The sequence below is a fragment of the Mus caroli genome, unplaced genomic scaffold (genome assembly GCF_978045245.1).
Source record: "Mus caroli unplaced genomic scaffold, Mus_caroli_1 scaffold_19, whole genome shotgun sequence".
Lineage (NCBI taxonomy): Eukaryota > Metazoa > Chordata > Mammalia > Rodentia > Muridae > Mus > Mus caroli.
In genome coordinates this window covers 80,871,803-80,943,891 of record NW_028227274.1, presented here as the reverse complement: position 1 = coordinate 80,943,891, position 72,089 = coordinate 80,871,803, and the positions used below count along the sequence as shown (strand labels likewise).

At 46.8% G+C, this 72,089-nt stretch overlaps 1 long non-coding RNA gene across 3 annotated transcripts; it reads right to left on the bottom strand.

Moving 5' to 3' along the window:
* Positions 1-18,704: 18,704 nt before the first annotated feature.
* LOC147000337 (uncharacterized) lies at positions 18,705-46,400 on the bottom strand. Of its 3 annotated transcripts, none has more exons than XR_015046083.1 (4): positions 46,278-46,400; positions 42,768-42,912; positions 41,998-42,233; positions 18,705-18,901 (listed from the first exon to the last, which is right to left on the bottom strand). It is a non-coding gene; the product is annotated as an uncharacterized LOC147000337 (long non-coding RNA). The 3 variants fall into 3 exon arrangements; XR_015046082.1 differs by lacking the exon at positions 18,705-18,901 and adding an exon at positions 41,356-41,619; XR_015046084.1 differs by lacking the exons at positions 18,705-18,901; positions 46,278-46,400 and adding exons at positions 41,356-41,619; positions 43,848-44,058.
* Between the last annotated feature and the right edge of the window lie 25,689 nt (positions 46,401-72,089).

The following is a 72,089-nucleotide window of genomic DNA, read 5'->3' as shown; positions in this document are numbered from 1 at the left end:
TGGGTCTCGTCCCACAACTTGAAAACCTCTGTTACAGGGCGTTTTTCTTGGTAAATGTCAGAGTGAGAGGCCCAGACCACTGGAGGCAGCCGCACCTTGGGCCTGTGATATTGGGTGCTATGAGAAAGCAGGCTGAGGAAGCTGAAGAAGCTGTCTCCAAATGATAGCAATGAAGAAGCTGTCTCCAAATGATAGCTACTTGCAGACAAAAAAAATTATTTTTCTCCGAGAAGTCTCACGTGGGAATCCAACCTCTCTGAAGGATAGGCTCCAGGTCCTGCAGTAGGTGGCAAACACAAGACAAACCCAACAGTATCTTTGTCTCGTAACGTTAAATCAGGGTGCTTTTTAAAATTTTATAGGTCCTTTGTGTATATATGATAGTTTCAGGATTTATGGAGCTGTCTATATGACAGGAGGGTCTTGGACTTGCCCTGCAAATTCAGGGCCACCCAGGTGACCATTGAGTCCATGACATGTGGCAGTGAATGAGTTAGCCGATTTAAATGTGAGTATGGCTTCATTTGCAGTGGCTGTTTGTACCACAGCATTGTTGAAGAGCTGTGTGGAGAGAGGGCATCACCTGAGAATTGATGTTAAAACACCATGACTTCATACCGCTAAATAGAGGGGAAAAAACCTCTTCAGCGATCTTGAAGGAAACTTTTAAGTGACATTTTGTTGGCCGACAGGAACAGTATGGTGGCCCTGAAAATTCTAGACGATTTCTTCTTGTGTAATCAAAAACACACACACACACACACACACATCACAGAAATCCCACACCCCTTCAAGAACATACAACCCAGCCAGGGCTCTGCAAAGGATTTACAAGACAAATTATTTAAAAGCCAGATTCCAGTGTCCACATGCAACAGGTCTGAACCCAGGCCCTGGGAACTTCAAGTCTGGCAAACCACCCTGTGAATTCTAATGCCAAAGCCACAAAGGAAGACTTTAAAGTTCGTTGGAAAATGTGTCATTTTACAAATTAGGAGAGAAAGGTGAGCTCGAGGTGACTTTCTATGTGGGAAAGCTGCAATCAACACGCTTGAATAAAATAAAACCTGCCTTGAGAATAATCCTTCCGTGAATTCAGTTCTCTTCTGAGGCTGTGTTTCTCTCTAGGCTGTGCTGAGGAGGAGGGTGAGTACGTGGAACGTGGAAGCCGCCAACGCTGGGTTAATAAACATTGGCAGGCGCCCTCCGAGGATGTAGGATCCACCCAGCGACGGCCATGTTCCCATCAATCAGCCTCTTTCTTGCTGTCCTTCCCACACCCCACCCCTTGAGTGGCCTCTGGCTTCCCACTCCGCTCCGGCTTCCCATTTAAGTTACCAGCCCCTGCTCCAAACACTGCCCAGCGCTGGCTGCTGCTGCCGCTCTTCTTCGCGGTATTACCACCTACGTAGACCTTCTGGAGGATAGGCAACAACACACGCTTGTGTTTTGTTGCCTGTTGTCCAAGCTGAAATACTTCTCGAAGTCAGTGAGGTCTGACACAGTCTGGGGCAAGTTAGCGTGTACTGCCACCCTAACTAAAAACATCACCACTGTCAGGAAAGAGGGTTATGAGGTCTTCTAGGTGGCCAGGACCTCACTTCAGGTCGCCCTCTGAGTCAATACTGGACTTTGCTGTGTACCCTGAAAGTCGTGCTCAGCCAGAACCCTATAATGTCAGCACATTTGGAAACAAAGCATTTCAAGATCTATTTGGTTAAGATGAGGTCATGAACATAGGGTGGGCCTGATATCCAGTGACTGGTAATCCTTGTGAGAAGAGTGAAGAGACACAGACTCACATGGAAACCTCTGTGTGAGAACTGCGCAGAGATTGGAGTGATGTTTCTATCAGCCAATGGCTGCCGAGGATGCAGGAAGCAGCAACCTCACAGCCTGGTGCTGCCCGTGGTTGTATCCGCCCCCCCCCCGCCCCCGCCACCCCGTGACTAGGTGACTCTCAGAACCTCACAGAAATTCTAGGGGCATCCGCACACCCCAGAGTGTTCTAGTCAATGACGTCCCAGGAGCACAGAGCTTGCATCTGAGTCCTGAACTAAGTCCCACCCCTGCCCTGTCCTCTGAGAACCCAGGGACTGGCCTGCTCCTGTCCACCTATGTGGGCTATGATGTTATTTTCCTTTCCGTGGACTTTCTCCAAGGAACAGAAATACATAAATGAGAGATGGGGTTCTGTCTTCGGAAGAAAATGGCTCTCACTGTGAAATGCAGAGAAAGATGTGAGGTGCAAGGGTATCTTGTTTTTAAGGCATTTGCAATCTAAGGCAAGGAACAGGCTTGCGAATGGTTGCCCCATTTGAACATTGTATTTCTAAAGGCAGTGCATATCTGGTTTTTATACTGAGCCCCCCATCCCTACAGCTAATGTCAGGAGGGATGGAGAACCACGGCGGGAGCTAGGCATAGGCTAGCTGGACACCCCCACCAGGAGAAAAGAACAGAATGGAAACAAAACTAGGAGTAGCTGTATTTTCTCTCCAAATGTACATGTCACAGTGTCTGTATGGACAACTTTCTGCAGTCAGTTATCTCCTTCCACTAGGAGGGTCTTGGGAATTGAACTCGGGTCATCAAGACTGGCAGCAAACCCCTTTAGTCATTGAGCCATGCCACTGGCCCTTATTATGATACTTTGATCTCTAATTAAATTTATCGTGTGTGTGTGTGTGTGTGTGTGTGTGTGTTCCTATGGGTATGCCATAGCACATGTGTGGAGGTCAGAGGACAGATTTCAGAAATCAGACCTCTCCTTCCCCATGTGGGTCCAGGTGACTGAATTCGAGTCATCAGGCTTGGCGGTAAGTGCTGAGCCATCCCACTGGTATCCAGCAGCATACAAGGAACAGAGAGCAGCAACAGAAGAGGGGGCATTCTAACGAAACAGTGTCAAGCACGGACCCCATGAGTCCCATCTCATAGACAGGACCTGAAGTCGAATCAGAGAGGGGTTGGTTATTCCCACTGCGACTGCACCACCTTTACACCAGCATATCACGCAGAAAGGTCACCACTGTAGATTGGCAGGTTTGCAGCTGAGGATAAGGTTTCTCAGCATCTTCCCTGAGGCCAGCATTAGCAAACCCAGAGGAGGTGCAGGGAAACAAAGTGGTCAATGTCCCCTGTGGATGTAGACATAAAATCCCTCATCCAGATATCAACCAAACGAATTTGGCATTTGGGTTAAAAGAATAGTTCACCACGTCTAAGCAGGTCTATCCAGAAATTCTATGGTGCACCAACATTTTTGAAAAGCAAACACTATCATGGACCATATGAACAGAACAGAGAATAAAACACCCCACGATCATCTCAATAGATGTAAAATAAATACCACGTCACACAACCCATACCATTCCACCATGAAAACATCCATCAGACCTGGATAAGGGGGCAGCTTTCACAATTTCATGAGTTTCTCTGGAAAATCCCAGAGCTGCCATTTGTTCCTGGAGAAGGCAGTCCCTGGGAACAGTCTGTCCTTACACTAACCAAAGAGGCACATGCATAGGAAGACAGAATTACAGGTGTGTGTGTGTAGCGACTTGATATCCTTGCAGGGAACCAAACCCCGATCCTCTGCGAGAGCAGCAAGTGCTCTTAACCTCTGAGCCATCTCTCCAGCCACTATTTACTTTATAATCACATTAAAATATATTTAGGAATAAATTTAACAAATACCTACATGTACATGGGAACCTATAAAACATTGTTAAGAGAAACTAAATAAAATCTAACTAAATGAGCAGGCTCCTGCGCTCATGGATTTGAAGGCCTAATATTTCCAAGAAGGCAGCATAGTAAAGAGTCCCGCGGATTGAATACCGATTGAATACCGTCCTCATACACACCCCCACTCCTCGCTAGTGCTAGGGACTGAAGCTGAGGTTTTGTGCATGTGGCCTGTCAAAAACTTAGATGTTTAGTTTCTGAAAAGTTGTTCATAAGTTTTATTTGGAAATGGCTAGGGATTCCCCCAAAAGCCAAAAACAAAGAGGGGATTTTTACATCCTTCATTCATAAATCAGAATGACTTAATGAAGTTACAGGAAGCATACACACTCCTTTACCCACAAATTAAAGGCAGGCTGAGACGGCTCTCGTAGCTGAGATGGAGGGCTGCGGCCTCCCTTCTGTCTCCAGAGGGGCAGCGAGGCAGCGAGGCAGGTAGACGTGCTTGCCACTCAAGCCTGATGAGCTGAGTTCTGATTCCTGGACATCACGGTGGAAAGGATCATCTACCTCTGACCTCTGACCTCTGACCTCTGACCTCTGCAGGTGCTCACACAGATAATGACATCAATAAAGCACTGTGCATGTTCCTGGAGATTTGTAGGACTCCAGCATCATCAGAAATGTGGGGATAGTGGATAACGTCTTCCTATGCATGTGCCTCTTTGGTCAGTGTAAGGACAGACTGTTCCCAGGGACGTCTGCAAACGCCACGTGTTCCATCAGGTAACCTTACTTAGCCTTGGCTCTCCCTGATCTAATCTGTAGTGTGCGGCTCTGGAGTGAACGGAGGCTTTTCCCCAGGAGGCAACAGAAACAGCAGAAGTCGTCGATGGCTTCCATCTGGCAGGAACAGGAATGCTCATGTGTCTGAGGCACGTTGCGCCTTTTGCTTGACTTTAGTCTATAGGAACATGTCTAAGTTCCTGGCTTACTTCTGACTTTGGGGAAGATGGACCAGCAGCTAGGAGCAACCTGATCAACCCAGGCATCTAGACTCAGCCAGGGACCTTCTATCATATAGAAGGAGGACAGTATCTATAGATTAACCCTGATTCTGCTCGGGGTGATGTGTGAAGCCATCGCTGACATCTCTGGCATGTCTGCTCTTCCTTCCTACATTGCAAGCTTTGACAGGCACATGACCCTGTCTACTTGGCCGGGGAGAAATTTAGCCTGTGAAATTATCTGCACAGATCCACATACTGGTCTATAGATTACCTATTGCCATGTCCACATATAAAACTTTCTCTACATAGATTTTGTAGAACACACACAGAGACACTCAAAAGGCTGAGAGAGGCTTGGGACCAGCCCAAGAGAGAATCACGTGTTGCAATCAACAAAGCTGAAAGGAGTTGGAGATCTGAAGAGCGTGTTGACATCAGACGTGGAGACACAGAATTTGGAATTTGCCCAGCTGGTTTTCAGATTTGCTTTGGAGTGATAATGCTTGTCCTGTGCCATTGAAAGTATGTGATCTACTTTTTTTCTTTTAATTTTGATTTTACAGGGGATTACAGTTTCACCACAGCAAAAGTAATCCTAACTAAGACGCCTACTTAGGGATTTCTTTTCTTTCTTTCTTTCTTTTTTTTTAAAAAAAGATTTATTTATTGTATTATGTGAGTACACTGTTGCTATCTTCAGACACTCCAGAAGAGAGCATCAGATCTCATTATGGATGGTTGTGAGCCACCATGTGGTTGCTGGGATTTGAACTCAGTACCTCTGGAAGAGCAGTCAGTGCTCTTAGCCACTGAGCCACCTCTCCAGCCCTAGGGATTTCTTTTACTCCTTTTTTCATGTACTATAATATTATCTCAATATTATTTACCCGTGTGACTATGTACACATACAGTAATTGCTATATATGATTATTCATACGCTGTAGACATTCTCTGAGTAGAGTCCACTTCACAAAAGGAAGAGCTACGAATTGATTTTTTTTTTAAATAGTGTCACCAGAAATCAGAGACACCGGAAAACAGAGGCAGCGCTCTTGGTCAGTTCCTCTCCTCCTTCCAAGCCTTCCTTTGACAGCAAGCTGTCCTTTCGATATTTCTCCCTCCTGCTACACCACCTGATTGTCGCAGCCTCCATAAACCTGCGACACAAAACATCAATTCATGTCAAATGCTTAACACAAGGTCTTTTCCAGGACGGTATTCAAGTGCTTTTTCTCATGCTTTCCCTGATTTCGGTTGTGAAAGTGGTCCCCTCTTCAGCGCGCTCCCTTGTAAAACAGCAATGTTCTGACTGGCTCACATCTGTCCTGAGGAGTAGCCCATGAAGAAGAATCCAAAGCCCTTTGTGATGAACAGAACATTCTATAAATGGGCACTGAAAAATAATCAAGACATTCAGGGATCCAGCAGGCCATAGGAACTCCATAGCAACAAATGAGCCATAATTGCTGCGGGGCTGGCTATTTCCGCAGCTGCGCTCTCGGGCAGCCACAAACTGAGCAGCTCTGCTCTTAGTTAACCCAGGTCAGGAACCGCTGCTTCCTAGAGCAGGGGCGTGGAGCCAGGCGGGACCAAGAGGAGGTGAACGTGTGTGTTCCCTGTCCTCTCTGCTTCCTGAACACCTTTGGCAGAGACCTTCTCAACAGGGCCTCGGAACTCCTCACCGGAGATACTGTGATCCTGGTTATCGGAACCCCGGGCCGGGTTACCCAGGTTGCTCAACAACAGTTGTTTTCCCTCCAAGAAACTGCTCGGTGCACCAGCATCCTTAGCGCTACACCAGCATCCTTAGCGCTACGGATAGATGTCTTGGAACTCTGCAGGAAGCCAGGCTTGGAGGGAATAAGAAAGATAAAAGCCCACGTCCTTACTCCATTCTTAGAAACAACCACGGGTCCCTGGTCAGGAATGTGTGCGAACTGAAAACTCTTCTCTCTCCCAGTTGTTTTTGGAAGTGGTCACAGGCAGGCGTGGTCCCATCCCACGGCCCTTTGTCACATAGGGGAGGAAGAGTTCCCAGGACCTCTTGCAACAGTAGCTGGAGGTGCAGTTCCCACTGACACTCTCAGGGACACTTGACAGTTCTCAGAGTAAGACAGAGGTGGGGGTCTCTTTCCTGGGAGGTGTAATGACCTTGCCCTGGTCCACAATGTCCCCTACACTATGGAAAACTGCAGATACCATCCTACTAAGCATCCAAATGGGATACTTCTCTCGGAAAGAGGCAAGTGCGTGGGAGGGACCCTTCCTCAGTTCCCTCTTCCCACAACTGTCGTCTGATCTTATGAAACATCTCCCAAGCTAGCCAGACCTCTGTCCCAGCAGACACTTGGAGAGACTTTAGGGAACTCGTTCTCACAAACAGGGATTTCAGAACTAATGTTCTCATTGCCGTTGTAGCCGGCACCGAGGGTAATCTGTCTATTAGAAGGTGGCTTTGTGCTCCCCCCCCCAATTCAGTTTGTTTCTATAGTTACAAGGCGCCCATGCTTTCTCCCAACTCACAATCTGTCAGGAGGGGTACGCCAGCTGCCTGGTATTTCTATTGTCCCCCACATGTACAGATCCCCTTAACAACATCCAGATGACCGAGGAGACTAGTTGGCAATCCTAATTTTGATTTAAGTATCTTCTAGGAAAGATACTACATGTGCACTGTAACAGCAAGTGCTGAAGCACAGGCCCCAGGAAGGGAAACCCAGGGAGGGGAATCCAGGATACAGAAGAGCATCTACATGACTGTTTAGATGTAGAGCCACAGGCTCGTGTGTTTGAATATAACATGGTGGCACTATTTTGCAAAGACAGGGAGCCTATGGGAGGCAAAGTCTCCGAGCTGCTGAGCCGGGGCCTTGAGCCTTGAGGGATTTGCTTTTTTTTGTTGTTTTGTTTTGTTGTTTTGTTTTTTTGTTTGTTTGTTTGTTTGTTTTTTTGAGACAGGGTTTCTCTGTATAGCCCTGGCTGTCCTGGAACTCACTTTGTAGACCAGGCTGGCCTCGATTGAAGATTTACTTTATTTATATGAGTGCACTGTATCTGTCTCCAGACATACCAGAAGAGGGCATCAGATCCCATGACAGACGGTTGTGAACCAACACATGGTTGCTGGGAATTGAACTCAGAACCTCTGGAAGAGCAGTCAGTGCTCTTAACTGCTAAGCCATCTCTTCAGCCCCCTCCTCGATGTTTGATAGCTCAGCCCCACTTCCTGTCTGCCCTCTCCTTTCTGACTGTAGGCACTCTGTGACCAGCTTCCTCATACTGCTGCTGGGGAGCCTGCTCTGTCATGGTGGACTGTATCCCTTCCTTCTTAGATGGTGAGCCAAAACACATGCTTCTTGTCACACATTTAGTCACGCAAGAAAGGTAGCGGATGACTATGGCGTTGGCCATACTGCCCAGGGACATTTCTCTTGTCACCGGCTGGTGTGAGCTGGCTGGGGTTCATACACCACAATGATACATTAGCCCTGATGGCCCCAGACGTAGGCTTTCTCTCAGCAACTGTAGATCTATGCTCTGTAACTTGTAGTTTCCTTATCCACAAAAGAGTAAGCCCTGCCTCGATGAGAGGATTGACTGCCACAGATAAGGGATTTAGTACAGCACACTCCATGCACAGGGTAACAGATAGCTGCCATTCCTGCACCAGTATCTCAAGAGCCACGAAGAGCTGTGGTACAAATCAGCATGAATTATGTCAGTACACTAGAGGTGTGCAGTGGAATTTATGCCTCTTGGTGAATTTATGGCGGTGGTGTAGTGCTTGGCGTACGAAAAGCAGAGCGCCTTGAACGTGTGAGCTGCGGTGTTCGTTCCACTCAATGACGCACCCTTCTGCCTGAGGTTATCAGTCAGAGTCCCAGAGCTAAACCTATGGCCGTTGCCACACAGTGAAAACGGACTCTTGGGCAACATGCTCCAGATTTCCTCCATAAGTCTATGTTCTTATCAGGCAGGTACAGTGGTAATATAAGCCTCCTTGGACAGCGAGAGACATTTGCAAAGGACCTAGGTAGATGTCTGCTATCTAGGGAACATATGTCACCAGGCTGAGGACAATGATATCCTATGATACTCATAGAAAACTGCTGTATGTGCCCTGGACTACTGGCCACCTGACCCTACCTGTCCTTGGGGGTTGGAGATGAGGTATCCAGGAGTCAGTGACACAGACTCCCCGGGAGCAGGTGAGAAACACTGGAGCAAACTCATCTGAAAGCTGCTGCAAGTTCATTTCATGTCCTCCACCTGTGCCCCATTGGTCTCAAGAAAGCATCTCCTCTAAACAGCAGTTCCCGACGGGCTGGCATTGTCTGCATCAGCAGTCCTTGGCAGTCTTCAATTAGGTCCTCCTGCGGGAGATACCTTGCGGCTGCCCAGCCCCTAGGCATTTACGCAGAGGTGGCTGTGATGTTTCTCCTACAGAAAACAACCATCTTTTTCTCTTACCCATAAGTCTGCTTTGCGAGCCTGCTTCTCTCCTCGGGCTAAACTGCTCATGCCGGTCCTGGTATAGGTGAATCTTCATTGTCAGCTGGACAGGATTTAGAATCACCATGGAGACATAACTCTGAGCGTGTCTACAGGGGCCGTTTCCAGAAAGGTTTAAGTGAGGACGGATGATCACTCTGAACATGGGTGTGCGGTTCAGTGGGCGATGGTGCGGTTCAGTGGGCTGTGGTGCTAGACTGAACTGCAAATGCTTAGCACTAACAACATCTCCCTCTGCTTCCGGATTGTAGGCACAACACAACCAGTTGTTTCATGTTCTTGCTACCATGACATCCTCTTCATGCTGGACCACACCTTCAATTGTGAGCCCTTCTTTAAGCTGATTTTGTCACACAGTTTTATCACAGCAACAAACTAGTCACTAATACAGTCTCCATAGTATTCCCAGTCACTCTTGAACTACACGAAATACTCCAGTTTGCTCTTGAAGAGACACAACTTTCTGACATTAGGGCCAACGTGGCATGGACGAGCCATGCTGAAAGTCCTCAGTGTCAAGGGGAGTGGAATTACTATGACCAACTTGCAATGGCACTCCCCCAGTGGGCACCCAACTGATGGGCAGAAGCAAAATTCTACCATCAAGGGGGAAAGGCTAGTGAGTGGGCAGTGTTGGCCATCACCGAGCCCTCCCCCTCAACCTTGACAGAAGCAGCAGCTGTTGTGTGTGACTGGGAACTCTCCATGTTGAACCCAGAGTAAGAATGGCTCTGTTTTCACGCGTGGGCCTCCTGATGGAAGAGAGAACCCACTGGAAGACTCCCCACCGGCAGTGCTGACAGAAGAAGCACCAATCTCTCTGCCTCTTCATTTGTGACTGACAGAAATCTAGGGCTGAGGTGACAGAAACCCAAGTTCTAGCTGCAGAGGCACAGGAGGGAACCCCATGTTCTAGAACACTTTAGAGCTTATAATCTGACTTGGAAAAAAAAAACGTGCTTTTCAAATTGCAAACATTTCTCAGTAAGACTTTCTGAGAGGCCCAGGTCGGCAGCTCATGCTCACTGAGGCTGAGGGGAGGTCCAGCTGGACCATATCCATTCTTGGTGTGAGGTAAGGAGGAGAATTAGAACCCCTAGGCTGGCCTGGAGTGAGATGCAGATGAGGGTTTTTACACCCACAAGAGGCAGGTAGGTAGATGTACAAACCCTGACTAAGACAAACCTCTAGGCACATATGAGAGTCTGTAGGTTGACTTAATCAAGGCAAGAAGAGGCAGCACCATGGACTGGGGATGGGGATACCATCCAGTGGACCAAGGTTCTTGACTGAAAGAAGAAGAGGTGGTGGGACCAGAGAGAGGTCTCTGGGGGAAGTTGTGTGAAGTATGGGAAGAGAAAATAGACTTTGACCACACATGCGCAGGAGAATACATGTGCCCCTCCTGTCACATGCACATAAATGTAATAATGATAATCATTAAAAACTTTTTAAAAGGCAAGTAAGATGACTTCATGGGTTAAGACACTTGTCCCCAAGTCCGATAACCAGAGTTCCATCCCCAGGACCATGGTTTAAACAGAACCAACTCTCGGGGGTTGTTCTCTGACCTCCACATTTGCAGTGTGTGGCTTTACTATGTACATACACACACATGCACACTCACACATACTCACACGCACTCACACACGCTCACATACACTCATACACACTCATAACACTCACATACACACTCTCACATGCACTCACACACTCACACACTCACACTCACACACTCACACTCACACACGAGAGGAGAGAGGGGGAGGGGAGGAGAGGGGAGGGGAGGAGGAGAGAAGAAGGAGAGGAGGAGAAGAGGAGGAGAGGAGGAGGGGAGAGGAGGAGGAGAGGGGAAAGGGGAGAGGGAGAAATAGATAGTAAAATGTGTATTTTTTTAAACAGAGGTGAGCAGCAGCATTCATCTCCTTCCTTTCTTTGGATATCTGACAAAAATTTCTGTTGTCCCTTCCTCACCATGAAGACTGTGCCCTCAAACCATAAGCCCAAAATTTTTGTCAGATATCCAAAGAAAGGAATGAAAAGGTAACTGACAGACCACACCCTGGGTAAGTCACTCACCTCTCTGTGCTGTCGTGTCTGGGATGCAGGGTGGCTACAGAGAATGAAGTAAAACAGAGGTGATATCACTAAGTGGCTTCCAGACAGAGCCCGGTAAATACGGTTCTCATACAGTCCACCCATGGTCCCTTAGAAGCTCAGCTTTCCTGTTGGTCATCACACATTTGGACAGAGCATCTCACAACAGTGTGTGCACATCATGTAGTTGATGGGATGAAACTAACTAAAGGGACAGTGTATCCCAGACTCTCAGTGCTTCCCCGTGAAGGCTGTCTCTGACTCCTTCGCCCTGAACCCATCTGCCTCCCTCCACCCTCTAACAAATTGTCTCCAAGGAGATGCACCTCTTGCCTGTTTGCCACTACCTAATGAATGGATGATGTCGGAATGTACTCACCCCTAAATCCACTTTATAACCTCCTATACGACGCTCATTTGGTGCCGCTAACTTCTGTAAAAGGAAAAGAATTTTGCTTCTGACAGAGATGGTACTCAGCTGCCCAGGCCACTGAGGCCATTCCCTGAGAAGACCAATTCCCCTTTTTCCATAAATGCCTTTCCCAAGACCTTGCTTGTCATACCAGGGTGAGATTCCTCAAAATAAATGCTGTTATCCACATCAGATGACAGCACAGGATTCCCAACACCTCTGAGCCTCTTCACAACCCAGTCCTACGGAGTAGGGTCTTCGTTGGAAGCAGAAGGGAGTTTGAGCTGGTGGGTGGTACCAAGTGAGAAAGTTTCCGTGCTATTGCTAGCTTTACATGCGTAAATCAGTGTGTTCCCTTGCTTAATGACATGAGAACTTGCTATTATAGGTGATTTGCCCAACGCATAGTCAACTAAACCTCACAGCTACTCAGGGAGACATAGACTGTGCTCACCGGATGCTTCGACAGGGTGCAGGATGTGGAGGGATGTCCCAACTGAAGTGCCAGAACACGAGGTGCCAGTATTGATGGGCTGGACACATCCCCGGTACTGAGCTTGCTCACCAGCATGCTGGTGCCCTAGGAAGGACCTGGCTCCGGTCCAGCCCTAGCTGGGAAAGTCCTGACCTAAAGTAAGTCCATCAGCTAAGGACAGTTTGGAATAAGATAAACATTCAACAGTCCCTTATCAACAGGACATAAACATCTATGTTTCAGAAAGAAAACTAAAACACTTTCGGAAACAAGACAGATCTCGGCTTTATTCAAACAATGATAGCTGCCCAGATAAGCAGAGAAACAGGGCCATACAGCTCTGCCTGCTGTGTGCTCTCTCCTACGCGTGCCAGAGCCCTTTAAACTCCAGTGGGAACAATAAGTTGTTTTCTTTCCTCATCTGCTCATTTTACGATCCAGTTCTCAAGTAACTGATTATATGTTGGACATAAAAGTGAGATATTTATTTGAAAATGTGACTGCATACTGCTGCTGACACATTTACTATCAGGGAGATTGACTTGGTTTTCAGGCTGCTGTTTGGAAATGTCTCTTGTATGCCGAACTTATATTGTGTTTCCTATCGTGTCAAGCACTCGGAAAGTGTCAGGAGATAGGAACTCACTTAAGTCTGCCCTGCTTCTAGAAGAACTGGAATGTTTCTGCACACACTGGCCATAGATGGGGATGGGACTGGCCAGCCTGCTCTTCACACAGCTCCTTCCAGATTCTCCCCTGCTTGCTGAGAAACCTGTTCTTGCTGCTTCGGTCTCACAAACAGCATGCTAAACAATGCCAGGACCAAGCATACAGGGAGCAGACTCCACAAAGAATGACACGAGGCAACAGGTTTGCATTCATGAGTATGATTGTGTACATGTGGGTGCATGTGAGTGTGCATGTGCTAGTGTGTATGAGTGTGTGTGTGCGTGTGTGTGTGTACCTGTGCAAGTGTACATATGCATGTGTATGCTTGTGGATGTGCATGTGTGAGTGAGTGTGTGTGTGTGTGTGTGTTGACAAGCTTGCATGGTCATTTGGATATGTGTGAGTCTGTTCTTTCAAATAATTTTCACTGGGCTCCAACTTTAAGTAGTGGAGCTCAGCCTTGCCCTTTGAGTCCAGATTAGATGGTTCCTTCCCCTCCTGAGCTCTCGCCTAGGTCTCCGGGTCTCTTTGTCTGAAATCGGCTGCTGGTTGTCATCTGTCTAAGGGCTGGGGTTGGAACACTGCACTCAGGCTACAGAGTGCCTGTGTATGGATCTTTCCCTCCACTGCAGCCAGCCTGGGCAGTGGAAATGTCTGAGCATGGGAGATAGAGCAGTTGACACCCAGCTCCTACAGAGGAGGAGCCCAGCAGGGGCAGGAAGTGACCACTGTCTCCAGTAGGACAGGAAACTGAACCTGCGCAGTCTGCACGGTGTCCTTTCCCTGTGTGGCTGGTTGGCCAGAGCTGTGTCAAGAATGTGAGAAGCAGTGTTTCCTGGAAAGAAATGTTTAAGCTTTGCTCACAAAACACCATTTATTATCGACTCCCCTCTTTCCACTTCCCTCCTGCTCACAGCTATCTGAACAGACCAGAGCTGAATAATTCAATGATCGTTAAAAAAATGTTTCACTGTCATGAGGAATTCTCTTCTTCCTTTGGGAGGCAGAGAAACCCACACATTCTTGCCTGGTACCGTCATGACAAGACACACCAAAACCTGGTGAATAACCTCTAGCCACTAAGTCAGACAATGCCAGGGGAAGCAGAGCCATCAGCCGGATGGAACAAGGCAGGAGATTAAGGTTGAGGGTACTGTCTCGATGGAGCCTATTTATAGACACAGCCCAGGGAGAGGTGAGGGAAACCTTTTTTGGTCAATGTGCCACCGCTCCCTGCACGTTGTGCGAACTCCTTCACAGTCTGACGATTTGGCTGACCCCAGGCCACCAGGGAGCTCGTTGGTCACAGACTTGCCTTCTTCAGGATATCTGAACAATTGAACGATTGAACAGAATTGGATTTAAGTAATCTGATCCTCAAGGAAATAAATATGGGATATCTAAAAATATGTCTCTTAAAGGTATACAGGCCATAAAAATACCTTAGGGGTGGACAGGTCAGCTGGGGAAGTGCCTGTCATGCAGGGGTGAGGATGTGTGATCTGATCTTCAGTATCCATGCCAACAGCTGGGCCTGCCACAATGCACCTGCAATCTCAGCACCGGGAGATGGAGACAGGAGGACCCTGGGGTCTCACCGGCCTTCTCCTACAGCTGGAATAGTGAGTGGGCAGTGGGCACTGGTAAGAAAAGAAGGTAGGCAGTGGTAGAAAAAGGCATCTCTGGCCTTCATGAGTACCTGCACCCATACCACACATGTATACACACACAGAGAGACACACACTCACACACACACACACACAACTAAAGAGGAAAAAAACGAAAGAATGAAAAGTTCCTTGGGAAAGCAAGCACAAGCTCTCCCTAACATGCCTGTGTTCTTTCCCCAACACTTTAGAAAATAGTTTTAAAGGTATTATCCACAGTAATAAGGGGAACAGAAGTTAAGACAGCATGATGAACTACCTCAGTAAATGCATGGAAGACAGGGACAGCAAGACATGGCTAACAGAAAAGCATGCCTACAAAGGATGCTGAAGAAGGGACTCCAGTGAGGGGGCCACTCCCACCATCTCCACAAGCTGGGGGACACCAGATCTGACAGCTCCATCTTACAGGGACCAGAAGTTTTATTCAGAGGAGAATATGACAGGGTGTTCTGGCCGAGGGGGGCGTGAGCCACCAGTAAAGGCTAACCAGGGGAAGAGACACTGAAAAGGCTTCTCGCCCCTCAGAAAGAGAACAGTGAGAAAATCAGGAGAGAGAGAGAGAGAGAGAGAGAGAGAGAGAGAGAGAGAGAGAGAGAGAGCCACATGGGTTTACACAGCCAAGAGCCCCCTCGAGGACATAGCCAGTCCGGATTTTAGTGTCTAGGCTGTTGTCATGGACATTGATGGACACATGATAGCAAACAGAAATGAAAGTAAAGCTGAATGTCCCCCAGCAGGAAGCCAGGAGCACACACACAGACGAGAAACGCTGCCTTGGTCAACCAGTAACAGGACGGATGTATTCAGAATAAGTAAAAAGCTCTTAGACGTCGTATAAACCGTCACTGAAGTAAGATAAAAATCTGCGTGAAAGAGTTAAAGTGTGAAATGAAGGAAAATTCTAAGATCTAAAAGATGAAATGCCCAACAGCAAGAGAAAGAAAGAAAACATACCCAGAGGCTCAGGGGGGCTCCGGAGCATCTCCCTTCCTTGAGCTATTGATGAGCAATGGCCCCTGGAGGAAGGGAAGACATTTTCTTTAGTAGTGTAGCTACTGTTAAGTTGCCTGTGCTCCTGAAAATAATATCTCACCCCCATTCAAGTTGCTGAAAGCGACCAAGAGTAAACTCATTGAGCCTCTCTCTCTCTCTCTCTCTCTCTCTCTCTCTCTCTCTCTCTCTCTCTCTCACACACACACACACACACACACACACACACACACACAGTAGGAAAGATTGTCTGGGAAGATGCGTGTAATCAGTTAGAGTGGGGAGGGGATAAGAGTGTGTGTATGACTAGCAAGTGTTTGCTGAAAGGACCCTGATATAGCTGTCTCTTGTGAGACTAGGCCGGGGCCTAGCAAACACAGGAGTGGATGCTCACAGTCAGCTATTGGATGGATCACAGGGCGCCCAATGGAGGAGCTAGAGAAAGTACCCAAGGAGCTAAAGGGATCTGCAACCCTATAGGTGGAACAACAATATGAACTAACCAGTACCCCAGAGCTCTTGACTCTAGCTGCATATGTATCAAAAGATGGCCTAGTAGGCCATCACTGGAAAGAGAGGCTCATTGGACACACAAACTTTATATGCCCCAGTACAGGGGAACGCCAGGGCCAAAAAATGGGAATGGGTGAGTAGGGAAGTGGGGGGGGAGGGTATGGGGGACTTTTGGGATAGCATTGGAAATGTAATTGAGGAAAATACGTAATAAAAAATATTAAAAAAATTTAAAAAAATAAATAAAAATTTAAAAAAAGAGTGTGTATATGATCCAAATAAATTACACACACATATGGAAATGTTATCATTGAACCCATTATTGTGTGTAATTAATATATGTTTGTATTTAAAAAGGAAAAATCTAGAAGAGCAGTATCATTATATCCTTTATGTCCTTTGGGACACCCTTGAGAGACAGATGATCTTCAGGGCTTCAAACAGGGACAACACACAGGTAACACACAGAGAACTCTAGTAAGGCATCAGGCTTCTAGTAGGGCATCAGGCTTCCTACTATGGGCAAGTGGGAAGACAGGTGATTCAACCCCAGAGTCCTTGGTTGGTGGCGAAGTTGATGGTGGGTATTCGTGGGGCACCGAGCTACTTCTATCTTATATAGATCTTTAGAATTTATGTGTGTGTGTGTGTGTGTGTGTGTGTGTGTGTGTGTGTGATTTTAGAACCTTCCATGGAACAAATAAAGACAACAGGGGAGACTGAATGAGCCCAGAGCTACTGATGTGGACCTCTAATTTCCAAGAAGGGATGATAATGATAATAGAAGCCCAAGGAAGTAGGGCCTATGGTCAGATCAAGGTCCTGATGCTCTCTGCATTGGTCTGCTTAAACCTTTCTAATATGAAAATAAAAGGCCCCAGTTGGTAGGATGCTTACCTAGCATGTGTTCCACCCTTAGCACTGCATGGGTGTGATCCTAGCACTCAAGAGGTTGAGGCCAGAAGATCAAAAGTTCAAGGTCATTCTTAGCTACACCGTGAGGTTCCTCGGGTACGAGTGAGTAAGTAAGTAAGGCAGAGAACCTCATGGCATCCGAGAAGCAATGAAAGAAACAGAGGGGCCAGGGAAAAGAGGCTCTGCAAGTGGACAGCTCTAGTAACCCATCACTTTTGAAAGCTGTATCAGCTGGATAGCCTCTAACACCTGAAGCTTTGGATGTTGGGATATTGTGATTTGGATGTGAATTACAAAGATAGATAGATAGATAGATAGATAGATAGATAGATAGATAGATAGAATGTAGATAGGTAGATAGATAGATAGATAGATATGTAGATAGGTAGATAGATCGATCTATCGATAGATAGATAGATCGATCGATCGATCGATCAATAGATAGATAGATAGGAACCTTCCATGAAAATAATGGGTGATATTGAATAGGTCATTATCAATATTATTGTGGTCCCCTAATTTTAGAGAGGGAATGTCCCTCAAAAGGCTCATATGCTGAAAGCTTGGTCCCCAGCTAGTTAGTGGAAGCAGTCACTGAGAAATGACTTTTAACCTGAGGGCTCTGAACCTCATTAGTGGGTTGATAGGTCCCTAATCTGACAGCCTGATTGAAAAGTGGGGCCCAGTAAGAGGAAATAGGTTGGCAATGGTGTATCTTTGATCGATACTTAGTCCTGCTCCTTCCCATTTCTCTCTCTCTGTCTTTCTGTCTCTCTCTCTGTGTGTCTCTCTGTCTCTGTCTCTGTCTCTCTGTCTCTGTCTCTCTCTCTGCTTCCTGGCTATTCTAAGGCAAGCAGCTTCCTCTGCCACACCCTCCTGCTTCCCTGATGTCCTGCCTCACTCCTGCCCCAAAGCAACTGGAACCAACCGTGCATGAACTGCAACCATGAGACAGATAAATCTTCCCTCCATTTGCTGCTGTGACCCATTGGAAAATGACCAGTAGGAGACACTTAGACCGCCAACCATAGCTGATACAAGACTGTTCAGGGGACATAAGAGGGCTAAGAGAGCTGCAATTTCTGTTCTTCACTCAATACCAGGGCAGAGGTTAAGCAGTTTAAACACGGAGATGCACTTGAAAATAGACAGAGAAGACAAACTCAGAGCTACACAAACGACCAGGCATCTAGGGCCGGATGAGATGGCTCAACAGTTAAGAGCACGGGATGCTCTTCCGGGAAATCCAGGTTCCATTCCCAGCCCACAAGACAGGCTCATGATCATCTGTAACTCTGGTGCTAGGGGATCTGATGCCTTTCTCTGGTCTCTACAGGCACCGGGGCCTGCAAGTGGTGTACAGATATACATGCAGACGAAACACTCATACATATAAAAAAATTAAAATAATTTTAAAGGACTCATAAAAAAGACAAGGAACCCCCAGGAAAGTGGAAAGAAAAGTGAAAAAAAAAAAGAGAGATGAAACAATAAAGTTAACTGCTGTACTCAAGGCTTAGGAAAGCAACGATTACATTAAATATAAGTGCTCTAAATATATCAATTAAGAGACAGAGATTGTGAGAGTAGATTAAAATCGTGACCCGGCCACATGCAAGGGCACCACACTGACGAAAGAAGGTAAAAATCTCAAAAAATTATGCCCAATTTCATTTATACTACATGCTTTAATTAGAAATCAAGGAGAATTCCCCCTGCCCAGTGACCGTGTGGTGAGGGCAGGGTGGGGTCAGCAGGGCAGCTGGGCTTGGTGGTGATTGTCAGTCCTGGATGGTTGTATATAGCCACTCCAGGTGAGACAAGTAGAACAATCCAGACGTGGCACTAGCACCAGCTTCCAGGTCTTGGGTCACAGTTCTATTAAGGTGTCACTGGTGGGAGAGATGACATGAAGGACACGCAGGACTTCTACTGTGTTTGCAAATTCCTGTGAATAAAATAAATCAAAAGTCAGAAAGGGTTTCAGCAGGAAAACACCACACGCGCGCGCACGCACACACACACACACACACACACCAGTTGTTTTAAAAGGAAAAGGTTAAGTACTTCAAGGACAGTGAGTCCCTCTTGAGTTCCTGATTAAAGAGGCATCAATTTATCATGGGAGCAGCAAACTGAGCACCGGGTGGCACAGGGAATATTTAGACAGGGTGTTCTAAGATTCAGGATGGATTACAAAATGGAGCAATGACCTGTTTCCATACAGATAGCAAAAGTTAAAACGGGAGCTTCAGAAAGCTTCGGTAGGGGTGTGTTAGGGACATGCACACATGTGAAATGCCCACACGTGGATACGTGTGCATGTTTGTGTGTTGAGTGGAAACAAGAGGTCAATGTCAGGGGTTGCTTCTCAGGCAACACCCACCATATTTTTTCAAACAGGGTCTCCTGCTGGGCTGGAGGCCTCTGGGTAGGCTAGGCTGGCCAGGAATCTGCCTGTCTTGGCCTTCTCAGGGCTGGGATTGCAGGCTGATGAAATAACACTTGGCTCTCTTTTCTACCAACGCCTCTGTCCTATGGATTCTAATGATAAAACTCAGGTCCCTGTAACCAAAGCACTTCACGCTGAGCCCGAGAGGTAACTTATAAATCCACTGCCTGACACTGAATTGCTATGCAGTTTATATGTGGCTTAGCACCTAATTTATTTTGTTGTTTTAGATTTATTTATTTAATGTATATTAGTGTTTTGCATACACACACACACAAACCACATGTGTGCCTTGTGCTCATAGAGATCAGAAAAGAGCAAAAGAACATTGTAGTTATAGATAATGGTAGGCCACCATGTGGATGCTGGGAGCTGAGCCTGTGTCCTCTGCAAGAGCAGCAAGTGTTCTAACCACTGACCCATCTCTTCAGTCCCACAGTGTGATCACTTTTATGTGAGTCAGCAGTTATTGTCACTGGTTTGTTTGTGTGTTTTTTAATCTATTTTATTCGGTTCTTCTATCTACCACCCTTCCAACCCTTATCCCACCCTGATACCTTCCGAACCCTCCCCCAAGACTAAGTAGAAGAGCAAGGTTAGAGGGGAAAGGGGATGTAGTCCTCTTTAGACTACTAAATTAGAAACATTGTGTTTCTTGGGGACAGTCCAGTCTTCATCATTAGCATATCTCCAACTTCTTCTTTTCATCCAACCACAACAACAGCAACCAGGAGCGGCAGCTGCCACAGGCCTTCTCAGGGATCTCTCATTTACACCCTCGCCAGAGTCCCCAGAATTAGACTATCTGCAGTTGGCAAACATCACGCCCCTGCTAGTGCACAAGGCAAATCATAACCATTGGCTCTGAAGCAGCCTCTTATCCCACACTTGGAATTAAAAAAAAAAAAACATATTCACGTAATAAAACTTGTGGATGGTGGTGGTTTGGGCAAGTTTGGGTGTTTATCAAGGCTCTGTCTCTGCTTCTGTGATGGTGCTTTGAGCACCGGAAGGAATGCTTTCTTATATAACTAAGAAAGGAGAGGCGACACATTCCCCAATGCCTATTATTTGTTTGCTTTTAAGAAACTAAAATTCTCACTACAAGAAGGAAGTTCTCTACAAACATCCCCACCGTCCAAGAAGTAAATGGCACATGACTAAAGCTGGAAAAGACACGCCTATATTCTAATTCCAGAGAGACAAGAGAAGGGATGCTGGACCAGAAAGCCTGCACACAGCTTGGGGCTGTTAGCCTTCTTGGTGCTAGAGTTGTGCTCCCTAGGTTAACCCAGATTTTTCTTGGGAGGAGGGGGTGTCTTTGGAAAGAAGCATCCTTAACCTTGTATGGTGATTTGAATAGGTTTGGCCCCCAGAGACCAATGAGTGTGAATGCTTGGCCTATGGGGAGAAGCACTATTAGGAGGTGTGTCCTTGTTGGAGTAGGTGTGGTCTTGTTGGAGGAAGTGTGTCACTGTGGGGGCAGGCTTTGAGTTCTTGTATGACCAAGCTCCTCCCAGTGTGGAAGACAGTCTCCACCTTCTAATCAAGATGTAGAACTCTTGGCTCTTCCAGCACCCAGTGGGCCTGCATGCTGGCATGGTTTCCACCATGATGACAATGGCCGAAACCTCTGAAACTGTAAGCCAGCCCCAATTACATGTTTTCCACTTTAAGAGTTGCTTTGGTCATGGGGTCTCTTTGCAGCAATCAAACCCTAACTTAAGACACCTGTTTACCAGGCTATTTGTGACTAAGTTTTGAGTTTGCTGTTAAAAACAAACCAAAAAATAAGCCTATTCTTTGTTTCTGCATTTATTCCAACTTATTCCAACGTTTTTCCTTACCCTTACCCGTCCTCCTATTTTGCTCTTATTTTATGGCATTTCTGTTGTACAAGGAGAGGGCTTGAGGCTGCCTGCCCCAGTAGGTATTCTCTATGAGGGCAGGATTCCTATAGACTTCACTTTCTGAAGCTGCACTGAAATGACAGCTTTTGGCATTCACCACAGAGAAAGGTACGGATTTCCCACTTCTGACAGATCTTTGGATAAAAATAACACTCTTTTCTTGCCCTGTAAGAGTACAGTATTATATCTCCTGGTGTGGGCACACAGTGAGGTCATAACCAAGTATCCCCTTCAGTTCTGCTGTTTTTAAAAACTTTGTAATTCTTCATGGGAGAGGTGGAGCCAATTGGCGGCTAAGACCCTCTGGCAGCCATCTCTGCAGCCCAAACACCAATTTGAGCAGCTATCAATACTCTAAACTACCTTCCCGAGAGTAATCCGTCATCCCAGCAACAAGAAAATGCTGGAGGAGGGTCATGTGGCTAAGCCGTAATTACATTTTATTTCTTTAAAAAAAAAAATCAAAACATGAAACAACGTTATCAAATTCTATTGAGTCATTTGGCGGACATTTCTGTGGGGCATATTATCTACACCTAAGTGATGGTTATTGGCCATATGAATTATATACTGTAAGACAAATCAGTTGGTTATTAAGAGACAAAATTCAAGAATTCCGAGTAGAGTGTTCTTGTGCTTTGCATCTGGTTTTAATGTTGCAACATCAAATTAAATGCCCATCTGCATTTTTGAACATGTCATGTGTCAAAAACCAAACAAGATACAGTGTCTTGCCTTAAAAGGCATCAATGAATCATGTTTTTAATCACACAAGTATTTTAAAGTTAATTATCCACTGTCTTAGTGGAAGCAGTTGAAACACCTGTGCATATAAGAATAACCAGTAATTAAGATAGATGTTTCAATCCTTAATGCCATAGTGATATATACTTTCTTTAAAAAAAAAACTTACAATTGCTTCTTTATACTACCTAAAACTGGCAGCACGGTGGCTCTCAGAATTCCCCCGGGTTTCTGAGGTCAGCTATGACTGTAAAAGAAGGTCATGAGGTAAAAACGCAAGTACGGGGTCTAGGCTATGCTTCCTCTTGCTACTTCGTTTCAGTCCAACCACTTCAGAGTTCTCCCCCACTCCCTTTCCTAAGAGGTGAGCAGCTAGTGCTCCGCAAAAGGCCATTCTAATTAAACTAAGACATTTAGGCACTGGGCTTGCTTTCTTTCCAGAAAAGACTGTGAGTCTTTAGGTCACCTGTGCATAGGCACAGCATCCACAAAGAGATTTGGCAAAAAGCTTTCTCAGAGTCACGTGTGGGTACACTTGGTTTCCTGTTCAGCAGGTCCAGGCGAGGTTTGGCATCCACTCCCGCCTTGCCTCTTTGCCCCTTCCTACAGCAATAGCCACCGTGTATCAAGGAAGATGAGCTTGGCTCTAAACCTTGGTGTCTACTAAGGGAAATGAAACATCAGCATAGACTGACTTGTCTGAGACCCCAGGCAGACAAGTGTGGGAGAACACTGGGCCCATCTCTTCTCCTAGGCAGCAGTGAAGGCTCTGATCTGCCTTGGACGAGTCTGTGGCTCTCTTAGCTCCTTGCTGCCCTTTGCTTTCACTCTCCTAACCTAAAGTGGCTATAGAAGCTGCAGAAGACACGTGTCTCAGCAAAGAGCATCCTGGTTAGAGGATGATATGAACAGATACAGGTGTCGCCCTGGCCAATGTGGGGCATAGCTAGCTACCTTTTCTGCTTAGCTTTGTGGAGAGTGCAGGTTCTGTCCCTTCAGGAGGGTGATGATGGATACCTTAGTGTCAATGAGAAGCCTCAGCTCAGAGAGGGGTTCCTGAGAGAAGGGGTGTCGAGGAGGGATGAAATGAAGGACTCGAAGTCAAATCGTGGGTTACTAGCTGTACAAGCCAACAGACTGTATTCTGCTTGAGAGAGCTTTCCAGATTGTGTGTCCTCCCATCCCCCCCCCGACTCCCCACCCCTCATTCCCCACCCCACCCCACCCCCAACTTCCGCCTCTTGTCAGCTTTCTCTAGAGATCTTCAGACATCACTCTCTACTCAGGACAGCTCTTTATTTATTTATTTATTCATTTTTACAAATCTACAAAATCTGGATAACTCATCTCTTGCAGACCAAAAGCCCAGTCTTTTATTTATATATTGATCCAGTCATTATACCAGTGACCAAGCCAGCTCAGTCAGTCAACAGGGTCTCAAGGGCAGGAGCGAGGATTGAGAAGAAAAAGACAATTAAAGAAACATTATAACATGACTCCAGCCAGCACTGAGGCTGAAGTGGCTTTAATTTTTCCAGCCAGCTTTTATACCATTCTAGGTACTAGCAGAGAATAGGGTCAGTTCTTAGATCAAAGACAACGAGATTAATCAAAGCAATAAACACAGAGATCACACCAGGGAGTAATCAAACAACTTAGTAAGCAAAGTCCCCAAATCACTGGGTCTGGGGGCTTATCAGGATTACCAAGACAAAAGGGAAGTCACACCTTGCTTGGCTGCAGTTCACCTTGATCCTTGCATCAGTCCAAACGTGAATATTCTTATCTGAGCCTACTTCCTTGAGCCCACTGACAAGTACTTGCCCAAGTTCTATAAGTGGTACCAAAAGCTCTCCACATACCAGGTAATGATTATTTCACGAATTAGCATCCCATGATCTTAGAAAGAGATAGCAAGCACTCGGTTTTTTGTTTTTTGGGTTTGTTTTGTTTTGTTTTTTGTTTGTTTGTTTGTTTTTACATTGCAAAGGAATTCAGAGATCTGCCTGCCTTTGTAAACTTAGCTGGGTGGGATCTTGCTCTGTGACCACCACTCCCTAAATCTTTTATCTCCTTCCTTAGTATCTTTCTGACAAGCTGGCTCCTAGTGCAGCTGCCTCTGCTCCTTTAGATCTGGGAAGCTCCTCATCGATTCACATTGCATCTTTCCATTTTGGACAGTTGAGAAATTTTATGTTTTGGACTCATGGTTTCAGAGTTCCTTCCCACAGCCTTAAGGGCTGCCCTGATGGTGACAGCATTTGCCATTTTGCTGAGACATTAGCCACACCCTCCCAGACTCATGCTGTCTCTGATTATCATGGAGTCATTAACCTCCTCGAAGGAAGAACATGAAGTAAAAAAATATATTGTCTTATACAAACAAACCTTACGTCCACAACCGCCATTGACATTTGTGGAGGCCCACAGCCTGTTCCAGGTTCTGTTCCAGGGGCAGGAACCATGTCACACTACCACTGCTAAGGCCAGGCCAGACTTGGCGCCTTAACCTTAGAGACAGTGAGGATGATTTCCTGTCTCATCAGCAGCAGATGGAGAAACTCTAGTGATATCTGCTCTCATCATAGTCTCTCCATTTCCTTACCCGGTGCACTGATGGAGCTAGCCTTGGCTTGAGTCCGGGGTCCCTCTCTGCCCTTTCCTGGAAGGGGAGGGAAATATTGCTAGGCTTCTCTCTACAGTTTCCCAGTTGCATTGTGGAATCCCGGCTAAAATGTAAAATGGTTTTATCCATCATGACAACTATATTACCAAAGGCTTTGAAATAGGTCCAAGTAATCTCAGTTAAAAGAAAATCGCCCTCCTACCAGGGGCTAAAATTAACCATGTATGACATCAGTTGATCCAGCCCAACCATGATCTGCAGTTCTTGTTCCTGGGTAAATTTGCAATTCAATGCCAGCACAGCTGGAAATAGGATGTGCCCACGCCCGGAGAGTCTAAGTTTTAAACATTGCTGACACCTTTAGAATCACACCGAAAGGTGTGCTTCGGGACAGATAAGACAGATGCCTCTCTCAGCCCTTTTGTTTCTACTGTGGCTCTTCTCCATGCCAAGATGCTAAGTGTTAAGGATTTGAGCTGTCTTTTCCAGCCCAAAGACAAACTCCGTATTCATTTCTACATTAAAAAGAGCACCAAGAGGCTGGAAAGCCATTGTAAGATCCCTTAGAGAGATAAAGGGTGGGAGCCCGGGGTAAGTGACTTGCCCAAGGTCACAGATGAGGAACGTGGGTGGGGCTAGGTCTTCCTGGGTCTGCTGCAGTGTTGGCTCACACTGTCATCCTGTGACGGTTTTCTCCATGTGCCTACGCCAGTTATTACCTCTCATCCTGCTGAGGGTACAAAACTGAGCCCTGCCTTTTCCCTAGAGAGACACAGGCAGCTTTCTCTTCTAAAAGAGACAACATGGGACAATCCACTGAATCATGGGTAGTAGCTGATTTTCTTAAGTAATTTTAAAAGGAGGCACAGATTAAAAAAAAAAAAAAAGCTATCGACAAAGCACTGGTAACACATCTAGGTAGATGTGCCCATGTTTTCGTTGTCCATATGCCAAGGTAGAAGAGTCCAGTTTCCTGGGACTGCTCATAATCATGTACCCATGCTGGACAGCTCAGCATAGCAGGACCATCCTCCTGCATGAGGAGCTCCAAGTGAACTGAAGGGAGAAGCAGGGCCAAGCTCCCTCTGCGGGCAGGAGGGAAGTCTTCCCACTTCCTCCACTGTCTGCTGGTTCCATGCCCCATGGCCTGCCGTAGTTTACAGATGCCACTCTCTCTTACCCACCCATGTTGCCATGTGGAACTCCCCTGCCTGTCTGTGTCCAAATCTTATCAGGACACTAATCTATGGACTATGGCTTAATGAGAGCTGTAGGGACCCTGTTTGCAAATAAGGGTCTGTCCTACATAAGGGAGTTGGGACTTGAAGCTGTCTTCTGAGCTCCTGACCTGAGGAGGTGATGGATGGCCAGAGCCTTAAGAGGAGCAACAATGGGAGGCCCCAAAGACTTGCCTGGCTTTCTTTTTTTTTTTTTTAAAGATTTATTTATTTTTATTATATCTAAGTACACTGCAGCTGTCTTCAGACACTCCAGAAGGGGGCGCCAGATCTCGTTACAGATGGTTGTGAGCCACCATGTGGTTGCTGGGATTTGAACCTCGGACCTTCGGAAGAGCAGTTGGGTGCTCTTACCCACTGAGCCATCTCTCCAGCGCTTGCCTGGCTTTCTTAAAGTAAAGAGGGAATCCTGGGAAAATCTGAACTCATTACAAGTGATCACGTGACTTTGTTGGCTTAACGGCCACTGTGTGCACCAAGACAAGGTGAGGTAGAGTCGGGAAGGGTCAAAGGGAACTGTGGGAATCAGGAGACTCAGTCTCTGGGACCTGCTCAGGTATAACTCCATGGGCATTGAGGACTGTCCTCATGCTGTCTGGGGGTCACAGGGAGGTAGTGTCTAAGCCCCTCTTCAGAAGGTGTCTGGCCTCTTTACCTAAATGAGAACGGACCTATGATGGGTTGAGAATAAGTATTACAACAGTGGCTCTCATCTTAGGGGTCCTGACCCCTGGGTGTCCAATGACCTTTTCACAGGGGTCACCTAAGGCCACTGGAAACACAGATATTTACATTATGATTCATAATAGTAGAAAAAATACACTTATGAAGTAGCAACAAAAATAGCTTTATAGAAAGAAGGAAAGAAAGAAAGAAAGAAAGAAAGAAAGAAAGAAAGAAAGAGGGGAGAGGGAGAGAGGAAGGAAGGAAGGGGAGGGGAGGGGAGGGGAGGGGAGGGAAGGGAAGGGAAGGGAAGGGAAGGGAAGGGAAGGGAAGGGAAGGGAAGGGAAGGGAAGGGAAGGGAAGGGAAGGGAAGGGAAGGGAAGGGAAGGGAAGGGAAGGGAAGGGAAGGGAAGGGAAGGGAAGGGAAGGGAAGGGAAGGGAAGGGAAGGGAAGGGAAGGGAAGGGAAGGGAAGGGAAGGGAAGGGAAGGGAAGGGAAGGGAAGGGAAGGGAAGGGAAGGGAAGGGGAGGAAAATGTAACTCTATTACAGTCTCAGACAGGGTTTTATTAATTGTTGCTTCTGTCATCTCTAATTAGCACATGCTATTCCAAGATTAGACAATATATAGAAATGGACAAGCCGTGTTTACACAACACATTTGATAAAGGAGTGGTATTTAAAATATACAACAGACATGAAAAACCCTACAGTAACCTAATAAGAAACAATATTTTTTTAAATGTGAAAAGACCTTAGCCTAGTAAAGATTATAGTTTCAGTTCCTTAGAGGACTTAGTCTGGATGATCTCAAGTTCAAGGCCAACATGGGTAAGTTAATGAGATCTTGTTTCAAAATAAAGCATTAAAAAAAAAAAAATCAAGGGGCTGGTGAGATGGCTCAGTGGGTAAGAGCACCCGACTGCTCTTTCAAAGGTCCAGAGTTCAAATCCCAGCAACCACATGGTGGCTCACAACCATCCGTAAGGAGATCTGGCGCCCTCTTCTGGAGTGTCTGAAGACAGCTACAGTGTACTTACATATAATAAATAAATAAATCTAAAAAAAAAAATCAAACTTGGAATGTAGATAATTTGTACAGTGCTTACTAACATACACTAAACCCTATCACTAATCTTTAGCACTAAAAATAAGTGAAAGAAATAATACAGAAGAGCACAATTATTGCAAAAGAATATATGTAATAGTCCAACAGATTTTGAAACTATCTTTGCCTTGCTATCAACAAGAGCAAGATAATGAAAACCATTATGAGATATCACCATATGTCAGGTAGAATTGTAACCTTTTCTCAGCCTGAAGCTGGCTGAGCCAGAACTTGACCTTGTTGTCACAAAGGAGATTATCTAGGGTAGAGCCTTCTTCCCCTGATCACTCTGTGTGCAGCCAAAGTCGCTGTTCTTCTTCAAGATATTGTTACCTGCTGAGAGCCACCCCCCACCCCAGCTATTCTGGAGACTACACCCTATCCTGCCAGTCTCAACACCACCTTGCCCACACCCGGAGCTCAAGTCCAAGCTTGATCATTGCTAGTTTGCAACTGAATGGAGTACCTGGACTTCTCCAAAGAAGCTTTTATACTGTTGCTTTTCACTGTCCCACCCTTGTTTCTCAAGCAGGTCAGCCACGACATTCAGCCTAACTGCAGCAGGTGTACAGCCTCTCCTCCAACAGTGCAGGTGGCAGTTATTAATCTTCATCAAGAAGCATTCTAAGTACATATTATGTCTTTGGTCTGAATTGGGAATAAGGTGTGCTAATGAGGGCCGGACAGTCAATGATGGGCACCCAGATCTCAGAACCGTACCAATCTAAGACAGAGGTAAGTGCCAAAAGGCCGTGGCTGTTGATAACACACCACAGAGCCAATGTTTGTGTGAAATATAACACAAACTAGCTGCACGTAGCCTCCAAGACGGAATTAAATGGTTCGGGAAGATCTAAGATCTCCTAAGACAGGCGCGGCTGCCAGCCACCATAATTCCCAGGCAGGACTATGGAGCATAAATAAATTTTATAATGTGTGTCCCATTCTGAATGGGAAGCCATTAAAAACTATGTTTACACTTTGTGTTTACAAAATTGTTTAACTTGTGAAGGAATATCTCTGCTGTGCTGATTTTGTTTTTAATTTCCAAAATTATGTATGCTGCATGGTTTCAATTATGCTTTAAAATCGGTAATAAAAACTCTAAAGGAAATATGACAGCATGTTAACACTGGTAAGTCTGGGTGTGAAACTGTTCGTCGTATAACTATTCCCGTACTTTCTCTCTGCTCCTGTGAACTTCCTGGGAAGCCAATAACTGTGTAAATACACAAACAACACATCAAGGATACTAACCACGGTCTAGCTTTCCTTCTGGAATCTGCCCTGGCTCAGCTACCTAGGTTGAATCTCCAGGTAGTGGCTCACACCCTGTGCAAGACACACACAGTACAGGCATTGGTGCTGGGTGGGCACGGTAACTCTCCAGCCCTTGTTCAGCAGAAATATAGCTGGACTGTGCTTATCAGAATCTGAGAGCACTCACTCATGTTATCTACAGACAGACAGCATAGCCTTCAGAGCATGAGCGAAGGCTAGGCGCAGCTCCGACACAGGCACTTACGGGGACAGTGTTCTGATGATACCAGTTATCAGAACCTGGCCAGGCAGAAAAGGGCCCCCTCGTTGTTGATCTTGGCGCTGCCTGCTCTTGGTTCTCGTTTTCACCTGATTAGACAGCTCTCTCTGTTGCCAGCCTGGATGTTTATAAGACATGAGGAGAGGGGCCTGCAAGATGGCTAAGATGGTAAAGGTGACTGCCACCAAACCTGATGCCCTGAGTTTGATCCCTACAACCACACGAGGGAAAGAGAGAAAGGACTCCTGGGAGTTGTTCTTTGACCTCCACTCCACACATGTACTATAGTACATGCAAACACACATATACCATATACAGACACACATATTTACATACACACATATACATACACACACAACATATACCACATATACTTACATACACATGCACACACACACACACACACACACATATATATATACATACATGCAGTGACCACCCTCCAGGGGCCAACAGTCAGTGTGGAAGACCAACCTTGTGCCCTTATCTCATGCAAATCCTCACAGCCCCAGTGGACACCATTAACACATGAGGTACAGGGTCAAAGTTTCCCCACAGGAACTCTGGAGGGGCACACAATCAACCCAAAGCACAAGGCCAAGCCTGACTTCCCAGCACTCACTGATAGGTTAAATGTGCATCCAAGAACATCTGTCCCCACTAAATGCACATCTCTCCCCACTAATGTTCAACGGCACTCAGGGGAAATGCACTCCGAATGTGTGAGTCCTTCAAAGTCTGCTGTCTGTGCTTCTGCTGGGCTGTGTGACCCCCGTATTCCCATCAAGACCCACAGAGGCCTGGGTGGAACTGAGGGCACCACTGTGCTTCCCCGTTGGCAAGAATTATCTACCCTCAGGGCCCAGTCAATCAAGAGGAAGGATTTGTTGTGGTCGGCAGAATCTGTGATTCCTTCTGACATACTCTTAAAAATAATTTACAAAGGGGCGCGAGGAACAGCCTAATGATTAAGAGCACTGGCAGCTCTTCCGGGAGACCCTGGTTTGATTCCCAGCACCCACGTTGGCTCACAGCTGATTGTAACTCCAGTTCCAGAGGATCTGACACTATCTATCTTCTGGCCTCTGCAGGTACCATACATGGAAGTGGTGCACGGAGATACGTGCAGCAAAATTATCTATACTTATAAAAAGTAAAATGAAATAAAAGATTTTTAAAGTAATAGTAAGAAAAGGGCTGGGCATTCTGGGCCAGCTAGAGCTACACGTGAGACTCTGGCTCAAACGAAACAAAACAAAATTGGCAAGGCTTTCCCTCAGGAGCAGAGCACTTGCCTAGCATGTGTGAGGACACAGATTTCACCCCAGTACTGAACAGATCGTGAGCAAGTCAGAGAAATGAGTCCCTGGGCTCCAGACTCCATAGGAATCTGTGGTTTTCTGCCTCCGTGGAGCCCATCACCACCACATGTCCTCCCAGGAGACACAGTGACACCCGCACTCTCTACCAAGTCCCTGGGTATACTAGGGCAGTGTCCACCTCAAAGATCAAGGGGGCCAGTCAACTCCAGTGTGATGATGGAATGGAACCTTCACCCAGTGCCACGGTCCCCGTACAGCTAGCAGGGTGACATGTTAAGTGCTCCTTAACATGGGTGACCCTGGCTACAGCTCCTCCCGTTACAGCTCAGGCACACAGCTCTTTTAATTTTTGGAAATACATGTTGTGAGTGTGTGTGTCTATCTATGTGTATGTCTGGTGTGTCTGTGTGTGTGTGTGTATATATTGTGTCTGCTGTATGTATATGTGTGTGTCTGGTGTGTGCATGTGTATGTGTGTCTAGTTGTGTGTGTGTGTGTGTGTGTGTGTGTGTGTGTGTGTGTGTATCAGAGGACAGCTTGTGAGGGTTATTTCTCTCCTTCCTCCATGTGGATCCTGGGGATCAATCAGGTGGTCAGGCTTGGTGACCCAGCCAGCCATAACTTCCTCTCTCTTAGTGTTTAGTTTTGAAACCTGGTCCTTCAGGTTAGTAGCTGTTGCTTAGCTTTGGAGGTGTCAAGAGTTCAGGGTGTAGTCAAGAGGTCAGATCATTTCCATCTCCTAAAACCAACCAGACAATCTCTCCACATAACTAAAATGACATCCTGTTCTCAGGTCACACTCTGTGCTCCGTTCCTGCCATTGAGAACGCTGCTGCAGACCCACTGTGACCCTCCTCAACAGATGAGCTGTCCTCAGATGCATCTTGTCTCTGGTAGGGTCACTCCTTGACCCTGTTTCAGGGAAGCTCAGATGTCAATTGTGGGGCGCCACCCCACATCGTCGCCATTATAAGATGGCACCGACATCGCCTGCCTCTGGAGATGAACAAGTGATCCGCGCATGTGCTGGCATTAACCGTTCATGGTGCCAGTTGCCCGCCTGACAACGTCACCTCGGGTGACAAGAATTTGGCCTATAGGGAATCGCCACGTCCGAGGCGAGAGAAATCTCCTATATAAGGGAGGCGGTTTTCGGGCTTGGGGTCTCCGCCTTGTGAAGCTGATGCTCTCCCTCTCAAGACGCATTAAAGCTTGCTACAGAAGGATCCTGTTTGTGTGCCGCGTTGTTTCTTGCTGGCGGGAAAATCAGCGCGGGACAGTCAATCAGAGCATAGCCCCGGGGACTTGCAGGCAGCCACTTTGTGCACTTCCGGGGAGGAGGCCAAAAGTTGAAGACCGCTTTCAAAGAGAGGAGCCCCTTCCGTGGGACAAAGGGAACTGCCCAGTGCCCACGCCAGGCACATTTTGTTTCTTCCTTTTTGTGAAGGTAACTCCAGACCCACAGTAGGTCAGTTTGACCCAGCTCCCATTCTAAATAGAACAAGCTCTAACACAGCCTCTGCCCTTTTTGGCAGGCAAATGCCACTTGCTGGGGACTGACGTCAGCAGGCCATTGTCAGCGTAATACTGTGTTACAGGGCAACAAATTTCAACAGCTACAGACTAAGTCAAAGTTGCTTTTTAGCCTAAGCCGTGGGTGTGGCAGCTGTGGCTTCATTGGCCTGAATGACCGGAGTACACAGATATTTCAGAAAACATGCTATCACAAACTCATTCTAGGTCAAGTTCATTAAAATCAAGCATTTCTGTTAGGTCCTGAAGTCCAAAACTGAAGCTGTGTGTGCTCGCTCTCCTAATCCTGATTTCCTTCCTCTTGCATCCCAGGGTGGGCTGTCAGATAGGAAGGACACGGGGATTTGAGCAGACTCTTAAACAGGTGTGAGTCATTTCCCCCAGAAAGATGCCTTTGTCTTTCCACTCTCTGCACAGTTTAGGGGAGGCAACCACTTCAAGGTCAGGTGTTTACGAAGCCCCCAGAAAAGGCAATTAGGAGGGCATGGATACTTAGGGAGGGAAATGATTACTGTGTCTTATCTGTGTTGGTCGCATTTAATTAGCTTTGTTTAACTGGCTCTTGACTGCCCGTCACTGGATGGTACCCTGGAACTGCCCGTAGATGCCAGTCTGCTCAGAGTTGTTATCAGAGAATCTGACGGTGACAGGCTCTGGAAGGATCATAGCATAGACTTTGTAGGTACAAGGGTGGGCATTGGCATGCAGGACGTTCCAAGGAGGGGGCAGAAAGCAAAGACCAAAAAAAAAAAGGGAGCACACGCATGCGCAGACAGACAGACGCACAGCCGAGAAACAAGAGCACACACAAACACACAGACGCACAGCCAAGGAACGAGAGAGGAAAGGATTTACTCTCTGCAACAGATCAACTATGTCAAAGCATAGGGAGCTCGGTGACCAGCCATCTAACACACAACTTCAGCAGTTAGGTGCGTGGCTGGTCTCGCTAAAAAAGAAGTGCTTTCCTGAGCATGCTCAGTCCAACAGCAGTTAGGTGCGTGGCTGGTCTCGCTCATACAGAAGTGCTTTCCTGAGCATGCTCAGTCCAAGATCGCAGCTTAAGAAAGGCAAGATGGCTTGCTTGCTTGCTTAACCCAAGCTCTTGGGGCTGGCAGGTATGCAGAAGGTTAAGATGGTGACAGGAACTCTGGGGGTAAGGTTTGCTCACCTGCATCATAAAGATGGCAGAGAGGAATGCCCATGGGCTCAGTGTATGGCTTGGTTTTTGCCAGTTTAACACAAGCTGGACCTATCTAGAAAGAGAAACCTCAGCCGAGAAACGCCTCTGTCTGACTGGCCCACAGGCAAACCTGTGAAGCATTTAATGACTGATGTGCAAGTACCTGGCCCACTACGAATGGTGCCACCTATAGGCCGGTGTTTTTGTTTTGTAAATCACAGCAATGGAGAAGCAATTTAGAATGCTCAGATTTCTCCAAAAGGCTTTAGCTAGAAAGGAAATATAACTAGAGTTTTAAAGCAAGAGCCCTGGCCCCGGCAGCCCCGAGTCGGCAAAAGAATACAATGACTCTGTTCATCTTCTGGGTACCTACATGAACTTTTAGTTCAAATAGAAAGAATGGGGCAGGGCCGGGGCGGGGCAGGAGACACATGCATCTTGCTCAGTCCTGGTCAAATGGTGGGCTTGTAGCTCATGGCCTCATTTCTGGTACTGCTGGACGCTACCAAGAGGAGACGCTACTAACGCCATCCCTGGGGAAAATCAAGCTGGTTTCTGTGAGACATTACGCCAGCTCCGGGGTGCAACCTGGTATTTGTCTAGGAGCGGTCTGTCCTGAGAGGCTCTGTCTGTCTGGATTAAAAGGCGACTGACTGCCTGCTCAAAATGACATACCTTGCGCTGTCAGCCGGTTTCCAACACACCACCTGTTAATAAGTCTCTCCCTTCCTTTGTCACTTCCTTTGGATTTATCGTCTTCGTCGAGAGGCAGAGACCTGAACTCTGTGCAGTTACATTGTGGGTTCTTGTTGATCCACTTATCCCGGTACCCTCTCCAGGCAGACAGATGGACCCAAAGTTAACCTTGATCAACATTTGGTAAGTCTTGATAAGTCTCGAAGTCAAGCCAGACTTGATGGCACACATCTTTACTCTCAGCATTCAGGGGACAGAGACAGGTAGACCCATGTGAGTTTAAGACTGGCCTGGCCTATATATGGAGTTCCAGAACAGCTGGGGCTGCCCAGTGAGAACCTATTTCAGAAACAAGGAGTCTAGAGTCACCCTTTTCCAGGTGCCTCCCGTGGCTCTGAGCAGCTGTGCAGCCAGGCCAGCACTTCAGGAGTGGGGACAGGCAGAACCACTGAGTCCTTTCCCATGCCTTTGTGCAGAACGAGTTAATTAACACTGCCTGGATTTCAGCCCTCCTCGGCTCCTCTGTCTCTCCATTTTCCACATGGAGATTTCCCACCATAGTGTAGACTGGCAGGTGTCTCATGCTATACTCTGGAAGATGTCCCAGGCTCAGATGTATTACTGCTCAGACTCTCATCTGGGGGTGGGGGGTTCCCTTCCTCTGGCTGGAGAGCCCACCATGAGAGACATTTAGGAACATGCCATTTTCACGTTCACCACTATTGCCTCGGGGACCTCAGCAAAGCAGTAAACGCCGTTGTTTTATCGGAACAGAGTTGAAGCACATTCCAGAAGTATCTTTCCAAGCACACACTTCGCAGACATGAAGCCATGAGATGAAGACATGAAGTGCACGCGGTTTAAAACCCACTCTGCTGTCTCCTTGATAATCATGTTCTCACTCAAGGGTGGCCAGCAATGTGCGGATACCGCCTTTGACAAATCTGCATTCAACTTGAACAGACACTTTAGCACAACGGTGAGAAAGGCAGGGAGCCAGGACGTGAGACGTCCTGTTTGGTCATAAACAGCTAAGTCCAAATATAAACTTTCATATTCTGTCAGAGTCCATTTGTTTGTCCTTTAAACATACATTTTTTTTTTTTTCATTTTCAGAACACAGAAAATTCCACCTGTAAAATGGGATTTACTTTTAAGGGTGTGTTGTTCATCTCGAATCTTTTTCACACGGCAAAAGCTGCTAAGCGGGAATTCTCGGCTCCTAAATCGGATTTATGACAGGAACATGCTCACGTGATGCCTTCACCAGACTCCGGGTTTCTAGGCAACCCTGATAAAAATTGCCCACAGCGCCACCTGCCGTCAGAGCATGGGATATACCTGCTATCCAGAAGCTCGGTTGAAAAAGTAAAAAATGAAGATTGGAAAAAGGTGAGATGATTCAGCAGGAAGGTGAGATGACTCAGCAGGAAAAGGCCCTGGCTAAACAAGCCGGGCAGTCCGAGTTGGATTCCTGAAACCTGGTGGAAGGAGAGCAGTTGACCGCTGACCCCGCCTCCCCCCCCCCAAACACACTTTTGTTTGTTTGTTTGTTTTTGTTTTTAGGAATGGAAGACAGGTACTCTGAATTCTGCTTCCTTAAACATACATTTTCTTGGAAAGGCATTTAGCAGAGCGCAGCCCATATGAGAGGCAGCACTGCCCACCCTAGTAAACCTGTGGAGGGTGTTCCTCCCATGAAGCTGTTCCTGAACAGAGAAGGAGGTTGCCTCCTCTAAATGTCACCTGGGCTCTAGGAGCAGCTGTCACTGTGCAGGGCCGGGTGACACATGAAGGACATAAATGCCTCCCCTTTCCACCTTAAGCCATCCTTGGACTGCACTGGGCTACCCCTAGCTGCTCTAACCTGAGGTTTGGTGACAAAGCCGCCTCTAATGGGAAGAAGAGGTAGATAAGGCAAAGGCAGATCAGGGCGGATGTTGGTGCTGCAGCCAGCATGCCCTTGCCCCGCGAGGAGGTGTCTACTCCCCACAGCCTCTCATTGCTTCCTCTGCTCTCCAGTCACAGCCTATCAGAAACCCTAGCAAGACTGTGGGCTGCCTCTTTGTCCGCTGCCAATCACCGGGACCTGGGATTTGGCCCATGGTCCTTTCACTCGATGCACGCCACAGATGAGCACTGGTACATTGAGCAAATCACAGGATCCCGAGAAGTGGTGCGTCACCGGCTTCTGGTGAGTCCAGAGGGCTGCTCCTGTCATGCTTCAGTGCCTGATCAACCAGTTCCTTCAGCAGTCTACCCTCAAAATATGAGCTGTACACTTGCTTCCCACCTCATCTTGCGCTTCAGGTGTCTGAGCCCAGGGTCTGCTTTCTGGATAGTCAGAGCTCAGGGGCATAGGATACCCATGAACCATTGCGGGGAGCAGGTTACTCCTGAACCATGTCGGCACGGTTTATCTCATTCACAGTACGAGTCTGAGTCCCTGGAAAGTGTGCTTTGCGTACACGGGTGACATCACAAAGCACAAGGCACGTTTTGTGAGTGTTTGCCTCTGTTAATCAAGTTGTTTCCACAGAGATTGTGCAGCGAGGAGAGGCTTTGAGGCTACTGATCCCTGGACTTGGGAGCTTGTATTTCTCACAGAAAAGGAATCCGGAAGCTTAGGGGCCGATATCTCCTTCTACCATGTGAATTCCTGGGGATCAAACGCAGGTTGTCTGGCTTGGTTGCAATATCTTTACTCACCGTGCCATCCCTCCAGTAGTTCTGAAGAGTAATTGGGGGAGCTTTCTTCTCATGATAAGAATTCTCTCCTGGGGAGCAAAGGCCTGTGCCCCCACGTCTCATACCGATAAACTGAGTACATAAAGTGGCGAAACTTGAGGGACTTGGGAAACGGCTCAGTAGGCAAAGCGCTTACCGTGCAAGCATGAGGTCCCTGCATCAAGCATGAGGTCCCTGCATCCACATAGAAACCTAGGCACGGGCTGGAGAGATGGCTTAGTGGTTAGGAGCACCCGACTGCTCTTCCAAAGGTCCTGAGTTCAAATCCCAGCAACCACATGGTGGCTCACAACCATCCTAACAAGATCTGACAAGATCTGGAGTGTCTGAAGACAGCTACAGTGTACTTACATATAAGAAAGAAAGAAAGAAAGAAAGAAAGAAAGAAAGAAAGAAAGAAAGAAAGAAAGAAAGAAAGAAAGAAAGAAAGAAAGAAAGAAACCTAGGCACTGCAGCACACACCTGCAATCCCAGCACTGGGGAAGCAGAGCCCGGAAACTGGCTATCCAGTCTGGGCTATTAGTGAGCTTTAGGTTCGGTGAGAGACTCCGTCTTTAAAAAAAATGAAGTCCAGCGAGATGGTTTCGTGGGTAAAGGTGCTTGCTGCCAAATATGACTGATTTTGACCCTCAAAACCCAATGGTAGAATCAACTCCTGTGGGTTATCCTCTGAATCCCACATGTAAGCGAAGACACTGTGTGTGTGTGTGTGTGTGCGCGCGCCTCTGTGTCTCTGTCTCTCTCACACATATATACACACACACATACATAGACACACACGCACGGGGCAAATCTGGACAGCCTGTAATAACAGCCGAAGAAGTGAGACCTGTGAGACTCAGGGAAAAGCTAGCCACTTTGTATCTGTGAGGAACCGGGTGATGCAGCTGTGATGAATGCCCGCCCTAGAGCATCATGGAGAAACACCACAGAGCTGTTAGAAGCTTATGCTTCCAGTCTGAGCTTTGTGAACTGAAATCATAATTTCTGAAGTAGGAATGTACTAACACGTGTGGTCAGTCCAAGCCAAAAAAAAAGAGAGAAAAACCAGTTTTTTTTTTCTTTTTCCCAGAGTTAAAAATAACACAGACTACACCCTGTAGTGTCGTGTGTGTGGCTCTTCTCATCAGGTCCTGTAGTCTGTGGACAGGCTAGGTGAACACCCAAGGAGAAAGCCAGCTTTGCTCCATCCAGGGAGTCCCTTCTCATGGGGACACTCTTGGTGACTGACTTAGCAAGGGCTCCAGCGTCTCATGCTGACACAACACACTCTTCCAGGCTCGTGGACGGGGGTGGTGGTTGTTCCTCGTAACTGGAGAGAGGAGCCCTCACAGCGGCACAGCTCAGTGTCCTTTGCTGAAGGCTGACCATGAGCTGCTGTTGTGTTTGTTAAGACCTGACAGAGGCAACTTCTGCAAAGCTGGTGACACATCGGGAAAGTGAAGTTGAAGAAAAGTTACAAAGAAAAACAAAAGAAACAAACAAACAAAAAAACCCGTCTCTTGTTTCAGTTTTAAGAATCAGAGTCAGGCGCCAGTGAGCCAGCTCAGCTGCCAAGGGCATTTTCCACCACGACTGATGACCAATTTTGACTTTGTGCAGCACCCACGTGGAAGGAAAGGTGTAAGCTGACTCCCTAAGTTGTTCTCCGTGCATGTCTTGGGATTTGCATGAGTGCAGAGTATGCCCTTGAGGCTCATGTGATTGCACATGTGTACACACACACACACACACACACACACACACCAAGCAAGTAAATCAACTTTTAAAAGTCAAAAGGCTAGAACACCTTCCCCTAAGCAAGGTTTTCTTACATAAGAGAGAGATGGCTTACATACTCCATCAGAGGTCAGCTGTGATCTTTCCAAGACCCTTGGGAAAAGGCTGCTTAGTGCCACTGAAGATGGGAGGGAAGGGATGGGTGCTCCAGGCACGGGAGCAGCCGTGTTTTATAATATGGTGCTTCCTGCAGGATATGAAAGTGCTTTATAAATATTAATTATCTCATTCATCTTTACCACTCGGTATGAGCCAAAGACATTATAGATGACTGGTCAGTAGCTCAGTCCTCCAGGCTGTTAGCCACCTCTCACGGCTGGTCATTTCCACCTTGCTGACCACCCCACCCTTCAGAGATGCTATGGCGTGTGTGAGCTGTCCTGCCCTCCTGCTCCTCCCATCCCCATTACAGGAACATGCCTGTGCCCCCCCCCAACCCCTCCCTTCCCTACACATTCATTCAGCACAATAGGAAAATGCAGATACATAAAAATGAAGGTAAGCCACTCATTCTATACATTAATATGCTGGGGGCTAGAAGATGGCTCACTGGTTAGGAGCAACTGCTGCTCGTGCAGAGGACCCGGGTTCAAGGCCAGCATGCACAGGACGGCTCACAATCATTAATAACTTCAGTTTCAGGGAATCCAACAGGTAAATGCACGGAATACATACATGTCTGCAGGTAAAGATTCATGCACATAAAGTAAAACAAAGATTTATAATTTAAAAATGAGAACATGCTAATAATTGACACAGATGTTTGGAGTCTGTCCACCCTGGGGATGTTTTTAGTGTGTGTGTGTGTGTGTGCTTATTATGTGCATCATGTGTTCCAGTACCCATGGAATCCAAGGAGTTGGCATTACGATTGTCTGTGAGCCACCTGACGTGGGTGTCAGAACTGACCTCGAGTCCTCTGCAAGTGCAGTGTACATTCTGAAAGCTGGGCGTCTCTCTCGCTTTACTCTGGAGATTTTCTGAATTCGTTGGACTGTGTGCTTTTATTTTTATTTCTCTGTGCTGCTCCATGTTCACTTAAATGTGTTGTATACAGCTGTTTAAATACAGCTTAGATATTAAAGAGCCAGAGACCAGTTTGCCGTGTCTATGTGCTGCAGTGACATTAATTAAAGCCCCTACCTATGTGAACACTGAGACTGTCTTCACATCTGTTCGGCTCTAAGCCTGTGCATCCTGCATCCTGATCAAGCAAGGCCTTTCCCACCGATCAGCCATAGGAAACTGTATAGAAAGGGTTTCTTAGTGCTGTCTTTTCTTTACAAAACCAGTATTATATCCTGCTTCTCTTATCACACACACACACACACACACACAGAGAGAGAGAGAGAGAGAGAGAGAGAGAGAGAGAGAGAGAGAGAGAGAGAGAGAGAGAGAGAAAACGAATTTTAACAGCTTTACAATATGCTGGGGTATAAACACCCCTCTCTGGGAAGCCGTATGGGGGCCTTGAACCTGCCACATGGGTGGTACTTCACTTGAATGCTTGGCCCATTCCCACCCACACAGGGTAAGAGTTGAGTGTCCTTGCTGGGTTAAAATATTTGTTCTACTAATAGACTTGCAGATAATACTTCACAGAGGCTCAACCTTGTGTGGGGTCGATGTGGGGGGATTCCCCTAAGTCTCACTCGCTCCTCTTCCCAGATGTCCCAGCTGGAAACACAGCCAAACAGTCCCTAGTGTGTAGACACACAAGCACAAAACTGATGCTCAGGAGGCGGCAGGACTTGTCCAAGGTCACACGGCTGAATATCTCCGTCAGGGACACAGGGCTTTTGGCCCTTGACAGCACCTTGTCTAAAGCAAAGAGCCTCTCTGAGGTTGGGGGCATTGATAAAATGGAATACTAATCTTTGGCCACTCCACATCAGACTTTAAATCTCGGTGTTTTAAAGGCAATTGTGCGTTGGGCTCCTGAGTTCATGGACCTTGCTAGCTCTGGGGAAGGTCTGCTCACATACATGTGGCTAGTCTTAATCTTGTGTGTCCTTCTCCCTGAAGTCCATGAAGAGAGGGCAAACACGATGGCCTCACTACAGAGACCCACTCAGCAGTAGGCATTGCCTCACCCATCTCACTCAGTTGATGTAATGATCCAGTCCAGCCAGAGTCCACGGTGTGCTGTGTGTCTCCTAAAGGGAGGACACAGGGGGCTGCAGGCCCTAGGGGCATCCATGCTCGTGCTCCCCAGGTCCAGGCGGCTGAATTTCTCACCTTTCTAAGCAGTGGCTTTGATTTCTCATATTTCTGCTTTTGACCATGTTCACTTACCTATTTGGGATCTCTATAAAAGCAAATAGAGTGTTCTACCTGTAAAGAGACCACAGGAGTCTCTCTCTAGATGCCCAAAGCATGTTTGGGCCGCTACCAGGTTTTCCTGTCTTCCTTTTCTTTATTTTGTGTGTCCATAGCGCATGTGTGTGTTGGAATTCAGACCCGGGACAAAAGGCTGAGGTGCATATCTGACACACCAAATCTGACCAGGCCTCTGGGGTTCTCCCAGCATCCCTCAGTCCCTCCCTGTTACAGGGCGTGGTTGGCATACCCCAACCCCTATGCTGGGCTTTCCAGCTGAGAGGCTGGGCTTCCCCTCCACCAGCAGCCCTTCCCGACATAACCCAGACATTTTGGTCTCCCCTTCTCTCTCTCCTTCTCTCTGAATGTCTCTCTTTCCCTAGGTAGGCCCCCTCTTCCCCTTTCTCTTACCCCTTTCCTCTGTCTCTCTCCCCACAGCAACTTCTCTGGCCTTGTTCCTTGGGACCAGGGAATCCACGCAAGAGCTGCTTCCCAATAAACCCGGCATTATATAGTTTACTTTGGCTTGAATTGGCTCCTTTCACTGGCGGAGAATAACTTATCAGTGTGGAGGTCAGAGAACAACTTGTGAGAGTTGATTGTTTCTGCCTCATAGGTCTAGGGATTGAACTCAGGTTGTCAGGCTCGGTGACAAGCCCCCCGTTTTATTCTTTTTGTCTTTAACACACTAGAGTTGCCGAGTTAACTTTTCTTCATTGTTCCAAAGCAACAGAGGGCATTGTTAAGGGATTTCTTCTTTTTCCTTTCAGCACATCTGTAATTTCCCATCTCCGTCCAGGTCATGTAACTGCCAGGCAGCAAGTAAAATAAAGTCTAACACAAGGCACTTTTCAGTATCTCCACAGGAGCCTGTCTGTCTGTGGGGATGAGGTGAGGGGCTTCAGGGTATTGGTTTATTAGGATTCAGTGACCCAAGCCATTCCAAGGTGAGGGCAACCTTGTGTGGTGCCCAGGACCGCCACGGTACAACTTCTATTATCTAGACACCTGCGGCTTTAGGCAAATATAAGTGGATTTGGCACGTGGGTAATGGAATGTGGGGTGAGGGAAGGAGTGGGCAGTGCATGGGACCGGTCTGCTTGCTCTGGTGGGAGACTGCAGCTCAGCGTGGAAAGCCACCCTGGGGAACAAGCAAAGCTGTGCAGTTCAAATGGACGGTCCTCACCTGAGACCTTGAAATCGAGCCTGCTGCTCATCCCTGGCACGGAGCCACTGACTTGGGCAGTCAGGCACTTTCCAGGCAGAACCCACACAAGCTGCGCCTGTCCGTGTGAGCCACCGGAACTAGCATGAAAAGACACTTCCGGTAAGATCCTTTAGCGATCCGGTCTGTCCAAGGAATTCCTGAGCGGAGAGAGGGACCGGAAGGGAAACCAAGAAAGGTGGAAATCCTGCGTGGACCTGGAGGTGGGAGGAAGTAGGTCAGTGACTTGTTTCCATAGCAACTGTTATTGAAACAAGACAGACAAGGGCCCATACTGACTCGTCTCTGGCTTGTTAGATCACTTCAATTTGAGTTGGCTGGTGACTATGAAAGACGGGACCTGGTTTCCTCAAAATGATAAAGCTTGGCACACAAGCAGCAACTTCATTTTGTTTTGAATAATATAATTAAGAGACTCCAAACTCATTCCAAACCAGCCTTGAGTCTAAATGTAATCTGTGTTTTGTGTATAGGATGCTTGTGGTTTGAATTGTTTGTAGTTTGATTTGTGTGTGTGTGTGTGTGTGTTTAATTTAAATATTTTATTTTATTTTATGTGTGGTAGGGCTCTGACATGCATTCCAGTGTAGAGGCCAGGGCGAGGGGTCACCCTGTGAGAGTTTGGGACTTTGTTCTCTCTTTCTTCCATGTGGGTTGTCTTAGGGTGGCCATTGCTATGATGAAGCACCATGACCAAAGCAACTCAGGGAGAAAGGGTTTATTTGACTTACACTTCCACAGCACTGTTCATCACTGAAGGAAGTCGGGACAGGAACTCAAACAGGACAGGAACCTGGAGTCAGGAGCTGATGCAGAGGCCATGGAGGAGTGCTGCTTACGGGCTTGTTCAAGTCTTGCTCAGCCACCTACAACAGGCTGGGACATCCGTCATTGATCACTAATTTAGAAAATGTCCCACAGACCCGCCTACAGCCTGATCTTCTGGGGGTATCTTTATAATTTATACACCTTCCTCTCGGATGACTCCAGCTATGTCAAGTTCTGGGGATCAAATTCAGGTTGTCCGGCTTAGAGCCAGGGCCTTATCTCTCTGGCCCCTGTCAAAGATATTTTTTAAATTTTTATCAAATTAGAAAGAACTTTAAAAATGGATATCTTTTGTGCCAAAATAATTCTAGAGCTTATTTGAAAACACAATATTTAAGAACAGAAAAGAAAATGATTGGGCTGGTGAGATGGCTCAGCAGTTAAGAGCACCAACTGCTCTTCCAGAGGTCCTGAGTTCAACTCCCAGCAACCACATGGTGGCTCACAACCCTCTTCTGGCCTGCAGGTATATATGCAGCAGAGCGCTCATACAATAAATAAAAGTTAAAAAGAAATAAACAAAGAAAGAGAGAGAGCGATTAAGAAAGGAAAGGCACATAAATGAGGGCCGGTTGTTTTGATGGGTCAAAGCAGGATGGGAAAGGGCAAGCGGGGGTCACTATTATTCCTAAAAGGCAAGTCCCCAAGGCGGGGGCCACTATTGTTTCTAGAAGGCAAGTCCCCAAGTCACTTACCACTATGTCTACTCTGCTCTGGTGAAACTGAATAGAACATAAATACAATACAAAAAGTACATTGTAGAGTACTTGGCTGTGTTACAGACAGATGTGTTAGAAGGGATGGGAGAAAAGAGCCCTGAGTTTTTATAACAATGAAGCAAAATAACATTATAAATCAGTGGCATAGTTGTTGACACTTTAAAAATAAGAGTTGAAACCACACATATACACAACAATGACTAATTTTTTAAAGAATTCAGAAAGAAAGGTATGGTGGGCTGTGAAAACCAAGGCTGTTTGTACCTTGAGGTCCCTTCACAGGGCTCCTCTGGGGCCGTGTATTCTGTCTTCTCCCCACAGCAGCTGTGGAGACATGACTGGCAGCTCTGCCCTCCAGGGAATGGTGTGTGGGCAGCAGCAGGTGCAGGCATGCAGGCTCCCCACACTCCACAACCTTCAGCCATCTTGCCAGGCTGTCTTTGAACATGTTCTATAGCCACAGCATTTAGAATAGCTGGCACTGTCATATCGGATTTTGGGTTGGGGGGATAGCAGGGGGGGAGGTCCTGTGATCACTTGTCGAATCTGCAAGTTCTAAAATGTTCCATCAGAAAGGCTGGAGAGAAGGCAAAACTTCATTCTTTTCAGAAGCCTGCCTGGCTTCCCGGGTCTCAGGAGTCTCAGGGCTCTCGGGCACATGTGCCCTGGTCTTCTCTGCAACTCAGTCATTCGGGTGGTCCTTCTGTTGTGTGGACTGCCTTATGGAGGGCAGAACGTATTTCTTTAGGCATGTCTATCTCATCAAAAGAGATGCTGGGATAGATTATGAGACCAGAGACAGGAACCAAGTTTTGTTAGACAAGTGTGCTCCAGTGAACGTGTATCCTTAGGCCTCTCTCTATTTTCATTTTGAGACAGGGTCTTGCCAACTTGCCCCAGCTGTCTTTGAACATGTAGCCCAGTTGGGCCTTGAATTTGTGATCCTCCTAGCCCAGCCCCTTGCGTACTAGGATGCCAGATCTGCACCAGCAAGGCCAGCCAAGAACCCTGTCTACCATTTACTGTAGTATGTACTCTCGCTTTTCCTCACACCCTTCTTTGTCTACGGACACACCACACTCCCCAAAGCATGAGAGACGGCTGCAGCGCCTGAGACCTTTCCTGACCAGAGCTTTCTGCCTAGGGCCTTTCCTGACCACAGCTTTCCTTACCAGTCTCCTTACCAAATTCTTTATTTGGTACCAGGTCCCTCAGCCATGCCCTCCACACTTCCAGATCCTATTTCTTAGACTCCCAAATCCATACCTCCCCATTCCTTCTTCCTCTCTCATCAGCCTTCAGCCATCTCTCTTTGCCGTGGTACCTGAGTGTCTATCTGTTAGAGAAGGGATGGGAATCATTTACATTATGGGGTGAATGATCAGTTCCAACCCGAGGAACTCAGAGAAGCAGCAGCTTGTGAGCCCCAGTGCACAGTTAAGGTGAAGGTCGCCTTCAAGGGAGAATTACTGTCATTCGGGAGCCTGCGGGGGATGAGCTCTTTCTGCCTTGTCCCCTCTCCTATTTCGAAGCCATGGTGTCTCCTGACTAACCACACAACTTTATCTGACTTTAAAGGGACCAGCGCTCACTCTGCTAATTTATTGATGACCCAGCTTATATACTACCACTCCTGCTTTCCTAGGCCAAGTTTGCATGTCAACAGGGACGAAACACAAAACGGGTAAGCAATGCTTTCTTTTTTTTTTTTTAAGATTTATGTATATGGGTACACTGTAGCTGTCTTCAGACACACCAAAAGAGGATAGTGGATCCCATTACAGATGGTTGTGAGTCACCATGTGGCTGCTGGGAATTGAACTCAGGACCTCTGGAAGAGCAGTCAGTGCTCTTAACTGCTCAGCCATCTCTCCAGCCCCAAGCAATGCTCTTTCATTGCCCTCATTTATGTGTGTGGAGAGCATGCAGAATGGCCAACGTGTGGAGATCAGAGGTCAGTTCTCTCCTCCCACCACGTGGACCCCAGGGTTGAAGTTGGGTTGTCAGGCTCGGTGTTAAGCACCTCTAACCTCCACTGCCATCCTGGCGACCCAGCTATCCTTGAGACTATTTTATCTCAGGGTTGTTCCACTCTTCCCCCCAGCCTGCCCTGTGCCGAAAGGGTTCGGTGAAAAAGGTACCCTCTAGGCAAGTGAGGGAATCGAAGTCTTAAGTCTCCAATGTCTATGTAAAAATGAGACAAACAAACACAATGTTGGAGGTGGGAAGGGGCTGAGGGCAGACACCAGGCAGTCTCCAGAGCCAGCCAAGCTAACCAGGAGGTGAGCTCCCGGGTCTCAGAGACCTTATCTCAAAAACAAACGAGAAACATCAATCAATCAATACAGTTTTTAAAATTGAAATAAGGTGGAGAACGGCAAAGGAAGGTCTCATCCTGGCTTCTTGCCTCCACAAGCGCTTGCTTGCTCTCAGGCAAAACCAAACAAAAATCGTCTATGGCTTTTACAAATGTTCGCTACTCTGAAACACAAAGTCGAGGCTTCCCTGGCTACTGGAAGGACCCTGTACTGACCCAAGACCTCCAGGTAGGCCTGGTGGGAGGCCGGCCTTCAGTGACTCTGAGGGAGTCCCTCCTGCAGACCCATAGCTGGGAAGGAAGCACTGCAGAGAAGCAGTCTGGAGTCTAAGTTTCCTCCCTCCTGCATCGTTGGGAATGTAGTTAGAAAAGGCCACCTTTCTTGTTGATCCTGGCCTTGCAATTCCAGGAACAGGAGATGCTCTGCTGAGACAGGGCCCATCCCTGCAGGGCCCCTCTCTCTCCTGTCACTCCCCGCCATGGCTGCTCACAGGAGAGCGTGGGGGGGGGGGGGGGCTGGCGCCAGAAGGAAGATGGATCACTGCTCCTGCAAGGTGCAGTCAGAACTTTCGAAGTCGCAGGGAGGATCCTCCTGCCAGGGAGGAGTGAGGCTTTCCCGATTCCACGAGCTGGGCGGGGGGAGGTGGGGGAGACTGGGCGGGGCGGGGCGGGGCGGGGAGGGGCGGGGCTAGATCTGAGCAGGCTCCCTTTTAAGGCTTTCTTTTCCTTTGTAGATGGCCAAGGAAAACCAAGACGGAAAAAGGACATTTATGACTCAGGGACCTGGGGAGACAGTGGGGCTGAAGGTATCCTGGAAGCCAGGGTCAGAAACGGTTAACTTCAGACTAAAATGAACTCAGAGAAAGTGGAAGGTCTGAGTTTACAGTCTCATGATCCATGGCCTCTTAGCGCCCCTTCCTGGGCCAAAACGCCTGCCACAGGCCACAGGCAGTGGCTGTGGAGCCAGGCTACCATTTCATCAGCAGGAGGCCCAGGGACCGTCCTCTGCTGCCTGTATCGCTAGGCTGGAGTGTGGACACAGGGCTATCAGTGCATGGCTTCAGCCTGCCCCTCCACAGAACCACCCCTCTGCATCCTGCACTGCAAACACAGACCGGAGATCCAGGGTCACCTCATAGCTAGGCCTCAGGCTCCCGCTGGCTGGCCGGCCTCCCTGGTGATACCCATGTGCAGCAGGAACGGGCTATCCTTAGGGCCCCCTGCACTTCTTAAGGATTCTCACTAGAACTCCAGCCCTATCTCTCCTAGTGGGCAGCCATTCTGTCTACTGTCTGTAAGAGACTATTTAGAGAAGCCTTGAAACAGACAAAGCCTGCTTGGGGGGAAGGAGTCCTACCATTCGTACAGGCACCTAGAGGTCAAGTGGGGCATGTGGCGATTCAGCAGGAAGTTAGAAGCTGGCGGGGGCTTGGGGGGTGGCTATATGAGGGTCAGGTGTGACACAGGGAGCTCTGCTAGATGCCCTTGGAGGTTAGGCTACGTACAAATACGGGACAAGAGAGAGAGAAGGTCACACAGTCATCACCACGCAGTTTCACACAGCCCAGACCAGCTGCTCTCTGACATAGGTAAGAGTCTGGATGGCCATGGCTGTGACTTCGCAAAGACCACAGCAGAGGGGGAGGGGGAGGCAGCTTCACCGGGAACCTGTCTCCTCAACCCTTCTGCTGGACGAGGTGGGAGGAGCAGCAGACTTGGGTACAGTGGACTTCCCTGTCACACCTCCTTCATTGTGTTCTGTGCCTGTGTTCCAGTGAACCTTATTTTATTTAAGAATGGCGAGGTACTGGTGGTGGAAACCCGAGAAACCAGTTAACAGCTGGGCTGACAGGAACCTGATACATTTCCCTGCGCCAATCACACAGGAAGAATATGTGGGGGAACTTTCAACTGGAGTGTGTGTGTGATGTGAACTTCAGGAAAAGGCAAGTGGATGCTCAGAACGTGTCCCTTTTAGTGGGTTAAAAGAGACAACAGCAGCCAGGCAGTGGTGATGCACGCCTTTAGTCCCAGCACTTGGGAGGCAGAGGCAGGAGGATTTCTGAGTTCAAGGCCAGCCTGATTTACAGAGTGAGTTCCAGGACAGCCAAGGCTACACAGAGAAACCCTGTCTCAAAAAACCAGAGAGAGAGAGAGAGAGAGAGAGAGAGAGAGAGAAGACAGCATGAAGGAGAAGAGGTGGATATAGGGAGGAACTGGGAGAGAGATACATTGTATGAAATTCTCAAGGAATTAATAAAACAAAATTAAGATGCCCCTTGCTTTTGTTTAATGTGTAGGTGCTTTGTTGCATACACATTTGTGCAACATATATATGTAGTGTCCTCAGAGGCTGGAAGAGGTCATTGGATTCCCTGGAATTGGAGTTACGGAGAGAGTTGTGAGTTACCGTATGCTGGGAATCGAACTCTGGTCCTCTGGAAGAGCAGCAGTGCTTTTAACTTCTGAGCCATCTCTTGAGCTAATAAAGCTTTTATAAAAATAATTAGTTCAGAAGCACACACACCACACACACACACATACACACACACTGGATTTTATCTCAAGAGCTCTGGGTATAAGCTACTTTCTCGCTTCCTAGAGTACACAAGGCATTCTGGGTACTGGATCTAATACTTACGGAGCTGGGGTAGGGGGCAGGAACCAAGCCAGGCTACATTAGTGATTCCCTTTTGCGGTCTGGGGTACAGCCAGTCCGCTCTGCGTCCCGAGTCGCTATGCTGAGCCATGTGACTTCAACTAAATGGCTCAGTGTTCAGAACCGTGACTTGCTCATAAATGTGAAAGGAAGCTGTAGAATTTGTGAGGAGTTCTGGTCCTGGCACTCAGCGTAGTAGGATTAGCCAAGTGCTTCCCTTCCTGGGTGCTGTGATCCTGCGGCTTAGGCACTACTGCCACGCTGTGGTCGTATTCCAAACTACAACTTCAGGTCAAACGGACAGCCTCCATCTCCCCACTCCTCTTTCTCCCTCCTTTCTTTTCTCCCCTCTTCTTCCTTCCCTCCCTCCCTCTTCTTCCCTCCCTTTCTCCCTCCTTTTTTGTGTGGGTAATGAGCAGGTGCGGGGGTCAGAAGACACGTTTTAGGGTTCAGTTCTCACTTTCCTCCTCTCTGGTCCCCGCAGCCGCCGCTGTACTGTGTACTCCAGGTTAGCTGGGCCTTCGGCTTCCGGCCAATTCTCCTGTCTCAGCTCATCTCACCATAGGACCACTGGGACTGCAGACGCACACTACCACAGCTGGCTGTTTACACGGCCTCTAGGATTTGAACTCTGCTTGTCAGGCTTGCTCCGCAAGAGCTGAATCATTACGACCTCTTGGGCGTAATTTCATCTTATAAAATAAATAAAATCCTCTCCAAGAGTTTAAACGTGAACTGAAGTCATACCGTGTTGATGGGGGAAGGAGTTGGTTGGGCTCAGGGCAGGATAAGAGGTAGGGGAGGTTTTTTTTTTGTTTTTGTTTTTGTTTTTTTTTTTTTTTTGGGGGGGGGGGCGTCTTTCGACGCTTGAGACTCTGGGATATTGGATGCCCTTAAAAGGAAAGAGCCGTACACGCCCAAGACGAGGTTGCAGCTGTAAGTGTCGCCCACTTCCTGGGGCTCTGCATTGTTCTTTTTCTCCATTCGAGAGTCTAGGGATTCTTTGAGGGTTCAGAGCCAAAGGACTCCCGAGTGGAAGCAGCAGGATCTCCAGCCACCCGCCCGCATCATTCATCCAAATAAAAGATTTCATACAGTCCCTGGTGTCAAGAGCCTTGTGAGGCAGGTGGGCAGACTGGTCCCAAAACGTGGATGATAGACTCCTGCCACGTGAGTAGGCAGAAATGGTTTTTGTGACTACTTCTGGATGGAGCAGCAGGCACTCCACGGCTGGTGAATAAACAGCTTTGTGATGGTTTGAATGAGAACGACCCCTGTCTTAGGGTTTCCATTACAGACACAACAAACACCGAGACCTAAAATCAGGTTGGGAATGGAAGGGTTTATTCGGCTTACACTTCCAGACCATAGTCCATCCCTGGAGGAAGTCAGGGCAGGAACTCAAGCAGGGCTGGAACCTGGAGGCAGGAGCTGATGTAGAGACCACAGAGTGGTGCTGCCTTCTGCCTGCAAGTTCCTGCCCTGACTCAGAGTTGTTGTAAAATGAAATAAGCCCATTCCTCTCATAAAGGCCTAATAAGCCCCAAATCTCAGGTGGATGTAGGAATGCAGGACAAGAAGATCAACACTGATAAGATCTTCTGTGAGACTTCAGGATCCAGGGATTCCTGGTAAGATCGGCACCTGACTAATGCAGATACGGATGCTCACAGCCAACCATCAGACTGAGCTCTGGGACCCCAGTGGGGCAGCTGGTGGAAGAACTGGAGGAGTAGAAGGGAGATTGCAACCCCATAGGAAGAACCACCCAAGGAGTGCACAGGGAGGTATCCATGACTCCAGATACATATGTAGCAGAGGATAGCCTCAAGATACATATGTAGCAGAGGATAGCCTCAAAATACATATGTAGCAGAGATAGCCTTGTTTGACACCAAATGGGAGGGAGTTCCCAAACTCAAAGATTTGGGAACTCACAAGATACCAGAGTGGTATCGAAAGATGGCCTAGTCGGCCATCACTGGAAAGAGAGGCCCATTGGACTTGCAAACTTTATATGCCCCAATATAGGGGAATGCCAGGGCCAAAAGAATGGGAATGGGTGGGTAGGGAAGTGGGGGGCGGTATGGGGGACTTTTGGGATAGCATTGGAAATGTAATTGAGGAAAATATGTAAAAAAAAAAAAAATACCAGAGTGGTGTTTTTGGACCATCACTAGACAGTTCTATGGAAGTGGCCCCATGCCATTCTATTTCTCCTTTAAATTCTCCATTAGATACTGAGTTTAACTGGCCTTTCTTGAAAAGTTTCTATGTGTTTGTTCTTCACGCAGGAATCTAATATAACAAACAAACAAAGTTACCTTATCCTTCTACAGACTTCTGGTACATAGTGTGGCCAAGTGCATTTTCCGTTACTATACAAAGCTTACATTGATTACAATGTTAACATTTTCCCTCAGTAACTTTCTCTAACAATGTTCCCCACAAGGTTACAATACAGGAGATCCAGAGGCTGATTCTAAACTGTGAATCAGCTTCAGTGAAACGCCAAAACAAACAACAACAACGAAAAACAAAACAAAAGCAAAAACAAAAACTCCAAAAACTCAAGGTCTTCCACCAACTAATGACCTTACACCTTGCTAGCAGGTAACAATGATAAAGACCATTGGTCCGACAAGAGCTCACTGTAAGTGGTGTCACCCCCGGGCTGCTGGTCCTGGGGTGTATCAGAAAGGTTGAGCAAGCCATGAGGGAGCAAGCCAGTGAGCAGCACTCCTCTGTGGCTTCTGCATCAGCTTCTGCCTCCAGGCTCCTGCCCTGACTCAGTGTGAACAGAGAGTTGTAAAGTGAATTAAGCCCTTTCCTTCTCCAATGGCTTAATAAGCCCCAAACCTCAGGTGGACTTAGGAAAGGGGTACAGGAAGTCCAACAGGCTGATAAGCTCTTCTGTGGGACTTTAGGATTCAGGGATTCCTGGTAAGATCAGCATTGCAACATGTTGACAGTTACATCTTTGAGACTACCTAGGGGATCTCCCACCAGAAGGCTCCTGCTATTCACGTTACAAGGAAAGGACAACCTGCCTCTGCGGAGGACGGTCTCCATTCCACATTGTCTCCATCAGGAGACCTCGTCTAACGTCCCCCGGGTGATTTTGGCTAGGATGTTTTACCTTAGCAATAGAGACCCTTTGTGAGGCAGGTACTGAAAGCAACAGCACTTTCAGCGACACAAAGGACGCCATGAAGCCCAGTCCCAGCACAATGACAGGAGCGCCACAGACAACCCCTCTATTCCTGAGGCCCTGCACTTCCACCAGATCCTCTTGGCCTGCTCACGAGAAACTCCACGTATTTACTCCTATACTTCAAAAATAAGGACAGACATACACTGGCTGAAGCCCCCATCTCAGCCAGTGTCTTGGCTCTGCAGAGCTCGGCCCTCTCCTGGCTTCACCCCAAACCTCAGTAGGCTGAGCGTGATCTTGAGGAGACTCTGCCTTGCTGAGCCAGTTCCTCGGTGGAGAAGGGAAAGGGGGGAGTTGAGAGGCCCCTGTAATGTCCCAGCTTCAGTCCTGTGACAGAGACTGCAGCATGAGCTCCAGCCCAACAGCAAGCATATGGCAAGATGAGTCCTCCTCTGGATTCATTCCAGTGCATTGGTGGACTTTTGAGACTCTTCCGTCTGCGCTGTGGTGGGGATTTTAGGGTCTAGGGATTCCTGGTTAAGATCAGCATCCCAACCTGTGGGTATTTACAACGCCGAGACTGCAGGGAACAGTTCAGTATAGGGGATCTTCCACCACTAAAAGTCTCATCGTCTGACCCATAAAACCCTAAGTCCCCATGCCTGGGTACACAAGGAGACTTTGATGGCAAACTTTCTGGGAAAACTGGAATTCTCTACATCATTCACAGGACTTAGAATGAGGAGGGAAAGGAAAGGAAGGAAGGAGAGTGGCCTTCGAGTCATGCCTCCCTTTGTCTGTATTAAGGCGACTGAGCAAGGTGAGCAGAAAGGCTAAGCTAAGCCAGGCAGCAGGGTATGGGGGTGCTCAGCCTGTGGATGCAGGAAACAGACATCTTCATTTTTTTTTAGCACCGTCAAGTGTTTTACAGCTCCTTCGTCTGTGACTGAGTGGTAGAAATCCTCACCCTGCCAGTCTCTGAGGGCTCCCCCAGAAACCCTTCCTTCTCCAAGAACAAAGCTGCACTGAAAGTAGCCCACAAATAACAATGCAAAGAAATCTCAGCCACTGAGATGTGCAAAGCCATGGGATGTGCAAAGCCATGGGATGTGCAAAGCCATGGGATGTGCAAAGCCATGGGATGAGCAAAGCCATGGGATGTGCAAAGCCATGGGATGTGCCAAGCCAGGATGGGCCTCGGGGGCGGGGGGACGGGGGGCTGAGACAGATGGAAGATGGAGATGCCACCAGAGGGTGGGGACAGCACCATTAGCTGAGCACAGACTGTAGGTGGTACTGAATTTCAGAGGTGGCAGGGCCTGGGGGACGGTCACCCGTGGTATGTGTCGCATTTCCTCTGGGTGTTTCCATTCCAGCCACCCCTTGTGCTTGAAATGAAGAGGATACAAAGCCTAACTGGAAAGCCCCCCCCGCCCCATTACCTACAGTCTAAGAGCATGAAGGCAGGGTGAAGACCTCACCAGATCCTGAGAGGGTGCCTGAGACCCTCATTGACCACTGTAGTGTCTGCCTGCTGAGGAGAACCTCAGATTGCTCACATGCTGGGGGCAGACAGTGTCAGGGTTAGAATATACTTGGCCCAGGGAGTGGCACTATTAGGAGGTGTGGCCCTGTTAGAGTAGGTGTGTCACTGTGGGTGTGGGTTTTAAGACCCTCATCCTAGCTGCCTGGAAGCCAGTCTTCTCCTAGCAGCCTTCAGATGAAGATGTAGAACTCTCAGCTCCTCCTGCACCATGCCTGCCTGGATGCTGCCCTGCTCTCACCTTGGTGATAATGAACTGAACCTCTGAACTTGTAACCCAGCCCCAGTTAAATGTTGTTCTTTATAAGATTTGCCTTGGTCATGGTGTCTGTTCACAGCAGTAAAACCCTAACAAAGACAGGAAGATTCTATATCTTGCCTTGCCACCATGCTATTCCACTCAAACATATCGCTGAGTGGGCCTTCTGCTCCTCCTGCTTTAGGGTCCCAGGACAGAAAGACTGTTATCAGGGTGACTAGGTGGCACTTCCATGCCCTCCCCACACCGGCCTCCAACACCCAATTGTTAAGAGTCACACTAGTATTGACCAGGACCTTCATGAGGCTGACTCCAGCTACAGGCATTGACTGAGCCCATGTCTGGAGTCTGAAGTAAGTATGCTCAGAGCTCGGAGTTTTCCCATAACCAGAAGGTGTCTGCGCAGGTGCCCAGGGTGGAGCAAGGTGGAAGATGGCATCTGAATTCGCAGTATGTAGCAGTAACAATGGCGGTTTTCTGGAGAGTACAACCTGTTTCTCCCTTCAGGAGTGCTGGGGCTCTGCATCCTGCAGATGGGACCCTTAGGACACTCCTGGGGGGAGGGGGTTCACAGACCTGGTGTGTTGTGTCCCCTTCATTTCGGAGCCTTCATCAAGGGGCCAGAACCAGGGAGGAAGGCACCAGATGAACTCCAAGAACATTCCTGAACATGAAATTATAACTGAGAGTTGAACCCACAGTGGAAACTGGAAAAAAAATGAGATTTACAAAAGCAAAGAAAACATGAAGTTGCCTGTGAACACACTCGGCGGCATTCAGAGTGGAAGGGCAGTTTCCCAACCGTCTGTGGAGCAGGCCATTCACACACCTCTCCCTGTTCCTCTCTTTCTTTTCAATAGGGCTCAAGACCTCCTGTCCTGCTGGAGTTTATCCAGCACGGATGTGGACCTAGGAGCCTCAGGCTGATGAGCCCAGAAGAGACACCAAAATGCCATCCTTCAGACTCAGTCCTAACGTCTGCTCACCAGCACCCACCATTTGGAGGGAGACTGGATACAGAAAGCTCAACCCCCATTGCCTTCAGTATGGACATCTTTGCTTCATTTCTTGAACCTCAGAGTGAATCAAGTCTTTCCATTTGTATTCCAAACATAAGTCTTAACGAGTTCGCGGATGTATTTTAAGCTGTCTGGTTGCACGGGACTGTGTAGAATCCCCCGGAAAGTTCCTGCGCCAGACGTTGTATGTCTTCGGATTAAAGTTATGAAAGAATCCATACCAGCTGTGCCAAGTCCAGGGAGGGCTAGAGCCACATCACGGCTCTGCGGGAACGCCCTTCACAAGCACATTTTTAGACAGATGTTTGTGAGAAGAGCCAAGCAGTTCTAAAATCTGCAGTCTTGGTTATTTGTATCACAGAAAAAAGTGGCGCAGCTCACTAAAACAGAACTATGTAAATGTGTAGCTCAGTCACTAAAATGTTTGTTTTGGGGCCAGTTCAGCATAGTAGCATGCTTCTTTAATTTTTGCCCTTGGGAGCAATATCTATAGGCATATCTCTGTGAGTTTAAAACCAACCTGGTCTATATGGTGAGTTCAGGACAGCTACATGATGAAACCCTGACTCAACATGTTGTAATTTGAGGCTGAAGAGATGGTTCAGAGAGTAAGAATACTTGCTGCTCTTCTGGAAAAACAGAGCTTGGGTCCTAGCACACATACTGGGTGTCCTGTAACTGCCTGTAACTCCAGCTCCACTGGTCTAATTCTCTCTTCTGTCTTCCATGGATCCCCATACACACGAATGCATTCATACACACACACATACATACACATGCACACATACACACATAATCGTTGGTATGCCTAGGCACTAGGACAATTAAGACAGCTCTATACAAGAAGAACATTAAATAGAGTCAAGTGCTGAGGCTGAAAAGATGGCTCAGTGGTTAAGAGTGTTTGCTGCTCTCTTATGGGACCACAGCTTGAGTTTACAACACCCACACTGAGTGGCTCATAAGTGCTTGTAACTTCAACTCCAAGGGGTATGATGGCCTGCTTTGACCTTCATGGGCGCATGGCCAAGACAACTCTTATAAAGGGCAACATTTAAATTGGGGCTGGCTTCTAGTTTCAGAAGTTTAGTCCATTATCATCATGGCAGAAAGCATGGCAGCCTGCAGTCAGACATGGTGCAGGAGGAGCCAAGGGTTCTCCATATTGATTAGAAGGCAGCCAAGAGAAGACCTGGATCACACTGGCCAGACTTAAGCATATATATGAGACCTCAAAGTCCTGCCTTCACAGTGACACACTTCCTCTAACAAGGCTACACCTCCTCCAATAATGCCACACTTCCAAACACTTCCCATGGGCCAAGCATAGTTGATTACCACACATTATCATCCCTGTCTCTGCATATTATTTTTTGTCTTACTGCAACCTATTTGCAGGACCCCCTCTTCCCACCACACCTCCAACTCCAAATTCCCATAACTTGGTGTGGACAGGATCCCCTCAGCCTCTTCTTCTAGCCTGCCTCTACTCACTTCTGCCATCCACCTACCTGCAGAAGCACTCTCTACCAGGCAATCCACAGCCAACACACTCTTCAAAGATTTAAAGAGGAAAACAGAAACCAGAAAAGACAAGACCAATTATCAATACCTAGGATGCCCTCAGTCACGACAAAGGGAGATACCTAGACATGAGTGCAAACAGACAAACATGAGCAGTGAAAACTTTATGCTTTCACCAGAGCTTAATAACCCACTACAGCAGGCTCTGAGAGATACAATATAACCGAAGCACAAGACTAAAGTGCTTCAAAGTAGCAATTATGAATCTATACAAGGACCTTAAAGAGTACATAAATAAATCCCTTAAGGAAGTCTGTGAAAACACAGGTAAGCAGTGGAATGAAACAGTGCAAACTGCTCAAGACATAAAGCAGAGATAGAATCACTAAAGAAAACCCAAACTGGGCTAGAGAGCTGGCTCAGCAGTTAAGAGCACTGACTGCTCTTCTAGAGGTTCTGAGTTCAATTCCCAGCAACTACATGGTGACTCACAAACATCTTTAAAGGGATCTGAAGCCCTCTTCTGGTGAGTCTGAAGACAGCTACAGTGTAACTCAGATACACAAAATAAATAAATAATTAAAAAAAAATTTTAAAGAAAAAATAAACTGAGATAAAACTAGAAATGAAAAATTTAAGAAGTTAAAAAACAAACAAACAAAAAAGCCAAAACCAAAATCAAAACAACAACAAAACCAACCAACCATCCAACCAAAAAACCCTCAGAGGTGAGCTTCACCAACATCATCTAATAAACACAGGGAATAGAAAATCTCAGGCATTGAAAACAAGGTAGAAGAGATGGGTAATTAACTCAGTCAAAGAAAATGTTAAATAAAAGATGAAGAAGAAAAAACAGGCCCAAAACATCTAGGAAATCTGGAACACGATTTAAAAGACCAAATTTGCAAATAATAGGTATAGGGGAAGGTGAAGAATCCCAGGTCAAAGATACAGAAAATATTTTCATCAAAATCATAGATGAAATTTCTCTAACCTAAAAAACAGAGGTGCCTATCAAGGTACAAGAAGCATAAAGAACTCCAAATGAACAAGGCCAGAAAAGAAATCACCGTTGGCATATAGTGACATTCAAAGTACTAAAAATGCAGAGCACAGAAAGAATATTAACAGCTATAGGGGACACGATCAAGTAACTTATAAAGACAGACCTATTAGAATAACACCAGGTTTCTCAATAAAGAATCAGAAAGCCAGAAGAGCCTGGACTGCCACTCTACAAACTCTAAGAGACCACAAATGCCATACGAGGCTACTACACTCAGAAAAATGGTCAAACACAATGGATGGATGTGATGGTTTGCGTATGTTTGGCTCAGGGAGTGGTACTATTAGGAGGTGTGTTCTTGTTGAAGTAGGTGTGGCCTTGTTGGAGGAAGTGTGTCACTGTGGGTGTGGGCTTTAAGACCCTCATCCTAGCTGCCTGGAAGCCAGTATTCTTCTAGCAGCCTTCAGATGAAGATGTAGAACTCTCAGCTCCTCCTGCACCATGTCTGCCTGGATGCTGCCATGCTCCCACCTTGATGACAATGGACTGAACTTCTTAACCTGTAAGCCAGCACCAATCAAATGTTGTCCTTAGAGGGATGCCTTGGTCATGGTGTCTGTTCATAGCAATAAAACCCTAACTAAGGCAATGGAGAAAGAAAAATATTCCACATAAGATGACGTGTAAGCAGTATCTATCTATAAATAGAGTTCGGCACAAGGTATTAGAAGGAAAACTTCAATCTGAAGAGATTAACCATACCAAGGAAATACAAGGAATAAATAATCCCAGACCAGGAAACCAAAACCGGGGAGGAACCACAGAATAACAAATAGCAGAAATCAAACCAAAACTTACCATAAGAGATAGGGAAGGACACTACATACTCATCAAAGGAAGAACCCATCAAGGGGTTATTACAATTCTAAACATCCATACCCCAAACACAGGGGCACCCAAGGTCATAAAAGAAAGACTGTTACGGCTAAGATCACATCATTGACCCTCACACAGCAATAGTGGGTGACGTCAGTATGTCGCTCTCACCAATAGACAGGTCATCCCGACAAAAACTAGCCAGGACTTCATTTTGAGTGAGCTAGGGGAAAAGGTTTCAAGAGGGGGTTTTTTGTTTTTGTTTTGTTTTGTTTTGTTTTTCTGGGAGCTATTGGCAGTTGATGTCTTTTGCAGAAGGGAGAGTCTATTTTTTTTAAGGGCGTGTGCCTGTTAAGTTGAACACACTCACTGAAGGGCCTCACCCCCCAGAAGTGCAAGGGCAGCACAAATAATCCAATGGGGTACAAAAACACAAGGACAAGACAAAACAAAATAAAGAGTATCGAGGGTGAAGACAGATCTGAGTTAGAGGACATAACAGGATGTGAATATAACCAAGATACATTGTATGCATGTATCAAACTCTCATATATTAGAATATACATATACATGTATATACATATATACACATATAACATATACATATATGCACATATACATGCATATACCTATATACACAATACACATATACACATATATACATATACACATATACAAATACATACACATATACAAACACATACACATATAAAGATCTCTCTCCAGTGTAAAGACAGAGAAAGCTGATCAAAGAGACAGGCAGTGCTGCGAATATGAGCCAAGACTGTCCCAGGGAGACTGGAGAGAAAACAAGGTTGCTGGGACATTTGAAAAGAAAGCACAGATGTAAAAGAGACAGAATTCAAAATCAGAAAGCGAAAAGTGCCCACTTAGAGTCGTTTTGAGAGGGAGTAAGAACGCACTGAAGGAATCGGCATTCTCTGAAGCTTGGCCTGCTAGGGTGGGGCATGTCCTGGGCTTCATCCAATATGCAGTGTTCTTGCCAAGACTCAGCCATGCTGCAGCAGTGTCAGGAACCAAAAACCTCTCAACCCGCCCTCATGCTGGACAAAAACAAGGGGCAGCTTGTGGGAAAGGCTGTGTGGGTCCTGTGGACGCCACAGGAGGGTTGGCTGGCATTTCTGCTCATGCATTTGTGTGGGTATTGGAAGGGCGGGGAGGACTCATCTAGGACAGAGCACAGAGTCCCTGTCCGGGGCATGCAGTCCACATGTAAGAGGGACATTGTGGTACTGTGTGTGGCAAGCATGCAGGGCTGTAAGAGTGACTGAACAAACAACCCGAGCCTGGATTTAATACCCGCCCCCAGCCTCCGAGATGGCTTCCTCGCTGCCAGTGGAATGCTTTCTGTGCTAAAGGTTGTATAGAGAACCAGGGAGAGAGGGGGGATCCCCATGATTCATGCGTTGTAGAAGTAGGGTGTGTGGCTCTTGGATGCTCTCCAGTGACGCTCTGTCTCCTGTTACAGTGCGAAGAAGGAGTCCAGTGTGTTGTAGGAATCTGGGCTCTTCTTGCCTATTTCCACTGCAGGCCTTGTGAACGCCTCATGGTGTGCTTGGCCTGTTTTCTTATACAACCCAGGAGTTAGCTGTAGGTCTGGGGTCAGTCAGGAGGGAGTGTTATAAAATAATGTTTCCTCATAGCTCGATCTGAAACCCATCTACACTTGCAGGCCCCAAGGGCGTAGTCAGGTCTTCCAGTCTCTCACTCTGTGGTGAACTGGTGAGTCCTGCCTTGTAGATGGGGAAGAAAATGGTTTTTTCTAGAACCTTAGGAGGCTACTGGGATGAGCTGGTTACTCACTCCGAGTGCTTCTTCACAGGACGGGGTTCAAGGGTGAGTTTCATGAGGTGAGGCTGTGTAGTTCTGTGGAACAGGAGTTATTTTCTGATTACATAGGCCTGGAATTCCTCGCTTGTCTTCCTATGATCCCCGGGGACATACATGTACACATGATGCCTGGTCTCACTGAGGACAGAAATAACATTGTCAGCATCAATTACATCATTTGGCCCTGTACATTTGGCCTGCAGACTCAGGACAACCCTCAAAGGTTATTTTCTCCCTCTCCTTCAAAGCCTGGGGGGCGGCGGGGGGTGGGGGCGGGGATCATGGAAATCACACTAAATCTAGAAGAAAGTAAATAACTGGTCGGCCCTGCTGACCTTTGCCCTTCTGCTGTATGAAGACCCTAGGGGCATTAAGGTCTTGGGCTGAGCTCATGACCCCCACTCTGCATCTAGATGAAGTGTCCTCTTGTCTGAGCTTTCTGTTGCTGAGATACAGTGCTACGACTAAGGCCGGTCATAAAAGAAAGCATTTAATTTCAGTTAACAGCTACAGAGGGTTAGCGTCACCGTGGTAGAGAAAGGACAGGTTGGCAGGACAGGGGAGAGCTCACATCTTGTTCTACAAGTATGGGCTTTTGAAACCTTAAAGGCAGCCCCCGGTGACTCGACTTCTCCAATAAGGTCATCCCCCCCACCGCACCCCCATCTTTCCCAATCAGTTCTAGCAACTAGGGACCAAGTATCCAAATTCAGAGGCCTGTGGGAGCCGTTCTCACTCACACCACCACACCCTCTGTGCCCAGACCAGCACAGGTGCCAACTGTGACCTTCACGGTAACCAGGTGCAACTCACACAAAAGCTATATGTGGAAAAAAAAAAAAACAACATTTCCATTCTCAGAGACTCCCCATTGTAGAAGGGACTAAGATTCCCAGGCAAAGGACACAAACTGCCACTCCAAGGGACACACGTTTGTTCCCTCACAGGTCTGTAAGGCAAAGTTCAACTTTGAGAGGTCACGCAGGTTGCTGTCCTTCCTCCACCTCCTACGTCTTGCTGCTCTGTTACTCCCGTTGTGACTTCTGTCTTCATCTCATGCCTAGCGCTCTCTCCAAGTCTATCCTAAAGATTACACAAAGTCCAGCGAGAGAGACCCAGTCGCTGCTTCGTGTATTCCTCGTGCCTTGCGAGACATGTCACAGACACTCAGATCCAGTCTCAGCACGCGCAGGCATGAATCACTTTTTAAAGGTGTTAACCATATACGGGCCACATCTTGGACACAAACGTAATGGGTTCCATGATGAGACACCAGCACCTTGGAATGGTCAGGTCTGCTTGCTTCCTTTGCAATGTGGAGAAAGCGCCGGAAGGGGCAGCAGATGAGTTGGGGGTGGGGTGGATCTTGGGGATTGGTTTGTTTCTGTACATGCTGAGGTTGCAAAGACCAACAAAACAGAGGGCGTGTGAAGTATTGCTTCATATTTGGCTGTCAGAGGCCTCTGGATAGAACTTTCCAGAATCAGTACCAGCACCAGAAACAGGAGTGCCTTCTGAGTGCACACAGACATGCCTTGGCAGGGCACCCAGGCACACCATCCTCACAGCTGTGTGTCTGCTATTGCTAATCCTTGATGCCCTGGAGTTATGTCAGACGAGACAGCATCTTCCAACAACTAGCAAAGATGCTGGTAGCCTCACGTCTTGGGGGACACTAAGAAAGACTTGGGGGGTTATCACCAAGTCTGCTGTTTGAGTGTATTTCCCTCTGTGATTCATGACAAGATCACAGAAGACAGATTGGAACATCCACCCCTACCAGGAGGACAGCGTAGCCCGACAGGCAGGTGAACAGCTGGGTTCTGAGGCGGCTGCTGACTCACTCAGCACCTTCATCTTCCTGGTGCTTAAAGTGTGATCTCACAGGCCACACCTTTCCAGTGTTGGATGCAGGTGACAGGTGGCACTCACCACCTGTGACGCTCTAAGGAAGAGCTGGAAAGCTGATGGCTTTCCCTTCCAGGTGCCCCTTGTGGCTTTTCTTCTGTCTCTACAGCTGTTTCTTACAGCGGATTGCATCATTGGGTTGGCATGACTTGCAAGCATAAACACATGCAGCTCTGGTGTCATTTCCCTTCCTGTTGCTGCCCTAGAAGAAGGAGACCTGGGGCAGGGGAGGTGGTTCAGTGAGCAGACCTGCTCACTGCCAAGCCTGACGACCAGGGACTCACTGGGAGGAGGAGAGAATGGACTCCTCAAAGTTGTCTTCTGGCCACCACATGAGCACTAAGGCTTGCCCATGCAACACCCGACACCACCCCCCCACACACACACCCAATAATTAAGTTTAAATTTGTATGAAAGGGCTGGAGAGATGGCTCAGTGGTTGAGAGCACTTCCAGAGGTCCTGAGTTCAATTCCCAGCACCCACATGGTGGCTCACAACAATCCACAATGGAATCCAATGCCTTCTTCTGGTGCATCTGAAGACAGCCACAGTGTACTTACATACATTAAATATAAATAAATAAACAAATAAATAAATATTTTTTAAAATTTGTATAAAAGGCATAGATCTTTCTGTTGCAGAAGAAAAAGAGAAAAAGAAGACAAGTAGCTCTTCCGAGTCTATCCAGGATGTCTGTGCAGCCACATGACACTGTTCCTATTAGAATTTTCTTACTGGCACTGTGGCCTTATGTCCCACATCTGTCTGTCTGTTTGTCTGTCCATTCGTCCACCTGCCCACCCGCCCACCCACCCATCTATTATCTATCATTTATCCATCTTGCATCCTTCCTTCCTTCCTTTCCTTCCTTCCTTCCTTCCTTCCTTCCTTCTTTCTTTCTTTCTTTCTTTCTTTCTTTCTTTCTTTCTTTCTTTCTTTCTTTCTTTCTTTCTTTTCTTTCTCTCTCTCTCTTTCTTTCTCTCTTTCTCTCTTTCTTGTTTTGTTTTTTGTTTTTTGTTTTTTCAAGACAGGGTTTCTCTGTATAGCCCTGGCTGTCCTGGAACTCACTCTGTAGACCAGGCTGGCCTCAAACTCAGAGATCCACCTCCCTCTACCTCCCAAATTCTGGGGTTAAGAACATCATCCAATATTGTCCGGCTATGTCCCATCTTTTCTAGACAGCTACAGTCCCAAATGTTTTGTTATTTTCATACACACGATCAGGTTTGTCAGGCTGGGAGTCCTCTGTTTTTCTTTTTTTTTTAAACTGGGCATCTCTTTGATGGGCGTGTGCCTTTGGGCAGAGGGAAGGCACACATCTAGACAGCCTGTGTCTTCAACTTCACAGTTACTTGAAGGAGAGTCCAAAATACACGGTGCCACCTTCCTGTGTGAGAGGCTGACCTGGAGTCAGTGAGATGGGGGATACCAGAAAGCATTAGACATGATGTAATGGGGAAGGGGCGTGATGTGGCGGGAGGGGCGGGGCCACAATCAGGTGTGCTGGAATTCCAATGACAGATGCCCAGCTGTGGGTAACTCACACACAGTTTAAAGAATCTGTACACTACCCATGGTGTGGACACTCATATCTCTACTAAAGCAAGAGACTGTCAAAATGGGTGCTGGAGAGAAGACTCAGCAGTTAAGAGACCTTTTGCTCTTGCAGAGGACCTGGGTTCAGCTCTCAGAACCCATTTTTTCCCCACAGCCATTTGTAACTCAAGATCTAGGGAATCTGATACCTGTTCTGGCTTCCTTGGGCACCAGGCACAGACCTGATACAAAGACATATATGTGGGCAAAACACTCACACACAGAAGAAAAGAGATAAATCTAAAAGAGAAAGAAAGAAAATAAACCATCAAAATGGAACATACAGGTTGGAGACTATGTGTTTCCTACACAGACCATTCCAATGACTGTAGAAAGTGACCTGCACTAGCAGGATGTGGCAACCATTAGGGATGGTAACCAGGACAGCGCCCTCTGTGCAACCAGGAGCCTTTGCTTCCTGTCCTCCAGTGCCCTCTGCAGGCATGTCTGGGAGTCTGGAAGCCATTCTCCTCCCCGCTCCAGTGATGATGTAAAAGAACGATGCCAAGGCAGAAGGAAGCCAGGGCCTGAGTTCTGTAGTGGAGAGCTTGCATGTGTGGGTGTTTGTGTGTGTGTGTATGTATGTATATATAGAGAGAGAGACTAAAAATGATTGCTAGCACTTATGATGTCCATGCACATAAATATTGCTGACCCTCACCAAAAGTTCACTATAGTTGTAGTCTCCTCTTTCTAGATGATAAAACTGTCAATAAAGCCTTGTGGGGCAGTGACTTGGAAAAACAGATACTTGCTATATTTCTCTGTCCATGAAAAGCCTTCGACTTCTAACAATCAATGCTGGAGGCTTCGAGTGTTGAGTGGTGAATTACTTTTATTATCACACCCCTCACAGCTAGCTGCCGTAGAAAACATCCCTCAAGACAGCCTCCTTGCTGCATGTTAAACAAATTTTAAAACAAACATTAAAAAAAAAAACTTTCACCCTAGGCTAGAGAGATGGCTCAGCAGTTAAGAGCACTGACTGCTCTTCCAGAGGTCCTGAGTTCAATTCCCAGCAACCACATGGTGGCTCAAAACCATCTGTAAAGGGATCTGATGCCCTCTTCTGGTGTATCTGAAGACAGCAACAGTGTATTCATGCATATAAAATAAATAAAGCTTAAAAAAAAAGTCTTTCATCTTGAATGGACTAGCCTACACGGCCAGGGGCAGATAAATAGATACAGAAAGCATGGTACATATCCACAACGTAGTTTTCTTTAGCAGTAAAAGAGGCTGGAGTTATACAGCTGGGGCTGCATCTTCACCAATGGCCTCTCCCAGTGCCAAGCTTCAACTGCTCTCCATGACCGAGTTCAGCCACCAGCATGAGATACAGCCTTGGCCACCTCTGGAACACAGTGTCTGACCCTGAGGAAGGACTTCCCAGAAGATGTCACCTCAATGATCCTGGTCTCCTTTTGAGCTAATTTCTTAGCTTCAGCTGATCCGGCAAAGCAAAGGTTTCAGTTCATTACTTATGGTATCTTTAAAATCACATCTGATTCTTTAGCCCCAGCTAGCAGGAAGCATAGAATGTTAATTCAAAATAACAAGTGCCTTTATAGAGTCTTTACACTTCCCTCTGAAACTTCACAGGCCAGGCCTCCATCATCTGCATTACCCCCAACATTCTTATCTCCCATGCTCCTACAGAACCGCTTTAAATGGCTTTTCTAGCCCAAAGTTCCAAAGTACTTCCACAATCCTCCCCAAAATAAGATGGATAGGTCTGTCACAAGCAGTACCCCACTATCCTGGTACCAACTTGTCTTAGTTAGGGTTAGTATTACTGTGACGAAACACCGTCACCAAAGCATCTTGGTGAGGAAAGGGTTTATTTGGCTTGCACTTCCACAGTATTGTTCATCATTGAAAGCAGTAAGGACAGGAACTCAAACAGGACAGGAACCTGGAGGCAGGCAGGAGCTGCTACAGAGGCCATGGAGGGGTGCTGCTTACTGGCTTGTTCATCATGGTGTGCTCAGCCTATTATCTTATAGAACCTAGGACCACCAGGCCATGGCACCACCTGCAGTAGACTGGGCCCTCCTGCACTAATCATTCATTTAGAAAATGCCCTACAAGCTCACCTACAGCCTGATCTTATGGAGGTGTGTTCTTAAATGAGCTTCCCTCCTTTCAAATAGATTTAGCTTGTGTCAAGTTGGCACAGATTGAAAAAGGCAGTCACGAGGAAGGAGAGAGGAGTTTCTGCCATGCTTTAGAGGGAGAAGAACATGATAACCATGTGAAATTCCGGGGTGGAGCTGGGGCCTGTGGACACTACTACAGGTAGGTGGCCACGGATGTTTGACAGGGGCTAGGCGGACTAGCCACTAAGTTTAGGGCAGGTGGAGAGACGAAGAAAATAAATTGGTAAAGGCACAGCTTTCCAGGTGGGAGATAGTAATGCCCACCAATTGTGCCAAGAAGGCAAATTGTAAAGGAACAAACTATTGCTGTTCTCATGGAAAGCCGCTGCCCTCACGTCACCGAAATGAGAGACAGGCTTCCTGTCCTGGCTGCCATCGGAAAGCAGCAGCATCTCACCAAGCACACCAAGTTCGTGCGGGACAAGATCCGGGAGGTATGCGGCTTTGCGCCCTACGAGTGGCGAGCCATGGAGTGTCCAAGGACAAGCGCCCACTCAAGTTCATCAAGAAGAGGGTGGGCACAAACATCCGCACCAAGAGTAAGCAGGAGATGCTGAGCAATGTGTTGGCAGCCATTAGAAGGCGGCATCCAAGAAGGACTGATAAACCCTCCCCCAATAAGAGACCGTTCCTTAAAAAAAGAAAAGAAAAGAAAAGAAAAGAAAAGAAAAGAAAAGAAAAGAAAAGAAAAGAAAGGAGAGACAGTTTACTTTGATGAGTAACTATGGCTCAGGAACACAGATTTAGGTCACCCCAGATTCCATGTTTGGGCATGGAAGCCGTTTCATGAACTTTTTTATAGTGACAAGACAAAGAAAGTCCTAAACCAAGACACTCTTAAAATACACCGTTGGGAACATTAACCAGACGGTTCCAGCGCAGCCGAAAATTTCATCCGTAGGCTTCAGATGCATCTGAGCATTCTGAGGCCTGAGTCAGGGTTTCGTTAATACACTTCCAGAGACTCTATCTGTTCGTCGGGATGTCTGCCCGGCTTTATTGACGAGGTACAGGATGTTAGGCCTAGCATAGAGGTGGACAAAGAATGGCTCTTTAGTGAGCTAAATAGAGCCCATGATAAATCATAATTAGGTTCTGGATCTGCAGCTTTCCAAACCTTACACTGTCGTTGAAGTTCTAGTCAGCCATTCAGCTTTTGTAGACATAGCTGCTTTCCAGAAATTCTTGTTCACAGTAAGAACTTTGCATGCTGCCTCTGAAGACCTCGGTGTCTGAGAGATCTGCCTGCATTCCTGAGCACCAAACAAAACCCGTTTGGCTACATTCAACAGTCGGTACCGGGAACACACGTTTTTAGCTTCCCTGTAAAGGGGCATGGATTTGCTGGATATTTTGAGTTCTACCTCTGCTTCCGCTATAGGCTGGCTGCAGCTTCTCTCTTACAGTAGAATGTCTCCTAATGAAGGCAGAGTCTGGAGGTGTTGTGTAAACCTACCCGGTGAGTAAGGTCAAGGTGGAACTGGGGACACAATGGCTCAGCCACAGAGGTGGTCGTTTGACTTGTAGCATGGGTAACCCCAGCATACGTGCAGTTTGGCTAATGGCATCTTTCTAGAAATGGCTCTGGAACTTTGTCAGCAGGAAGGTGCTTCAGAGCTTGCCTGGTTTGGGCAGGAACTGGTCAGGTGTGGGGCAGGAGTTGGCCACAGAAGCTGGCCACACACTGACCTTACAATGCACTCCATGGTTCCAGGACCTCTGCTGAGAGTCACGGGGTCCCAGATGTGTCCTGGATTTCTCCTCAGCCTCCAATCCATTTTCTGGCCGTGGCTGGCAGACTTGAGGATTGAGCTAAGATGTGTTTCTAGCCCTGGTCACAGAGGGAGGCTCTTGCCTCTCCATGACACTGTGCACTACACTGGCTGCCTTGCCTGGACTGGGGAGTGGAAATGGGGGTATCCATTTTTTTAATTAGATATTTTCTTCATTTACATTTCAAATGCTATCCCAGAAGTCCCCCGTGCCTCCCCCACTCCCCTACCCACCCACTCCCACTTCTTGGCCCTGGCGTTCCCCTGTACTGAGGCATATAAAGTTTGCAAGACCAATGGGCCTCTATTTCCACTGATGGCCGACTAGGCCATCTTCTGATACATATGCAGCTAGAGACATAAGCTCCAGGGGTACTGGTTAGTTCATATTGTTGTTCCAGGGATGTCTATTTTTAATAACTGTGGTAAAATCTGTACATACAGAGTGAGCGGAACAGCTTTGCCCAGTCCCACATCTTCACGCTCAGCCCGTCTCACTATCCAGAACTTTCTGTTCGTACCACAGACGCTCTCTTGGTTGGTCCATGTTCAAGTTTCTTCAGTTCTACCTTCTCTGCCCAGGTAGACTGAAAATCTCTTGAGAAAAGAACTATGTGTTGGTAGGCCCAGCCACACGGCCTTCTTTCCTTCTGACATGGCACCTCCCAAGGTCTGTACCTAGCACGGTGGAAGCCATCCACAACAGCTTCGCAATTTCTTCTTAATCCTTGGCAGCCCTAACAGCTCTTTAGATGTCTTCTCCAGAGAAAGTAGGATTAGCATGATGTGAGCCCCATTTTCTTTCTTCTCGTTTTCTTTTCCTGGTGAATGGGTTGATACAAAAATTTATTCTTGTAGGGGGTTGGAGAGTTAGTTCAGTGGTTAAGAATATTGAGTGTGGGGCTGGAGAGATGGTTCAGCAGTTAAGAGCACTGACTGCTCTTCCTATCTGTGATAGGATCTGATGCCCTCTTCTGGTGTGTCTGAAGACAACAACAGTGTACTCATATAAAATAAATAAATAAAACTTTTTTAAATTAGATATTTTCTTTATTTACATTTCAAATTTTATCCCCTTTCCTGGTTTCCCCTCTGAAAACCCCCTCTCCCCTCCTCCCTCCCCCTGCTCCCTAACGCACCCACTCCCTATTCCTGGCCCTGGCATTCCCCTATACTGGGGCATAGAACCTTCACAAGATCAAGGGCCTCTCCTCCCATTGTTGAATAAATCTTTAAATAAATTAAAAAAAAAAGAATCTTGAGTGTTCTTCCAGGAGAACTGGGTTCAACTCCAGTACCTACACGGAAACTCACAACTGTCCATCAATTCCAGGGCTTCTGAGGCCTTCCTTCTTCTGGCCTTCCTAGGCACCAGGCATACATGTCGTACACAGACTTACATGCAGGTCAAATACTTATAAAGTAAAATAAATTTTACAAAAGGAAGAAAGGGTAAGCCAGGGGTGTCTGCCTATAACTCTAGCACCTGGGGAGCTGAGGCAGGAGGATCATGAGTTTCAGGCTATAGACATTCCAGCCAAAGTTGCATAGCATGACCCTGTGGACACAGTTTGTAATAATAAATTAGGGCATATACTTTGATATTTTGGTACTGGTGCACTCATGTGCCACTCGAGGCAGGCGATTGCATCACTGCTGTTTTCCCTCATGTTGTGAAGATGCTCACTTCTTCGTGCTATTCATTAGCTATTTAAATCATCTCCTTTTGATAAAAAAAAAAACAAAAACACCTTGGAAGTAACACATGTTTTAACCAGCCATCTTCCTAGTGTATGTTATTAAAAAAAAACAATTTGAGCCGGGCGTGGTGGCACACGCCTTTAATCCCAGCACTCGGGAGGCAGAGGCAGGCGGATTTCTGAGTTCGAGGCCAGCCTGGTCTACACAGTGAGTTCCAGGACAGCCAAAGCTACACAGAGAAACCCTGTCTCGAAAAAAACCAAAAAAAAAAAAAAAAAAAAAACCAAAAAAAAAAAACAAAAAAAAAAAACAATTTGATTGAAAATAGAAATGTACGACCTCCTCTTTAAAAGGGCTCACACTCCTGCCCTCTAAAAAGGGCAAAATGCTTCCTTTAATCTTGTAAGTGCTCCCTCTTTCCTGTTCTGCTGTGCTCCATCCTCTATTTTCCCCATGTTTCGGCTCTGTTGAGATTATTAACACATGCAGACTCCAGCGCATAATCCTCGGGCAAAGAAACCTTTAAGGATTCTTCATGTGGGCACTAAGCATGATTTAAGGGGAATTAATCAATTGCTGATTTGATTACCAGGCACAAGCTATTCTTTCCTGGATGCATAACTGAAGCGCTGTCTTCAGGCCGCAGAGGAAATTGCCTGTGATGTATAGATGAAAATGAAAAACGGGCTCCTAACCAGGACATTATGAATGCCCGTGATGAATCTGAGTCTGGGCACAGTAGAGCCCTTTCAGACTTCAGGGCAATTGAAATGTCAAATAATTCCTCAAGTATAATGTGCAGCTTGTTAATCCCTGAGAGAGTCTTAATGCTCTTTGTGTGCGGGGGCAGATGGAATTGGGGCAAAGTGATGGGAAGAAGAGAATGCTTGCCCAGAGCACGTCCTCTCCTAGGGGTCCTGCCCACGGTGCTGCCCGGGCTCAGCACCAGAGGAATCACGGATACATGCATCAGTTCACTAGTGGATTCCAAGAGCAATGGCCACGAAAGGATGTGCAAGGTCAAGGGCTGGAAATCGCCTACCAAGTATGTAACAATGACATATTATAATGAATTACTGATTAACCACATCAGCAAAGACACTGCTCACGGGTCAATTTTTAAGAGGTGATCCCATCACCCTGTCCCAAGTAAAATATGGTAAGAAACCCAATCAAGTATTCTCCAAAGAGAAAGCTTAAAAGGCCAGTGAGCTAATGAGAAATGTCCAACCTCGCAAATGGCTAATGAAACACGAAGTAAAGAATGCAGGAAAATAAACCTTGCTCGTTAATTTAACACGACAAGCTCCCAGCCCTAACTGAAACGCTTGGCCTGTGAGAAGACTTTGGACATGTGCTAACTTATATGCTATTGCTGTGTTACCCAGCTTTTCATCACACAGGCAAGGATTAGAAAAGCAATTTAAGAGAGGAATTTTGGCTTCTGGCTTCAGTTCATGGTCTCTTGGCATTACTACTTCTCCTGGGGCAAGGAAGGCAGAACTTCGTGGTGGAGAATGTGGGTGGAGTGAGCAGTGAAGCTGGTGGCAAGAAAGACATAAATAGATTATAGATAGATAGATAGATAGATAGATAGATAGATAGATAGATAGATGACAGATGGATAGATAGATGATAGATTGATGATAGATAGATAGATAGATAGATAGATAGATAGATAGATGATAGATAGATAGATAGATAGATAGATAGATGATAGATGATAGATAGATAGATAGATGATAGATAGATAGATAGATAGATAGATAGATAGATAGATGATAGATAGATAGATAGATAGATAGATAGATAGATAGATGATAGATAAAGATAGATGAGGGCTGGCGAAATGGCTCAGCGGGTAAGAGCACTGACTGCTCTTCTGAAGATCCTGAGTTAGCATCCCAGCAACTACATGGTGGCTCACAACCACCTGAAATGGACTCTGATGCCCTCTTCTGGTGTGTCTGAAGTCAGCTACAGTGTTTTTTTTTTAAGATTTGTTTATTTATTATATGTAAGTACACTGTAGTTGTCTTCAGACGCACCAGAAGAGGGTATCAGATCTCATTACGGATGGTTGTGAGCCACCATGTGGTTGCTAGGATTTGAACTCAGGACCTTCGGAAGAGCAGTCAGTGCTCTTAACCGCTGAGCCATCTCGCCAGCCCCTACAGTGTTCTTATGTATAATAATAAATAAATCTTTGGGCTGGAGCGAGCAGAGTTGACTGGAGCTCGCAGAGGTACTAAAATTCAATTCCCAACAACCACATGAAGGCTCACAACCATCTGTACAGCTACAGTGTACTCACATACATAAAATAAATAATCTTTAAAAAAAAGATAGATGATAGATAAATGGTAGATGATAGATATGCTAGATAGATGATAGATTGATGATAGATGATAGATAGATATATTAGAGAGATGATAGATTGATGCTGCTAGATAGATGGTAGATGATAGATAGATAAATAGATAGATAGATAGTTGATAGATGATAGATAGTTAGATAGATAGATAGATAGATAGATAGATAGATAGATAGATAGATACATACATAGATACATAGATACATAGAGCATAGATACATAGATACATAGAGCATAGATACATAGATACATAGATACATAGAGCATAGATACATAGATACATAGATACATAGATACATAGATACATAGAGCATAGATACATAGATACATAGATAGATAGATACATAGATACATAGATACATAGATACATAGAGCATAGATACATAGATACATAGATACATAGATACATAGAGCATAGATACATAGAGCATAGATACATAGATACATAGATACATAGAGCATAGATACATAGATACATAGAGCATAGATACATAGATACATAGATACATAGATACATAGATACATAGAGCATAGATACATAGATACATAGATACATAGAGGATAGATAGATAATAGAAAGATAGATAATAGATAAAGAGGATAGAGATAGATAGATGGTAGATAGGTAAATGATAGATCATAGATAGATGATAGATAATAGGTAGGTAGATGATAGAGATAGGTAGATAGATGATTGATTAATAGATTAATAGATAGGTGATAGAGAGATGATATGTAGATAGATGATAGATATAGGTGAGAGAGAAAAGATAAGAAGATAGAT